Source organism: Cyanistes caeruleus, chromosome 1 (genome assembly GCF_971803275.1).
Source record: "Cyanistes caeruleus chromosome 1, bCyaCae1.hap1.1, whole genome shotgun sequence".
Classification (NCBI taxonomy): domain Eukaryota; kingdom Metazoa; phylum Chordata; class Aves; order Passeriformes; family Paridae; genus Cyanistes; species Cyanistes caeruleus.
Window position 1 is genome coordinate 78,096,233 of NC_141701.1, and position 72,089 is coordinate 78,168,321.

At 36.1% G+C, this 72,089-nt stretch overlaps 2 long non-coding RNA genes across 2 annotated transcripts; one reads left to right on the forward strand and one right to left on the reverse strand.

Moving 5' to 3' along the window:
* Positions 1–31,854: 31,854 nt before the first annotated feature.
* Positions 31,855–33,536, reverse strand: LOC147655642 (uncharacterized). Its single transcript, XR_015279798.1, has 3 exons — positions 33,487–33,536; positions 32,849–32,991; positions 31,855–32,321 (listed from the first exon to the last, which is right to left on the reverse strand). It is a non-coding gene; the product is annotated as an uncharacterized LOC147655642 (long non-coding RNA).
* A 10,045-nt stretch (positions 33,537–43,581) lies between these two features.
* On the forward strand, positions 43,582–54,574 carry LOC111925628 (uncharacterized). Its single transcript, XR_015289543.1, has 3 exons — positions 43,582–43,735; positions 49,951–50,218; positions 51,301–54,574. It is a non-coding gene; the product is annotated as an uncharacterized LOC111925628 (long non-coding RNA).
* The last annotated feature ends 17,515 nt before the right edge of the window (positions 54,575–72,089 follow it).

Genomic DNA, 72,089 nt, shown 5'->3' on the forward strand with positions numbered 1-72,089 from the left:
CTGAAAATCAGTGCAATACTCTATTTAGAATACTGTGGTTCCAGTCTGGAAATTTGATTTAGAAGACAGATATACTGAAATATCTTTATGACTGTCTAAATTAGTATTAGTATTATTAGTGTTATGTAGGGGTAAAGAGATTTGCCATCCTCATTTGTTGCATGTATGAGTTCAAAAACGGAGAGTTGCTCAGTTTCTGAGCACTTAATTCACATTGTTTGCAGCTTGTTGCTTACCTACAGTGCGAGATTGTGGAGGGAAGCACTCTTTTCCAGACAGGGAAAATTAGAAATAACAGGCAGCTTTGTAAAATATTATCTAATCCCAAATATCAAGGGGTTTTCTATAATTACGTGTATTATTTCACCTATAAGGCAACTTTAGTTGTCATTATTATGTGCAACTTCTGAACCCATCAACATATTATGGATTTTCATTCTCAAGTGATCCTGCAGCAAGGAGAGTCAGGGGAGGAATCAATTTCTATCTGTGACAATGAGTTTGCTCTAAAATGCACCCCAGGGTAACTTGAGGAGCTCCAGAGTCAAACCATATTTTCCAAATGTTTTGTCTTCTGACTCAATTTCCCAGTATTTAAGAAGTAGGTATCCAATGTAGTTTTTTTCCTGGCTTTCATCCTTGTCTGTTTTTTTACTTTTGGGGCCTTTATGTAAAGGCAAAGTACTGAGAAATAATGCTTTCCTTCACATTTTGTATGCATAGCTGTATTTTGTGTGGTGATTCTGGGTATTTTAGTTCAAAGCAATTGTACCCCTCAGTCTCTCTTGTCTGTCATGGTGTTTAGTCAGAGGTAATGCTGCTCCTTTCCTTCTGGAGCTGTCTGCACTCCTGAGTGCAGGCAGGATTGCTCACAGAGGATTCCTCAATACGCTGGATGGTAGTGTGTTCAGAGACAGCTGGCTCTTTTATGTATTTTATTTTCTGTCTGAATTAACTTCCCCTTTAAATAAACCCCTCAGATAGGGAGACACCTTCTGTACTGCTGCTTCTGACATTGTATTTAAAGCTCTGTTTTCTTTCTGACCAGTAAACAGTTACTGTGGCTCTGTGTATAATTTTCCCTCAGGGCAGGCTCTAGTGTGAGATTATAGCCTTCTTACATCCCCTACAAGCACCCATTCCTGTGTATTGTTAAGCAGTAAAAAGATTGTATGAAGGAATTAATTTCACTGAGAGACAGTTTGGAAGTCTAAATTTTTCGGCAAAATAGATTTTTCTCCCCTCCTCCCCGAGGAGCGTTGATCCCAGTCAACACCTAAGTACCCATCTAGTTGCCTTCTCACTCTCCCTGCTGAAGAGCAAGGGAGAGAATTAAAAAAGCAAAAGCAGTCCAGTGGTGGAGAGGAGAGATAGAGAAGCTTTGGTGAGACCCAGTCAGGGTCAACCCACCACAAAAGGTCTCATTCATTTCACTGATCATTGTAGGAAATCCTCAAATAGACTAGTCAGCCTTGTTTTGCTGACTTTCAAAACGAAGTCAAGGTCAGGGATAATACAGTTATATTGCACAAATTATACTAGCCTCTTTTTCACTGAAACCTGAATGCTGAATTTTTGAGCTCATATTCATTAATGGAACTGATTGTTACCACATTTTTCGGTGCTAAAATTCAGAACTGTAAAAAGGTGTCTTTTTTGCAGGCAAACCTTCTCAACAACATAAACAAATTTATTTCATTTTCCAAGCAGGAAATTTGCTTATAAAATCCTAAGGCATAATGGCACTAGAAAGATACCTGTAAACACAGAGGACTAACCCAGAAGTGCTCTAGTATATAGACATTTTAAGTCTTTTTGTGAGTCTGATTTAGAAGCAAATTTCTTGCCTACTAACATCTGATGTCATGGAGAAGCCCTGAGGCAGCTGAACTGAATTCCTTTCAGAGAAAGCTGAAGCAGAAGATGTGCTCAATGACAGGTCATGCACAAAGCTGATACCAAACCATGGGACTGCAGGACCAGACTGGGTCTGCAGAGGAAAACTGCTTGTAATTGAGATGGTACAAACACTGTGGCCCCAGCAACAACTGTCAGGCTCTACTCTTGCTGTTCCACACTACTTGCTAATTTCAGCATAAGATACAATAAAATGCAAGAAAACATTATCTTCAACAAAACATACTGTTAAAATTACCTAAGATAGCACAGAAAACCAGGTGCAATTTCCAAGAATAATCCAAACAGGCATATCAAATTTTATCTGGGAAAATGAATAGCTGCTTCAATGGGTTGCAGCTAATTGGTGATACTTCTCAGTGCCACACAGATGCAGATTCAAAATGCTTCAATTTCAAAAAGTAGTGTGGTTTTAGCTTAGGTATTACAGGATGGTTCTGCACTATGCATAAAAACCAGCTCCTCGGTTTGAAAATGGTACTGATGAAATCACACAAGAAAACTTTTGTCTGTTCTTCCCTGCCAGAGCTTCCAGGAGCCCTAGGTTTTTGAAGTAGCCATAGCTACAATTTTTGATGTTTCTGTTTGTACTCCTTATTAGCTACTTGCAGAACTCAGGCATGTAATAATTCCACAGTTTCTAGATGGACAACAACAAGAGCTGAATTTAAAGTCAAGCAGGTTGCTATTAAGGCATTATCTCAGACCATCTAATAAGATAGAAAAATTAACCCAAAATTTCCTGGGCTTAATCAGCATGTCTGGTTTAAACTGCACTCAGGTTGGTTTGACCTGGTTCTGTCAGTTGCTTCTTTCTCTCCTCTCATCTACCATCTGTCTTCCCTTGACAAACTTAAGGGAGTCTTTCCCTCTCATCAGCTGTCCTGCAAAGTATCACTTACAGCCTTTTCCCACACAAGCTGCTTCCAGTAGCCTTGAACTGCTCTTCTATCTGCACTTTGCCACCCCTTTCTGCCACCTGCTGCAGCTTTGCTAGCATTTTTTATTTTCCAAGTGTTGGAAAACTGCATGTGGCACTGGAAACAAAACACCACCTTTTAAAGCACAAGAAGTCCTTCAACAGCTTCTCTTATTCTCCGTTTATGCGATGAGACATCTTTTGTTGTTGTTTGTTTTACTCCAGTCTAAATTAAGCTCCATCACTCTGGAGCTGGAAAACATTGCTTTAACTCAGCATGACATCTCTCTAGGCAGATTCAGATGTTGTTGGCCTAAACTTCCATACACTATTACAAATGTAGTGTTTCCTCAATTTGAAAGTGAAAAGTCACTCCAACATAATAAAACAGTGTGTGCAAACCAAAACTGGTTCCAGATTAGCAACTGACAATTTTATTTCCTATTCTCATCTTCAAACACCATTCAAGCACACCTGGTTTAGGCCCCTATCAGCTCTGGAGTTATTGGAGGAAACTAGAAATTAGACATCTGCTTTGCACATGTTCACACAACATAAAACAAAACTATTTTCCCATGCGCAAAATCTCAAAAGCAAATTTTATTTTATCCCCACCTCAACTAAATTCTCCTAAACTATACTGGTATTATTAAGTATGAAATTCATTTTCTGAAGGAAATACTGTAAGAAGGGTATAGTGCTATAAATAAAAGAACCTCCTTCTTCACCTCCTGCATATCACAGAAACAATCTCCTTGAAAATAATGAGAATATGATTAGACTCTAAGGCCAACAGAATGAAACACTTCATTTTAGAAAATGAGACAAAGATACCCAGCAAATAAAACAACTACATTTCTTCTTTTGTCTCCATGGTAAAACTTTCTAAAGACAGGAAGATATTAATATAAAATTCAACAATTGAAGAGATACTGTTGGTAAAAAACTAATCAAGCACACAGCAAAAAGAGTATACCTGAGCTGAAGCTGAGGAGGCAGTGTGTCAGGTGCCCTTCATGAAAGTTAACAAAGAAACAGAAACTAAAGCGGGAGTAGTGGGGAGAGCTGCAAAAATTTCAGCAGTTAAATAGTACTTCCACTGTTAATCATAAATTTAGTTAAATTATGACCACTGCCTTACCAATGTCCTGATGAAATACCTATTAAAAAAGGGTATTCTTAAACTTATTTATTAAATATTGCATGACTTTGAGACTTCTTATGGTCTCAGTACTTCTGCTCTAAAGGAAATCTGAGTGCTCTGTTGGATTCCTTTATAGAACTAAACATAATGAAGAGAATAAACACAGCATTCTTAGTTTGGATAAAATTTGCAAGGCTTTTTATCTTGGCATCTTTTGCAGGTGGCTTACTTTTTATGATTTTGTTTTAACTGTAACATTTCTGTATAAATAAGTGCACAAACTAATTTAAAAAGTGACTTAAGTGATGGAATGACACCATGCTCCATTTATATCTTATGCCCTAAATAAAACCTTTCCTTCATAAAAGCTCAGGTCAATGTGTAGATGGATGTAAATCTGCCAAAGTTACTTGGTTTTACAGTCATCCTGACATACTCTAATACTTTTATTGCAGTAGTCATAAGTAGAATCTCTGTTATATCCTGGCTGTTCTTAAAAAATATCAAGCTTCAGTGTTAATGGACCTTTCTAGGTGAGAAGAAATATTCTCATTATCTTTAGAAGCCCTATTTATCACAAATATTTCCATGCTGTTTCCATCTCACTCATCCTCCTGCAAAAACATGTCTCCTATGAGTTCCCCAGGTCACTGGAAGTAATTTTCTTGAGAGAGGAATGAAAGAGAGCAGTACTGGGGCAAGAATTGATAAAGTTCATGGTGGAGCTGGATGGGCAGTAAGACATGAGTTTTCCTTGTGAGAGATGACTCAGAAAATCAAGATTTTTAATTGTTCCTATCTTTGCTCTGAAGATGACATTTGCCAAAATTGCCTTAGAAGAACTTTTTTCAGTATGCAGTTTGTATAATGTGCCTCAATTTTCAAATGTCTGAGCTAATTTATATCTATTTTGATTAAACTTTTGTGCTCATGGCAGCAAAGGACAATTGGAATTGCCATTACAGGTCAAACCACTGATCTGCTAATTCAATGTGCTATTTTTGTCAGCAGTCAATACCAGCTGCTTCAGGGAATAAGCACACATAATGAACAGCTATTGAATAACCTGCCCAGAGGCAAATCATCTTCCTAATCTTATCTACTTGTGTGTATATCATTAATTGTGAAACTTAAAATGTAGAGAAACTGAGAAAGCTGAAGAAGCAAGGAATTGCCAATTTTTGCAATAAGGAATCACTAAAACCGGAGTCTTTGACATACATTGTAGAAGCATTTTTTGAGAGTTTTGATATTAATAATTATAAACAATGAGTTTACCTGATCTTACCTTTACAGTGTCTACCTGCATATAAAGACTGCTCCCTAAAATCAAAAGAAAGGTTGTATATCCTGCTTTTATTATCGTTATATACATTTAGATTATTCTGACTCTCAAGATCAGAATTTTTCTGGAGGGTAGGGGAAAATTCTTTTCTGCCCATTTGAATCACATAAGAAAACCCAATGATTCAATTCATCTTGTGTTGTTTGAATGAAAATGAGCATTCCAGATTAGATTTTGTAATTGGGTTTTGGAAAAACATATTTTTCCCTGACTACACTCATTTTGAATAAATACATAGAACCAGATTTAGTCTATATATGGACATACATTTTGTTCTGTACTAGCATTCTGCAGAGACATCTTTAAACCCTCTGTATCTTAGTATTCTGTACTTCATGTGTTATAGAGAGCAAGCTCTGGTGCAAAAAAAGCTGCTACATAAAAGCAGTTTCAGCTTGAATACTCCCAATGATTGTAATGGTCTCCAGATAGAGATCATCTGAATTTAATGAATCCTCCTTTTTAGAAACAATACAAAGTCTAAACTTTTGTTTCTTTGATATAATATAATAGAAACCAAGACGCCTGATTAATTTTAGGATGTCCTGCAGAGACAACATATGGTTCATACTTGCAAGTGTCTTTGTACATTGACAGCTCCTTGTTTTTGCTGCTAAGTTGTGACTTTCAAAGCTGCCTAGTAGATTTAATTTTAACAGGGACTGGAGCATTTGAATCTCTCAGATGGCTTTGGAAAAAACTCCAGTAAAAAAAAATTTATCTTGATACAAAAAAATGCAAAGTTTTGGAAAGGTATTTTAATCATTGCGGTTGCCTTCCTAACAATAGTATGAGATACCCTCCTCTTTTACTTGTGGAATGTAATTAATGTTACAATGCATCTTGTAAATTTGGAAAAGACTTGTTGGTCATACAGGACATCCTCAGTGCAAGTCTATTCTCCTGTGTGTTTGGAGAATTCTTGCAAATAAGACCTTAGTGCACAATGAAGTGTTTTTTGTCCATGGCTATCATTCTCATTAGCAAAAATCTGTTTCTCATATTCTCCCTGTTTTGCCATCTTAATTTACTCTACTTTTCCTGCTTGTCCTAATTGCTAAACCATAATTGCTTCCTCTTTCACTAAGCTTTAATTTCATAGCAGCCATGCTGTGAATGTACTACTCGAGATAAATACTGTGGATACAGTATGTAGATATATAAACATAGCAAAGGATATTTTCTGTTACAAAGAATTCATGAAAGCGCCATTATGAGCACACAATAGGATCTCAGAAGGATTATGTACTTAGTCTAAATAAGATAGGAAATTGGTAAGAGCACTTGGAATTAAAATGAGGTCTTCTGAATGCCATCCCATTGTTTGCAACCATTTTTGTCTGCTCCCTTATCCTTCTGTTAGCTAAGAAACATACAGTTGGCAGAGAAACAACAGGTGTAGCAGGGCTTCACAGAAATTCCTGGCACTATAATGGTGCTGCAGACATTTCAGATTAGGCTCATTGCTTTTGTTCTTTCTGTGCAATTTAGTAATTTGAGCTCTCTGAGGTGTGCTGTTTTCTTTGGAACTTACAAAACATCTGTCTTGGAGAGATAGTCTGATACTCATAATACAACAGCATATCCACAACGAAGTGAGAAGGTCCCTAGAGGAAGAATATCTCGGAGATATCTTTGTGTTTAGTTTCCACACTTGCATTGGACTATTCCTAAAGACTAGAAGTATTAAAAAAATGTATAATATAATATTCATTTCCAATTCTTCATCCGCGTTTTATTTTCTATAGATTTAGACAGTGGATTGACATGAATGGTTGTTTAGGCAGGGATGGTCTATACTATGCAAATTTAAACTAGGTAAACTGCTTATCTCAATTTTTTCTTTGCTAAAAGTCATTCTAAAAAGTATTAGTGCTTATTTCCATATATTTATGACTATACTGTATTTCCCTTAATCCAAGCTGAATATAATTTTTGCCTTAATTATCATTTTGCCTTAAATTTCTTAATTTTCTACTCTCTTTGAAGTCTGTGGTATTACATCTTTGTTCCAAGTGTTTTCTGCAGTTCCTTTGTCTAGTTGGTTTAATTTTTAAATATTTCCTTGAAGTCTAAATCATTGCAATTTCCACTTTTCCTTTAGGGGGTTGATTTTCCATTTTTATAATCTAATCTTGTCCAAGAGTCTTCATTATCCCATCCACCTATCTTATTTGTACACTAGCAGTTATTTCCATATAGAGGTAGGCCAGTATCATGACTTAGCACTCACAGAGAAGATTTATGTTGCAAAATGAGCAACTGGCACTAGCAAGGTTCAGCTTTGAGGATACACTCCTCACCTGTGTAAGCACCCAGAATATCTTTTTGTGGCTTGAAGTATGAGGGGTATGTTCTGGATCTTGCAGCCTCAGTCTTGATAAAGAATGGCAGTCTTCTACCTAGATATCAGTAAGAGATTTCAGGAAACCTGATTAAATGTATGCATGAGAGGTCCGATCAGTGCAAGAAAAGTGAACCAGCTGCACAAGTGATAACTACAGCTTTTCCCAGGTTAAAAAAGTGGTGGATAACCCTGTATGAAAAAAAAAAAAAATTTTGAGATTTTTGACAAGAAGACAGTTTTTTCATTGGAATAAAGAATAATTGGGTCTAAAACAAAAATCAAAAAACACCCACTGCATAACCTGAAGGAAGGACACTTTAGAAATATGTAAGTAATTAAATATTTGAAAACTCAGATAAATGAAAGCATCTCAACTTATATGCAAGCTTTGAACATTAAAGATCTGCTAACAACAGAAACAATTAATTAGAGATGCTCCACATCTTGGGCTATATGTTGGATATCCAACTGTGACCCTTTTTTAATTGTTTCTCTGAGTGCATTCTACTGCCATGATTACACACAAAGGAAAAGATTTAAAGTAATTAATTTTCTGGATAAATTTATATTTTTTTAAGAGAGTGGAAGGCCCATAAAGTCAGACTTCTAATAGCTCACTTTAGCTTGTCAATATATACATTCCATTTATATCTGTCAATTTGAAATTCTGTCAGTTCTTTGATATATCTTATCTAAAGAAAACAGAAACATATACAATTATTAGTGCTGAAAGGCCTTAAGCCTTGAAGTTGAACAGCAGTAGAGCCGAAGTCAATATTAAGCATTTTGTCAGAGAAAGCATTTCTGTCTCAAAAACCCTTTAAAATTTCTTTAGCTTGGGATTTTCTAAAAGACTACAAATGCATTTAAAAAGACACAAATAAGAATTGTGGACCACCAGGGGAAAAGAAAAAGTGAGTAAACATAGTTGTAGTTTAATGAATTATTTGTTCAGAGAGTGTGTTCTCAGTCTTTGAATGTGCTATCAGAGAAGATATTAAGCTTGAATGCAGAAGTCTGGATGGATTTATAAAAGCAATGAATAAATGTATTATCTGTAGTAACACTGAATATTGTGCATATAAGAAAGTGATAATGAAATTTCATAGTTGAGAATTTAGGTTGGTCACCCCATCTGTCAGATTGGGCTCTTTCCTACTATGGAAAATTTTCTAAGTCCTCCTTATCTCCCTTCTCACCTCATGTTTTGAAGCATCAGCTTATCCATACTTTCAAATCCATACTTAACTTGAAATTTTTTCAGGGATGGGGAAGTATGCATTTTCCTATAGCAACATTTATCAAAATCTTTATAACTGGCCAACAACATGACTGAAATAGGGAAATTTATATATTTATATCAAAAGAGGCAGAAATTCATTCAAAATGCAGTAGAGAGGACAATGCAAATCTGAAAATCATGGTATATTTCCAAGCCTTTGACAAGATTGACTACACACTGGTTTTGTTTACTTACAAGACTGGGAAATTATGAAAAAATAACAAGGGTTATTCAGCTGTACAGTGACCTCTTGCAGAGTACTGGAGATATCTGGAGAGAGAAACACAAAAGTCACATTTGAGTTTGTTGCTTTGCCAGTGCATGATTTTTAGGTTTTTTTAATGTAAAAATGTTTCCCAGACATTTGTCTCATATAAATTTTGAATTGATTTCTGCCACTTTTAAGTACAGAAAGTTCCAAAGGTAGCTGACATACTTGTCATGAAGGATCTCCTGAGATTAACTTATATTTTCCTTACACTATGTTATTATATTTTGGCTTAATATAAGAATGAAAAAAAAAAAGTGAAAATTTTATATCTTAAGAAAATCACGGAAAAAGAACACTTTTAAACCAAAATAATCAAAAGGAACTTGGGCATAGATCAATACTACAGGATAATTGTCATTTATCCGTACTGTTGAATAAGTTCCAACATATCCAAATTCATTTTATTCTGTGGGGCACCTCTACTTATAATCATTGCAGTATAGGGATGAAGAAAGCTGCACAATTTTTAATTAAAAAATTGGATGAAGACAAACTTACCCTAAATGTTATATCAACTTAAACTTAGAAAGTTGTTATAGGCTGCACCAATTTGAAAACAGTTATATAACCTAGTTCTTTGACAGATTTCTATGTAACTCGTAAGCAGATTTTTTACTAAGCCACAAGTACACTTAGCTTACTTTGAATGTTTTCCAGATGCTCATTGAAATCAGTAGGTATCAAGGAGGGCTTTCACCCATACTTGCTCACTTGGGGCTATCCTTCAGGTGTATTATTTATTCTTGTAGCATTGAAAACACTTTAAACCTATTTCAAGCTGGTAAAATGTGCTATTGACTGTTCATTTACATCTGTCATAAATCAACACAAATTTCACGTACGAAATCTAATAGTTTAGTTCAAAGTAAAGCATCCAGAATCTTGGGGGTTTTTCCTAACAAAAATTAAAGTTTGGACTAAGCCTGCCAGTACCTGCATCCTTACTTTGTGTCTCTCTGCAGCCCAGCTTTCTTTTGGGATCCTCTAGCTAGGGAGATAATGAAATAATTTTACTCTTTATATTTCATCTCTGGTATTTTTGGGGTGCTCTTGGTCATCTGCATTTATCGATTCACACACTAAGTTGTCTCCAAGAGATTCTGGTTATAGATAAGCAAATGCCACTAAATAAGCTAACTGCTACTAAATTAAGCTAACTCTAGATAACTTATATGCAGAATGTTAAAATAACAGAATGAAAGCTTGTGCTGAATCCTACACTTGGAATGTATTTTCACACCTGCCATGACCTCAATTCAAAACATTCCTGATCACAACACAGTCAAAAGAAGCTATGCTACTCAAACAGGAGTCAACTCTCTCAGTCACAAGTAAATCAAAAGCAGGAAGGTGGCTTTATTGTTGTTTTATGTGGTCTTTCACCACACTGCCTTGTAAACCTTTGTCCTTCCACGTGGTTGCCTCAAAGGACTTAAAAAGTCCTTTGTTGTTACAATGGATTTCTACCTTCCTAGCAAGGTACGTGTGATGAAACCATGTGTTTCACTGGTATTAGGATTTAATTTTGCCATTTGGTATATTCAATTTTGTTTTGTTTGTGAGAATTTCAGAACATACTTATTGTGGCATATATTGCTAAGGTTCATATCCAAGATGTTAATTCTGTTTCAAGACCAAATCCACCTCCGGGGTAGATTTGTTTCTTTGGTATCAGTTCAATGCACCTTCCAGGCAGACACTAAAGTTCTTGTATATTCAAGTGAAACTCACTTGTTTGTTGTTAAAAAACATTTAAATCCATTGTCTTGATTTTTTTTTTTTCACACCTCATAGCTATTATTCAAATAGGTTCAGCATAGACTCCACACACATCCCATTTCAGCTCTCAACAACAAAATATGACTGTATCTGCCCCTGATTACACAGCCAGCCACGGCCCCCTGTTGAGGCCTCTGAATGGCACATCTTTTTTTTTTTGGTGGTGAGCCCATCTAAATGGTATGCTTTCCATCACCACTATCTGACACCTGTAGTTCCAAAATACACAGTGTACTGCCAGCATGCAGACTGTTGAGAGAAAATCAGATGAAAGACATTACTAACTGAAAATCAGAGAGGAAGACTTGGTATATCCATGGATTATGACAGGTCTCTGAAGTATTTATGGGTATAAATGTGATTCATTCAACAGGGACACGTAAATACTCCACAGTAAGAAATATTTGGATATTTAAGTCCTTTTTTTCTTTTCTAAAATTTATTATCAAAGCCAAAAACTACCTTAATTTTCCATTTTTAATAACAGTAAGATTTTTGAGACTGAAGTGTGAAGAGCTGCCAAAATATAATCTATTCTGTTCTAGTTAAGCTCTTTCTGCCCTCAGCAGCTTTCTGTAGTGCCAGTAGATCAAGTTTCCTGTCAGCTAATTTCTCTACAATTCAGCTGGTAAGTTCCCATCCTAAGCACCATCAGGTAAAGCCAGTGGAACATGAATCAAAGACAATGTATGTGTCAGGCATGGGGAATCCGACGTTCCAGTTTGCAGAAGAGAACAGTGATTGTAGGTACACCTCCAATGCAGTCAAAGTATGGCTAGACAGGCCTGAATGAGGTAGAACTTCACATCCTTTATTGAGGACCTTCACACCCAAGGGAGTGAAAATAAATTTTTAGTTTCAGGATATTTAACTAGGTCTAACCTATTTTTTTTTCCACCATGGGTGATATAAAATTCTTTACACCTTATTAGTCAGAGAGATTCAGATAAAAGAAAGCATTTTGTATTATTTTTAGCCATCCTGAATAGATTGCAACTATCCTATAAGCTCTCTTTTCATTATTTGGAACGAAAAAAGTTCTTTAAAGATTTAGTCTATTAGATTGAACTTTGGTTTATTTACCTTTGAAAATTCAGAACAAGTTGAGTAACCCACTGCCTTCAGACTGCAAAGAGAAATCTTTTGTTATCTTTACTCTGTTCCATTGCCCTTGATCAACAAGTTAACAAAAAACTGGTGATGATGAGTTGTCTTGATAATTTAGGTGTTGCTCAAGGCTAGGAAAAGGAAACTGAAGTGCCTGTAAGACCCAAAATGAGGAGACAGAGAAACATCAATATGTAAAGAAGTGTTTATAAATTAGAAAGAAAGTTGAGGGGAAACAAAGTAAGTTTCAATAAACAAATTTGGATTATTTTTTTAAATTGTGTAGTGTACATTTTCATTCTAAAACAGATTTTCTTAGGTTATTCACAATTCACAATCACAAGGCATTCGCATGGCAGAGGAGAAAATCTAGTTCAGGCTTGAAACATGAATGAAGTCAATATATTCAGCTCTGAAATGTCTCATTTATTCTGGTTCTTCTGCATAATTCTGCATTCAGTTTTTGCATACTATATCTGTTGCAGAATGTGCCATTTCCTCCACTGCAAGGCATTTTCAGTAGTAAAAGTTAGATGTAGAGAAGTGGCAGATTTGGTTTCTTTAAAATTCTACATTTATTCATTGAAAAATGACTTCAAATTGCCAGTTTTCATTGTTGATCATGTTCCTGCTCATGCTATAGCAAACAGTTGGCTAGAGTATTTCTGGTAGTTGGAATACATCAGGACCTACAGAGAGGCTCATGTCTCTCAGGGTGATAAAGCATGCCAAGTTTCTCTCTTGCTGCAGCTGGGCTGTGATTTGTCAAGCTACAGTGCAATGGACAGGGTGACTGGGACCTGTACATGCTGTTTCTCAGACATTCTGCTGAAAGGTCAGCTAAAAATCAGCAGATGATGTTTGGAGATAACATGTGCAGCCTTGCTGTCTGCAGAGCCGTAGTCTAACAAGAACTACATGCATGTCTGAAATAAGGTAATTTGTTTTACTCATCTTTGTGCAGCAAAGTAGTAGTCCAAGCTCAGGTTCCTGGGACCATCATAAATCGAATATTATTTGTAATATACTTTGTGGAGTGTGTGGAGTGCCCTCAGATGAACATGTTTTACAGAAAGTAACCATTTGTAAAGACAGAGATTAAGAATAGCTCCTAATGTACATGAATTAAAAATTAAGAAAAAAACTTTAAAATTAGTATGTCTAAAGCTTTAAAGAGGAAAAGCAAAAGAATATTGACCTTATGAATAAATGTACTCTCCATACATTATACATGAACATATTTCATAAAAGACCTTGGGACCTCACAAATTAATAACTCTTTAAAGATAGTATGTTAAAAAGTAGAATCGATTGCTACATAAATATTAACTTGCCAGGGTTTTGTAGATTTTGAGGCAAAACAGAGGCAATTCTGAAGAAGAACCTAAATGTTTATGAGTTCCATTACCTTTAGTCAATTTATGCAAGCTTGTTAGACCTAAACCAAAGTACAATCACTAAAGCTCTGCTTTAAGTTGTACAGCAATAATTTGGGATCATGCACATCAAATGGTATTCTTTTTATTAATTTACTTACACAGAGATCCACATTAAGCTCAGGGGCCCCTTAGAACAACTAATGGATAAATACATAAATGTTGTCAAAGACTCTTTGCCCCAGAGATTTGCAGTTCAAGTAGAATAGCCAGGAAAACATGTTCTGAATTGAATCTGCACAGCAGAGCAGAGGATTTTCATCTCTAAAGTTCTAGTCCAGTAGCCTAAATATTGATGCTTGTAGTGTTTCCAAAGGCAGTAAAACCTTGTCTCTTGCACAATACTGAACTCCAGTCAAGGAAAGCATTCAGATCTAAGATTAGAAGTAAGGGACTGAAAACCCCCATGTTTCAAATTCATGGGAACATGGCTATAAGGATAGCTCTTTTAGATCAGGACATAAATCAATGCAATAGTACAGACTGCATCCAACAGAGAAGCCTCCAAATTCTAAGTGACTTAGGCCTCTTTTCAATTAGATATTTCTTTCTGAGTAGACAAAATTTATTTCTGATGTTTTTACTCTTTTCTTAATTAATATATTGTTATTTTAAATTGGTTTTAATACTGATATTCTCCATTGCCTATTCTTTCCTGTTCTTTCAAGTGATACTTACGTGACAGATGCAGAGTGAAAACAATCGATGTTCTTTCTGGATAAACTCCTACACTACCCTTCTAATATTAAGTTCATTGTTATGTTGCCTGAAGACACACATGGCTGTCTCATAAAGCCAATGCTGCCAGAAAATACTTACTATGTCTCTTGCAAAAAAACCCAGAAAACAACAATCCTGGTGATTTTCCTACATGGCTCATCTACTTTTCTCTCCTTAGACTGTTCTATGAAAAAAATAAAAATCTAAAGCTAAAAGATTCCCTTGTTTCTCGCATCACATCCTACTATTTTTATACATCAGACTCAATAATGCTGATCTTATATTTCCCTTCTAAGTTATTAGCATACTTGTCATCTAAAGCCTATTACCAATTATTTGGTTTATCTAGTGAAAGAAACCTTTTTTATTATTCCTGAACTGTGAAGAAAGGAGAATCAAGAAACGCATGGTAAAAATCCCACTGCAGGAAATAAGGGTTACATGGGTGATGTTCAATAACAAACTGATTTTTTTGTGTAGTTATTCATAATTCAGGAATTATTTTTGGGGAATTACACATAAAAATGCTATTTACTATGTATAGAATTATGCTAGTCTTAGCCAGGACAGAGCTAATTTTTTTTGCAGTGAGGGAGCATGCCTTTGGGTGGACCTAGGAAGATATCTGATACCACCCAATGTCATTTCCAGGGGCAGGAGAAAGGCATTCTGAAGTTTTGATTTTAAGGATGATAAACCACTATAACCATGAGGAGACAAAACTTACCCAAATGTACTCTCAATAAAAGATCACCTTGTCCACAGTGACAAACTACCATGGTTGGACAGTAAAGCCAAGATAAGGAAAATGGGAAAGGTGTTCATTCAGTGGGAACACACCCTAGGATTTACTGCAGGACTGAGCCATCTTGCTATGAATCTGCAGAGACCAGTGATGTAGTGAAACAGAGAGAATCATATCAGGCACTGTTACAAGGCTGCAAGTTTTTGACCATGTGGTCACATGTAAATGTTAGAAGCCCCACAATAACTAGCAGTTCACTGCAAGGCTGGCAACAAAATTCTTTGCATTTTGGACTATGCCAGACCTGAAAAATGAATTGGTACAAAAGGGAAAAGCTCACTCTAAACTGTTCTTGCTGTTTAACACCTGACAGCATTGCTAGGAAAACTGAGGAAAAGCAAATACAAATAAATGTCTTGTAGCTAACTCTTCTTGGTTTCAATTAGTTGATATTTAGGGTGTGCAAATGAGGAAACATGTCCCGTCTTAAGTAAACTGAGAAACATGCTTTGGGGGTTTTTTGGATTTCATTTAAAGTCTTCAGCATACCTGTACAACAGTTTTGTGTTGGGTTTTTTTTTAATTTCATTTAAGGTTTTCAGCATACCTGTACAACAGTTTTGTGTCTCTTGTTGGCCCCATAAGATCCCTCTGTGAACTGATCTCTGCTACTGACACAGTTTTAATTGAGGCAGAGGGATACACCAATTTGAAGAACTATGAGCAGAGTGGAAACAGCCAGTGTCAGCCTGCTTGGAGTGTCGATGTGTTTCTGTAGTATTTTTGGTGACACCTTTGGCAATTGAAATGTGAGCTGGCCCTGTTTGGATGCCAAGCACCCACCAAAGCCACTCTACCACAGAACAGGGAAGGGAAAATCTAACAAAGGGCTCCTTAGCTGAGATAAGAACCAGGAGAGATTAGGCATCAAATACTGTCTTGGGCAAAATTAGAGATATTAATTGAATTTATTTGTGGTGGTGCAGTTTTTATTGTTAATTGTTTAATCGTTTATACCAATGGTTGCTCCTGAATACTTTTCCCCCCGAAAATGGAATGGTTTCTTCCTAAGCTCTCCCCACCTTTCTCCTGTGTCACTCACCCCAAAGCCCTTCCCTATTTTCCAGAATGGTCCATGTCAATTCCCCTCTTGTCCAATCACCCCAAGCTCCTGGTTGCCTGACACTATATGACCTGCCCCTGATTCCAGACCCTTCCTTCGTCCATCATTGTAAACCCTGCCCTTTGTTCTTGACCCTTCCCGGTTCATCTCCTGATCCTCAAGGCCCCACTGGCCTAGGTGACTGCTCCTCTCTGCCCTCTCATCCTTGTTGGTCCCTGCATTGTAATTCCATCCCCTTGCTCCTCCCTCTTGGATTCCCCATTGGTTGATTGTTTGTACCCGCCCGTTGATTTTGAGTTATATAAAATCCTGAGCAGAAGAGTGCTTGAGTTTTTTTTGGTCCCTGATCCGCCTGGGGAGTAGAACTCTGTGTGATTCACACCAAAAGCTCCTCTCCGGCTTTTACCCCTGTCCTCGGCGCTTTCTTCACTGCCAAAAGCCATGGAGCGTGCCAGCCCGACCCACACAACCCATCAGCCATGCCCCTGATGGCGCAGCTTTCTGGGGCCGGCCCACACATCTGCTGCTGTGCTAGGGGCTAGCCTGGGCTAACCAAACTTGGGCATTTATTGCTAATGAAATCAGAGCAAGAAAAGCAGAAGCAAAGTAAGGCCTTAAAAACACCTTCCCGCAACCTTCCCTCTTTCCCACTCTATCTCCTCCCCCCAGAAGTGTACGGTGACAGGGAATGGGCCTTACGGTCAGTTATGAGTCAAACATCACTGGTTGTTTCTTCTGCTGCTCAGGGGGAGAAATCCTTCCCCTGCTCCAGCATGGGATTGCTACCATGGGAGGTAGCTCTCCATGAACTTCTGCAATGTCATTTTATCCCACAGGTAACAATTCTCCACAAACTGATCCAACCTGGGCCACTCTTCGACAGAGTGCAGTCCTTCAAGGACAGGCTGCTCTGGCATGGGCCACTCATGGGGTCAAAATTCCTACCAAAAAGCCTGCTCCAGCACAAAATGTATTTAAAGCCTCCTCTCAAGCATCCACCTGTTCTGGCATGGGACTCTCTGCATCCCTGTGGTCCTCCATGGGCTTCACCATGGGCATCACCATGGTTGCAGGGGAATCTCAGCTCTGACTCCCGGAGCATCTCCTCCCCCTTGTTCTTCACTGACCTTGGTGTCTGCAGAGTTGTTCCTGTCACATAATCTCACTCCACCCTTCTCTGGGCACAATTAAATCTGTGAAGCAACTTTTTTTTTCCTTCTTCTTAGATATCACAGAGGACTTACCATCCTTTCTGACTGTCCCAGCCTTGGGCAGTGGCACATCCATTTTACTGCCACCTGGGACAGGCTTCCAGCAGCTTCTCACAGAAACCACTGCTGTAGATCCCTGCTATTAAGACCTGGCTATGAAAACCTGATATACCAGAGGAAGAAAAGTGTCTTATAGACTCAAATACTTCTCAATAAGATATCGTCTCTTGTGTTTAAAATCTGCTCAAACTATTCAAAATTCATTACACAAACAGTCATGTATGAAGCACAGGTAATTTCCAGGGGATTGATAACTAGTGAGAGAAGCTGAAGGTATGAACTGTAGTCAAGTGCCATTAAATCCAGATAGTGCCATTAAATCCAGATCCTTGAAATGCCCTATGCTTCAGCTGGTATTTGATAAAAAGAAAGCATGGTTATGCTTTATTCTGGCATAAATTTTGGGTAATTCTATTGACTTTGAATTTGCTTTGATTTATCAGGCAGTAGAAATTGATTTTCGTCATTATGAGATTCAACTACTTAATTTATCTTGCCTTCTGTCTTACCTTGCAATGTACAGTGCTGCTACATGAGGAAGTCATTGTGGCCCGTTGTTATTTTGGATTGTTGGAGCAAGTAATATGAAATAAAACCATTCTTACACATTACCCATATAAATTACTAGCATGCTAAAATGTCATCAGTCTTCCCACCTTCCCTGAAAGAGAAATTAAAGATAATAAAAAACTACTTAATTCTTGATCTAAGAAAGCCATTGAACCATATTGAAAATGTATAACAAAACTTAAATGTTATATGCAATTTGTTTTTGATTAGTTAGCTTTTATGTGTGATCAGTCACCTGTAGTTTCATTGTTTAATGTATTGTTGTCAGCTCTAATTTTTAATTTTCTCTTATGGTTGGATTCTTCATCCAGCAATGTGCTGTGTTATTTTATTGTGACAGTAGGCCCAAATTTCTTGCTCATCAAAGCAAGAATGTGAAATCTAATTGCAAATCTGCCTGTTGTTTCAAAAAGTGGTTTAAATATCAGTAAATTAGAAAAGAAGTCTGTAACTAGGAATGTCATATGCTCTTGCTCTTTACTTTTCACCCCTTCCATATTCTAAAGGACGACTTGGTAGAGTTGAGAAAAATACTACCTCAGATTTTTCTAGGATCCCAATTAAGTAATTTATAATACTTTAATACAACAGAAATGGGTTTCCTGTCTTTTTAATTCATATGTATGCCAGTCTTTAGGTGACAATATCTGTATCTTGAGAATGTTTCAAAGGATGAAATTATTGAATTATATGTAAACATGGGAAAGAAATGAGAAAGATGTGAGCCATTTCAATTATTTTGCGGCACATTTTGTAGAGGGCAAAACCAGCAAAGCCAGAACATACAGAAAGCTTGATACTCAGAGGAATAGAATGAGAATAATATCACCACTACAATGATCCACCAACTGAAAGGATTGAGGGGAACAGGAATAGATTTTTCCATATACAGTGGGAAGGGAAAGAAAAGGAAGCAGAAGGAAGAAGAGATTTCAGGTTATGGAGGATTTCATTATCTGAACTCAGAAAATAAACTGAAACAGCTAATACCTCTTTTTAAAATATAGTAAAAGGAAAAATAATTCACAGACCATATAATAAATTAAATATAATGAGGGACCTGCAATTAAACATTTTTGTCAGGATGCAACTGGTAATTGGGTTCTTTTCCCCAGGACTGAGAGTGACGAGAGAGAGGCAGTTTTCTTGTGTTTGGGCTTGGTTGTTTATTCTTCTCTTACCTATATTACATATATACAGAGTACAAGAAGCTACACACACTGAGATAGAGAGGTGCAAAATGGCTAACAAAGAACCTCTCCAAGGTCTTTTATATGTCTATTTGTCCACATTTGTTAATTAATAAATGCTAAGTAAATTATTTTTCTTAGTGACCCAATGACCTGACACCTGTGTGCTGCACTGCGGCATTTTCTATCCAATCACTCACTATTACCCAAAAATCCCTAGAAGGAGAAGATGAAGGAGGAAGAAGGAGAAAGGGACAACACCCTAAATCCTCCATCTTGTCTTGTGTTTTCTAAAATAGCTTAAACCTTAAGCTCTAACTTTCTCACTCAGTGACCTAAGAAAACTCTAACATACACGCTCACATTCCCAGTTTCTCTACTTAACTTTAAAAACTGTCTCCATGGTGTTATGCCAAACTCAGTGATCCCTTAGGTGTCAGAGCCAGGTATCACAGATAAGGGCACATTTTCTCTGCCTTTGACCCCAACAATTTTGAGTTGTAGAACTAAAAAAGAAGAAAGTTGACAAGCTGAGAAAATAACATGTTTATAATAAATACAGCAGCTAGAACAGTTACAGATTAGGCTGTTAAAATGTATCCACAATATTGCTAGAAAAGGGAATATTTTTCCTTTTTAAGACACTCTATGTGAGGTTATTTATGATGATTTTACACTAATTAATTAAATTCACATAAAAATATTTCAGAGCTGTAAATGTTTTTGAGTGAACACGAATATCAGCAGATCATGCTGAATTCAGTTCTAGCTTATTTATCAGCAATAATCAATAAAAGATCTGACTCTAAACTCTTTGTAGTGGCCAACTGCTGCAGCAGAAATTAACATGAATAAATTAATAGATTTTAACATGAGTAATAGAAATAATAAAGTATCTTTCCTTTAGCCAAAAAAAATGAGATCACAAATAATTTCTCATAGTTAGATATAAAATGCCAAGAACTGGTGGAAGAAAACAAAGGGTTTAAGAATGAAGAACAGTTTGAAATGCAGGCGTGAGCACACACAGCTCGTCTTAAGATATCTTGACCTCTGACTGCATCTCACAAGAGGAATTTTACCAAGGTGCTGTGCAGTGTTGCAGACTTTACGATGTTGCCATGACCCACCACTGTGCCCCTTAGTTGTAGCAGGAAAATCAAATGTGCTAATTCTTAGCTCACGCAACAGTGAAACAGCAGAAAATGCTGAGGAATGAGTTTTAAGGCAACACATTTACTCCTGTTATAGTTCACTGTGCACAGCACTAGATAAAACTGACAAAGAGCATGGCTCAGGTGAATGTATGTACTGCAAGATGCAGCAGCTGAAAACCCAACACAGCTTGAGTCTATCAACACTGCTGTGATAAATTTCCAATGTAGAGGAAGGGCAGACACGGAGAGTGACAATGTTATAAATCAACGAAGCTACACATGCCAGAATTTGTGAGGAAATATAAACCTCTAAGCTTATATCTGGATAGTTTATGATGAAAAAGGGAATCCAGTCAACTTTGAAAACATTAGTTATCACTGCTTTAGACCATTCCCTTTGCACATTTTGCCAAAAGTTAGTGTTCCCTCAATTGTCACAAAAAAATTCAGGTTCTCTGATCTTCTCCCACTCCTCTGTTCTGTGGAGAAAAAAGCCCTACATAGTTACAGGTACATGTTCATTTTGGTGGCAGCTCTGTTGCAGTCAGCCTGTTATCTCTTAAATATTTTGGTCAGACATCCTTTCAGTGGCTTTTATTATTCTTATTATTATGTATTCTCCTTGTCTTATTTTGGGGGTCAGCTTCTCCCTTTCAAAGCATATGACATATTCATAGCAGATCAACTGTTGTACTTTCCAGCACTTTGCAAGACAAGTTCATGATACCTTTTCTGTTGCCCTGTCACATTTTCTCCTTCCAAGAGAACAATGTTTTTTAAACAGTGTTTTATTGATACCTAAATTCATTTGCCTTTGTGGCCGTATTTTAAAACACTGTAGTGGAAAGGATCACATTTATAGATAGGTTGTACTCAAGATTTCAGAATAAATTATAGTTTCACTGAGACTAAATTTTCCAAAACATAACTGTTTTGGTTTTTTTTAATCTGATTTTTTTCCTGCTTAGGTTAAATGCTGTGGAAATAAGTCAATACCATTACAGAAGATAACTTGTAATAGAGATTCCTATAGCCTTTCTATTAATTGGTCATGAAGCCACAGAGCCCAGGAAATATTTCAATTTTATTCTGAATTCTTTGCAGAAATTAATGAAATAGCAAATATTACGCAGAATCACATAGATTAAGATGATTTTGCTAGCCCTCTGTTGAGCTAATATGAAGACAGATGTCTTTAAGGTGAAGTAAATATCCTGGTTGTCCTTAAGCACCTTTTCTTGCTGGCATTTTGTGCCATTGCAATATTAACTGGAATCAAGTGTGAACATTCCTTCTGCTGTACAGTAGAGTTCCTTTAAATATTGCAATGCCAACTTGAGAATTAAAGTAGCAATATTAAAAAGTCTGGTCTCGGAAAACCAATACCGATACATATAAATCCATAAGGAAAATACACAATAGAGGAAATATCAGATGCTACAAACTGAGATCAGCTCAGAATAACTTTCCATACAGCCTGCACTATTAACTACCTGCTCTGGGGGACCAATTGTGAAGAGCAAGAAGCTGTGTCTGTAGGAGGTGTGCTCATGTATGACAGGAGAATGATAATTTTTTGGAGAAGGATGTGCTTCTCTAAATAACACCAAATACACTGAATAAAACATGTTTGTCAGGTGTCTGTTCTCTTGCTTCAGCAAGTTGAAAATGCTGAAGGCTATTTGTATGCTGACTCAGACAGTGCATTTATGGGCATATAGAGACCAGATCAGCATCACCTTCTATGCATGACAGCACCAATATTTCATTTCTTCTGATTTACCTCAATGTGAGACATCCCTTTGGACTCCAAAGGTTGTGAGTTTCTTGTGAGTACAATGTGACATGAAGAGTAACTGTGGCATCCACTGAGAAAGCAGACAAATGAACTGTTTCTAGTTACTTCTGTTATGTCTGCCATTCTTACTGTAGTGAGAAAATGAATATTTTTCCCATCATTGCCTCACCTATAGCAACAGGAAAGGACTGATGGAGTGAACACAGGTGGTAAGAGCTCAGAAAAATATTAGGTATGGGAAGCCCAATTGGTGAGACCTTAGCAACCATGTTGTAGTCTCCTTTGTTTGTAGCCTGCCTAAATTCCACGAATTCCGCTTTTAGAGATGACAGGTGCTTCCACCCTGTGTTGTTCTCCCTGTCTGGAAGCTGATCCTAACATTTCTCTGCTTTTCTCATGCAGTGAATGCATACCCAAAATGTAAACACGTGCAAATACAGGGTAATTATGACTTCTGACTTTACTTTTCATAAAGATAAATCAATATTTTCAGATAAATCAATAAAACTAGTCTAACCACAGGCTGCTTCAGGGAGCTTAGCATTTGTCTATAACAGCAAATTTTTAGGAGTTCCTGGGGAAGTCTGTGAGAGTGATAAGTGGCATGAACTGTAACCATCCCTGAAAGCAGGCTTACAATAGAACAGTGGTGCGGTTGCAGACAGATAATTATCAGACCCATCTGAGCTTCTAGTGCAGCACCAATATGAAAGTGTTTTCTTTCCTGTACTGTGCTTTCCTTGTGAAAAATGCTTTCCTGGTAAATACTGCTTACCAGAAGACTCTTCTTCATACTGGAACGATGTTGTTGGGAACTGGACACTTCTAGGCCTTAGAATCCATTTTTTGGAGTTTCCACGTTGCCTTTTTCTCTCCAAAAACAGTAACAGTTCACCAAATTCAAAACACCCACCATGATTTTGTATGGATAGAAACCTCTTCATAGGTTTAATAAGGACACAATATACAAGAATTAAAAATAAATTGATTTTGTTTATTAATGGTTCAGTTAACTTGAAAAATTTATTTTTTCATGTAGGCATTGAATTGAAATATAATAGATGCTTCACAGCTTTTGTAAGAAAAGACTGGTTCTTTTGCAGCCATTAGTCATCAGATTTTCTTCACACAACTGAGTTGAGGCCCGAGGGGAGCTCATTTCTCATTATACTCTGTAATCCTCTTCAGATTGAGACAGTGATTGGAAAGGAATAGGGACAGTTTTTCAGGCTCCAGAAAATTTTCCTTTCTCTGCATCTCTCCTATTTGGAAATGTTTAGCTTACATTTCAGGAAAGACACTCTGTACATTCATAATTTTTTACAGGAATCCTCCTAATAATAGTAATAATTTTATGATCATTCTTTACAAAACATACAAAAAAATTGAGCCCATAGGTACAGTTTTTTACCCATGTTTTGATTAAGAGCACAAGAAAAAAGTAAATCATGCTGAGGTAATGATATGCTTGTGGTGTGCTGGTGCTTCTGACTTTGAGGAATACTCTTTAGTATATTTATTTCTCTTAAGTAAACAGCTGCAGAGTGAAAGTATGAGATCTCAGGTCCTTCAAGAAAAACGTCTTGAGGATGGGAAGGAGAGGGGAGGACACAATACAGGATGGTGAGGAAGCAGATGGTGGGGATGGAGATAGTAGAAAGAAGCATAGGGTTTTCAGTGGGTTTTTACTCCCATTTTTCTTTTTCTCTGCAGTGGCTTCTTACTCTTTAATGGCCAGGTCATTGCTTTACTTAACTGCAGAAATCTTTCTCAGCACCTTTGTCTCTGTAAGAGAGGAAAGTTGTTTGTGTTAAAGTGGCCATTTAGCATCTGGCTTGGTGAAGGCACTGCCCATCTGCCTGAGGAGTATTTTCCTTACATATAAATTTTTGCTGACATGGCACTCCCTTAAAAACCTGGGGAAGATGTAAGCCCAGACCTTGACAAAGCATTCTGTGACTGCTTGCAGGCATTTGACACTAGAAGGGATTTAAAAAATACTCCTTTCAGACAGCATGTGAAATATACCTTTCTTCCGGAATCTAAAAGTGTAGATAAGTCTTTTACAGATGATGTGTCGCATCTGATCAGATATCTAGTGCATGATGCATTAAATAAATTCTTATCAGAGTAATGACTATTTAATTCTGAGAAGAAGCATAGCCTTCTGTGCTTCTTTTACATAGTGAGGGGTCTTTGAAATCAAGAATTTTGGCAGCATGGAGCAAGCATTACCCCATCCATTGTTGTAATCTTTCTCCTTCTTTCAGCACTAGCGTATGCTGACTGATGTTGGCTTCTTTATGAAATACAGTGAGAAATTCTTAGTTTTGTATAAAAGTAAAGATCTGCTCCTCTTACACTAGCAATGCATAGTAAAGTAAAATAAGCCTAATGTGTTAAAATTCTGGTTGGATTTTTTGGGAGAACATTTATTAGAGTATTTTTAGCCTCAAGGAATAAATAAAGCAATTAATTGCTGTATTATGTGTATTCAGATAATATGAATTTACCAATATACTATAGTAAGGAAATTAAATATTACTTCCATTCCTTTTATTTTTTTTTTAATTTTTTTTTTTACAACAGGAGAATGTCCATATTAATTTTGACTTTAGTTTGAGTGATAACTACCATTCACTGAAAGAGGTAGACCTGGAATAACATAGGGATTTTACCTGAAACTTCCACCTTTTACAAAAAAGCTTGACAGTTCAACTTTTTTCATCACAGACAAGGAGAAATTACCAGTCAGCTTATGCTGGGATCTTCAAAGTCCTCTAATATGTGCAGTTTAGGGTACTGAAGTTCCTTTCATGTGGTTTCTCTGGTGGTTTTGAGTTTTTATAATTCTGAATGTCAGAGCAACACGGTTATGTTCACATGACGTGCTCCAGCTGTCAAACTAATGGCAGTTCCTAATTAGGAGATTTTTTTGGTTGATTTCATGTGACTGGATTTTAAAAACAGTCAGAGGTAATGAGGTACTGAAGATCAGCAAGTCATTTTCTAATGGTCAGAAAGGATCAACACAAACTGACATTGCTGGAATATAATCTGACCATAAAGTACTTTCCTGCCATCAAGGATTCAGTGTGTATGCTGTGTACTCCAGAGCATAGCACTTACTGCAAAACTTCAAAGAATGCTATTTGCATAATTTATTCTATTTTGCATAACTTCCTGTATGATTCATGCTCATATTTTAGAAAAAAATCCTTGCATATAAATGAAAATGTTAATAGTGTTAGAGCAGTTTAGAATCATATTACCAGTGTATTAGTAAATGCTTCTTGTAGCAATCTAATACAGTCATTGTGTCTATAGGCAAATATATGTTTTTCTGCATTATAAATTCATAAAAGGAATGCAGAACATGCCCAGGCTTTGTTCCTTACTTCAGCTGACCAAGAGGAGAAGGGTAAGCCTAATCATGTGCATCTTAAGCAAACTGAAATCAATTTTGGAGGTTCCTGCCTCTCTCTTCTGACTCAAAGACAGCATTTTAGACATCTCAAATTCTTAAAATTAAGTGTGAAGGATTTGGGCCTGTACCATGGCATTGCAATAATGATTTTGTTGATGGAATTAAAGGAGGATGATGAATTTTGAATGTCACATTTCCCAGCAGCCACACAGATCTTTTTTGTCATGTGAGCTGATGCCAACCTCATATCCTGGAACTGAGCCTACTCAGGAAAATTCTACCACAAAACAGGCAAGTAAACTGTATTCTGCACATTGGTAGCCCCCTACATTGGCTTGGAAATTCATGGATATCGTCCTAATACAAGGCATTAGGATGCCTTAGGCAATCCTAAGGCAAGAAAAGTACTTTCTTGAAAGGTGCACTCATGCGAATCAGTTTTAGTTATTTGTGAACAAATAGTGCTGATTTAAGCTTTTATTCACACATCTTAAGGCAGAGTGCAAAGAATGCTGCTCTCATTCTCATTTTACAAAGCCAGAGGTACACACAACAGTGATTTCTCTTGGAGAAATACACAAAATTAGCAGAGCCTGAAGGATTCTGACCAGGTTACTCTCACGCTATGCTTGGGATTTGCCTTCCTAAGCTATCAGGCCTCTTCCCAGAAAAGGAGGGTTATGAACTATGGTAAGTGTTACCACCTATGCCAAAGAGAGTTGAACAGCGTGTCCTGCAGTTCTGGTTGTGGAACAGATTATTTTAAGTGCGATCACATAGCATATGCAGAACAATGAGGGCATCAGGCTTAGCCGTCATGGATTTAGGAAAGGCAGATCCTGCTTAAGCAACCTGATCTCTTTTTATGACCAGGTGGCTCACCTATTGGGTGAGGGAAAGACTCTGGATATTGTCTACCTGGGCTTCAGTAAAGCCTGTAATATTGTCTCCAGGCTGGGGAAAGAATGAAATCTGAAAGAAATCTACCCAGAGGAAAAGGACCTGGTGATGCTGGTTGACAACAGCTGAACATAATCCAGCTGTGACCTGGTGGCCAAGAAGGACAATCCTGGCCTATACCAGCAATATTGGGGCCAGCAGGACCAGGGCAGTGATTGTCTCCCTCGTACTTGGCCCCACACCATGTGTCTTGTGTGGTGAGGGTACACCATGATTCATTCTTGTGTACAGTTCTGGACCCCTCACTCCAAGAAGGACATTGAGGTGCTGGAGTGTGTCCAGAGAAGAACAATGAACGTGGTGAAGGGTCCAGAGTGTAAGTCCTGTGAGGAGTGGATGAGGGAACTGGAGTTGTTTCATCTGGAGCAGGCTCAGATGTTGACCTTATTGGTCTCTACAACAAGCCTGAAAGGAGGTTGCAATCGGGTGGGGATCAGCCTCTTCTCCCAGGCAACTACTGACAGGACAAGAGAAAACAGCCTCAAGGTACACCAGAAGAGATTCAGGTTGGACATCAGGAAATTTCCCCAATGAAAGAAAGGGTGGTCAGGCATTGGAGCATGCTGCCCAGGAAAGCGGTGATGTCAACATCCCTTTAGGTGTTCAAGGAATGTTCAAGGATGTGGTAGTCATTGCTGTGGTCTAAATGACATGTTGGTGTTGGGTCAAAAGTTGCACTCCATGGTCTTAGAGGTCTTTTCCGAGCGTAATGATTCTATGATTCTGTGGCCTGCTACATCAGTGGGATCACAGAGAATAGGAAGGTCTGTATCCTGGGCTACATGCTCAGAGAAGTCTAGCAGGGAGCTATATTTTCGTACAATAGGGTTGAGGTACAACACTGCCTTTGCCATGTGGCCAAAGCTGCCCTCTCTTCTTGTGTGACATGCTATGTACAGTATCACAGCTGGTAAAAAAAAAAATAAAAAATACTGTGCGTACTGGACAAAGAGAGATGAAAATAATTTAGAATTTTCAAGACATCTGTATTTGTTAAGTGTTTAGATTAAAAGTCCCCAAATTCCTTTGATTTCAATATGTATTTTAAAAAGCCTCAGACTTTGACAAGCTATGAAAAACCTTATCTTCAATGCAACAAGCTTTAATAACAATACAGCCTAAAAAATAACACATTAAGGGGAAAGGGTTATGTGGGAACTGACAGTGGTCAAATAAGAGATTTTTAGGCTTTAGGCACTAGCTTGAGCCTGTGTGAAAGTCAAGTACACAACTTTCTCACTCTGGCCTCGGAAATCATAAGGAGGAATCCAAACAGTCCCTGGTGATGGAAAACAACCTTTGCAGGTGTTGTTTGTCTCCTTGTTGTTTTTTTGTAAGAAATGGTTGAGGGCTGTAGTTCCCAACTGTCCAATGATGGTGATGTGTTGGCTTAATGACCAATGAGAGTTTTGTCTTTTCAGACCCTCTTGGAACTGTCTATAAAAGAAGATCTGAAAGAATAAAACGCACTCTGTCTTGCAACAAAGCTAGAGAGTCTGTGTTGTCACAATCACCGTTCCTAATACAGTGTGAAAGGGTTATGCTTGTTTGACCAGAATGTTAGCTATGCTCCAGTTATCCCATCTCCAAAAATTTTAGGACTGAGGATACTTTTTCTTCCTCACTGCTTTTCTTATTTACTGATCTCGATTTTGTCTATCAGATCACAGTGTTAGGAAATATGAACTACTTGACAACTTCACATGATTAGTTTAAAGTTCAATACAGTGCTGTTCAGCTCTGTCTTCAGTACCTGTGAATACAAGCCAGACTACAGGGAAAAGAACTATTGTTCTTTGAAGTCTCTTTGCAGGAGGAGGTTGATACTGGTGGCAGCTTCAAAAACCCTCTACCAATAACCTCCAGGCCCTAACTGCCACTCAGCAATGTTTTGTGACCTTTGGTCCCTCAAATTCATTTCATCTTTACTTCTGTGATAAAGAATGAATGTCCTTCAGTCCACAGGCTACATCTCAGAGGACAGACGGGCTTATAAACTCAAACAACGCATTCCAAATCCAATCTTCAAACACCACATTCTTTCAAGATATGAAGCTACTTTTTTTTGGTTTGTTGGTTTTTTGGGGGTTTTTTGTTTTTGTTTTTTTTTTAAATAAAGTACATTCAAAATAGTAGGTAGAGTTTATAACTCCATTAGTTGATACACTGCAAGAATTCTCCGATAAAGAATATATTCTAAAATGTTGTGGTCTTGTTTCTTTAAACTGTTGGCAAATCAGTAGTGCTATTTCTGCATATCACTCTGTAGAAAGTGAGGTCCTGTGTCTTAAACAGGAGATTCTGCTTAGGCAGAATGGTGCCATACTACTTCCACTCCTTAATGTACAAAGGGCAAGCGTTCAGTGAGGCTGAAAACAATAAAATGACTGAACAGAAATGATCACAAAGCATTGCATTGGTGGCAACAATCCTTAATTTTACAGGAACTTCATACATTTTATGCTCTCATGACAGTCATCTGAGTTAGGAGCTGAATCAGAAATGTTCAGAGCATAAAATCAAGAATAGTAATTCAAATAAAAAAAGACAAAGCATTAAGAAACCAGAACTAAACAATAAAATAAGCTTTTTTCCAGCTTAATATGAATGACTAAATACAAATGAGTTGAAACTATCAGATACTTAACCTCAGTTTGGGTTTTTTCCAGTTGTTTGCTCATTATTTGCCATCCAAATGGTCCACGTGGCTTTAGTAGAACAACAGTAACAAATATTGCAAACCTTTAAAACAAAGGTCCAACTGTCTTTAGGATACACTGTCATTAGGATACAATGGGTTAGAGAAACTATCAGTTTGATTCACAAGATTCAGAGTAACACAAACACACAACCTTGCTTTTGAAACTTTGTCCTGGCTGTAATCTGAGCTAGTTACTGAAATTATTCAAAATGATAACAATATCAATGGTACCATTCCATTTGGGTTACAATTCGGGTGAGAAATGTTTCAAGGCAGTCAGGTGATTTTCCACCTGCTTGAAAACCAGCAGGTATCCCTGGTGTGTGGTCAGTGCACTCCCACCTAAGCCATGCAGGAGTTCCTGCTATGGCCAAAAGCCACTCACCTGACAGCCCCTTACACGAAGGTCAGGGCCTGGTTAGAGTTACTGAGGTGATACAGGGGCCCTGGGAATGAAGGCAGAGCAGGGGAATGAAGGGGGAGATGTCAGCCTGGAGTGTTTATCACACAGCACCACTTCTGGCAGCAGCCGGTTTGATCCCTACACATTGTTTCCATCCTTTGTGGAGCAGAAACCCAAGTAGTTTTGACCACAGAACACAAATCTGCCCAGTCCTGATGCACACCCATCATCTACTGTCCATGTAGCACTATGCAGTGATTTTTGTTGTGAACACTAGTGAAGATGAAAGGTTTTAAACTAATGGTGGCTTTTTAATAAGCATGTCAAATATCTGAATTGTGAGCCACCTCTTGCATCCCTTTGGTTTTATTCAAACTGCCTTCTGTTCTCAGCCCTGGTGTAATCTTCTTGCCCTCCCATGGAACAGCCACAGTTTAAAAGGGAAAAATTAATTTTTTTACGGTTTCTTTCCACTGTGTTGCATGTCAGTTTTTCCATTCCAATGCAAAGGCAATGCATGGTCTAATTAAATAATCTGTTGTCAATCACAGTCTGTAGATATTAATCTTACCAAGTGAAATATTTTTGCTGTTGTGTTCTCATCTGTATCCACTATTCCTCATAGTAAGGAACAATAAGGTATATAATGGGATAAATATTAAACCAAAGGCAAGACACAATAAATAGTAAAAGTCAAAAATTGGAGCTTTGTCCATCAAGCTCCTGTATTACTTGTAAAATTAATGTGGCTTTGAACGGGAAAAAAGGATTCTAATCTATGTATTAATGTTTTGACTATTTGGTGAGTGCAAATGATCAAGACACTTTTAAAAATAATATTTTCAGAATTAATGAAGCTTCTAACTAATAAAGGAAGAGGAAGATGACATAGGAGATATTGGAGACATGAGTGGTGCTTGCTTTTCCTCACTCTCAGCCTCCTCCAACACAAAAGGAGGAATGTAGTACCAAGAAGTACTGTTTCTTAAGAAAGTGTTAAGGTGCAGCAATCTCAGTGCAATAAAACTATTTCAGGGTAAGGAAATAATAAACAGTATGCTAGCAATTGTACCTACATTTTAAAATATTTGCTGGTTAAAAATATAGCAAGCTTTATGAAGAATAACAAGTATAGCTATCAAAATTGCATATTGGACAGAAATAGGATCCTAGGATATAATGAAAATTAAAAGGCTGAAGTCTTGAAAATGCTGTGTTGCATATTTTCAGGGTCAGGCCTAAGGTAAGTATCTGTCAGTACGAAAGGAGAGAGATATGTATTTATATATTTATAAAAAAAAATAAAAATTCCAAATACAAACCCAACCAAACAACTAAATTAATAAAACAAACTAACAAACAAAAAACCAACCAGGTGTTCCGGGGGAAAATGGATTCTGGATTAGGATACAAAAGATGCCACATACCATCAAGCTGTGCATGGCAAAGTTGTTTTTTCTTGATATAGTGTTAGACTGTGATGTACTTATTTCTGTGATGACTAGAAATGGAATACTGTATGAATCAGCAGAACTATATCACTGAGTCTGAGTAATGGTACATAAACTTGTTAATTTTTTTTTTTTAAATCTCCTTTTAGTGGCTATTTTAAATAAGATGACTACAATAAATAAGTAACAATAATCTCCAATATAAACCAGTTATGCATTATAAAGAAACACTAGTGATTGACTAAATTATTGATTTAAATGACTATTTCACATATGAGCTGGTTGTATTGTAGATGCATTCCAATTTCTAACTTATTTTAACATTTATCTTGCTATTTTCTTTGATTAAGATTAAACTGTTCTTGGTTTTTTTTTGTTCTATTAAGATAACAGGTGACTGCTTCTTTTCAGTGTTTCCCTGATTTTGTACAGTAAGATTTTCTTTTTAACAATAAAAATTAAATTCTAATTTTAAATAACTGAGTTTAGACCCAGTTTTCTGGACTAGTGCATATAATTTCTAGAAAAATAATTGCTTGAATATGTTTTATTTTTTAACCTCTCATTTATATTATATTCTGAAGTCAAAGTTTTCAGAAAACAAAGGAAGGACAATCTGTAAAATGATACAGTTGTTCTTTCCACTTTTTGAAAACCTTTAAAAGTATTCATGTCAAAATTGAAAATTAATTTTATTTCTTTTATTCCCTTTATTTTGTCTGAGTCAGCACAGCTGAGAGTAAGGCTGGTGTCTTCCCAGCCCTCAGCATTGGCTGCTCAGAGGTCAGAGCCTCCCAGGTACCAGCAGGTGCATTAACCTGCAGCATGTAAGGACTGTATTTCACAGTTGTTTGAATCAGGCCATTCAATTTCTCTTTGCTCATATTCTGTTGTTAAGATATGATCCTTTATTCCAACATAAGAGAAAGTCAAGAAACACTCTAAAATCTAGTTCAGAAATAGCATTCTTAAGGAAAATCCGGTATTTTTTCCAGTTTAGTGTGAACTGTCCCTGAAATTCAAAACCATTTGTTTCAGGAGGGAAGGTTTTCTCTTTACTTCAGTTTGCTGCTCTAGCCCTGGGTCCTGTGCACAGGGGTTTTCTACTCCCTCAGGTGTCACCAGGTGGAGCCACGTGGCACCACTAGAACTGTCCATGTCCAGGGAAGGTCAGCCCAGGCTGATCCAGGCATGGTCCACCCTGGCAGGACCCTCTGTGCTGCTGCTGCTGCTGCCACCAGCACCGGAGCACTTATATCTGGAAAAAAGGCATGGTATAAGTCTTTCAGCATGGCCTCTGATTCCAGCACTGGCAAAGTCCTCCCAGGTCCTCCCAGTCCAACCACCTTGATAAGGGTAAATCTCTAATACTATATGAAGTAAGCTCAGGGTCCCAGAAGATGATAGGAAGTGGTTGGAATTTTTTGCCCTGTTGCAGAGGGTGTCAATAAATGATGAAACATCTGGTACAACCCTCTGCTCAGTGAACGGCATCTGTATGTTTTTATGTGTTTCCTACAAGTTCTGCACAGCATCAGGTCCTGCTGTTCAGTGTTCAGCATTATTTTTTTATACATTAATTTTTTTACACATTAATTCAGCATTCATTTTTTACTACTTTTCACAATTGTTTCACTGGAACACCATATGAGTCTCTATCTTTGAAGATGACTGGTGATACGACTGAAATACAGGTATTTTGCTTCATAGTTTCACTTGGATTTTTTTTTTAACTTCTCATTGAAAATGTCTGCTAATGAATATGCTTTGCCTGTCAGGACTGACCTTCGTAACCAAGACATTCCTCTTAGTACTTCAAGCTTTCTTCCCAGGAGTCACAAACTTACACTCATTTACTTCCTGGAGAGAGTAAAAATGGTTTTTAATCTTCTCTGAAATGGTTTCCAAAGCCAGCTCTCTCCATGGACCTGCAGGAAAACACATCAGGCAAAGCTGTCATGTCCCTGGAGTTTCTTCTTGTGGAAGTGCTCAGTAATGGTGCAGCGCAGGGAAAAGCTGACATTGTCATTAGTTTTCTCTAACATATCAAGGACAAACAAGTTTATCAAAAAAAAACATAATGAAAAAAAAAATCCACTTGAATTACATAGTAATTGTCTCTCTCAAATATTTCCCCCCCTTGTCACCTTGTTTTTTCATTTCTATTGTGATGTTACAAGCCAGGGTATCAGGTACACTTTGTAACATGCAAAGGTCCCTGCTCTCAACCATGTTTTCATATCTTCAGAATTCCCTAATATCTGCAGGAACTTCAGCCCTGCAGAAGTCAGAATTTAAACTAATGGAAATGATGATTGTACTGGTGTTCTTACTTTTTTTGTCCTAATTTTGAAGACTAAGAGTATGTCCATCCACCTTTACAAAACTCTAGGTTTGTCTGTCTTCAACACTTAAGCACGTACCTTAATTCTTGTATTCTGAAATCAAGTCTGGGCACAGTGGGCTGAATGCAAAACTGATGGAAACAAACACAGTTCTTATTAAATTTATCAGGAGAAAACCTGACTTAAACAGAGCTAAAAATGACATGTGGAGTCTAAAACTGTCTGAAATGTAAACCAGATTAATTTTAACTCAGAATGTATGCAAACAACCACATTGCTTTAACTTGATGTTCACACTCAGACCACAAAATAAGTGCATTTTTTCCTCATGTTGCTGTGATAAATGATAATGTAAGAGGCTAGAAAAAAGTCATTAACCAACTGTAGTTCCTGTAAAAATGAACCAAAATCAATTGTCTTTTATTTTCCCGTATATGCTTCTGAAATTTTGAAGGCAAACACCTTGCTGAATGTCACTACCTAAGCAATTTCCCTATGTCAAAGGTAATATTGAGAAACTACAGCCTCTGCTGTAGTTGCAGAAAGTATTTTCCTGATTTCAGTTTTTTCAATTAATTAAAATAAATTGCCAAGTCATTCACAGCTGAAAATATAAGAAAAACTTATTTTTTTTGCTTCCATGAGAAGTATATAACTGAGGTAAAATCTATCAGTCAGAAATTCTTATAAATACTTCTACCTAGGAGCAATCAATTTAATCCACTCACTAAAAGGACTACTCTGCTTATTATCTGTTTGAATTAAATTTAAAATATTTTATGATAAATGTAAGATTATTATTTATTTGGAACACTTGAAGTAATTGTTTTTCATTTATATATGTTAATGTCATCAATTAGACATTAGACTGTCAGAGAGAAATTGCCATCCCATAAATTTTTCAATAGTCTGTTTCCTATAGTTTGATTACAAACTAAAATTATTTAAGTCAACACTTCCACTGCCCTCTTCTGAGGTTCTTAATGCTCATTTCTGCTTCAGCACTATATAGGACTTTGTACTGCCTGGAAAGTAAACAAAGCTGTGGGATGATTACTTCTAGAAACAACTTCTAAATATATATATATATATATATATATATATATATGTATGTATGTGTGTATATATATATATATACATACACACACATTCATATATATATGTGTGTGTGTGCATATATATATATAAATCTATACACATAGAGAAGGATTATAAATAAATATTTTTGGATTTATCTAGATCAGCATAAATTCACTGATTGACCGTAGAACTACAGTTAAAGACTCCAGAAAAAGGGCTGCAACTACATGAAGACATGGGCTACTTCTTTTTGTGGTGATACCAGCTTTCCTGACATAAAAAAATGTGTTCAATTGCAACCTTAAATTTTCTCTTCACTGTAAACACACGTGTGCTGTTTTCCCAAGGAAAAAAAAAAAAAATCTGCTATATAAAAAGTGGCATATGGTTTTTGCTTCTATGTAATTAGTAAATACCAATAAGATGCATTCTGACTTGGATCTTACCTAGGGTTGATAATGTAAGCAGAAGCTAGTGACTCACTTCCACTAAAATGCTTACTTATAAGAATGTACACTCAATAATTGATTAATTTTAATGAGATCATTCAGTGGATTTTACTTAAAGTAGAAGTATCTGGTTTTATTCTGTTTATTCCTCAGGGTGTAAAAAGCTGACCTGGAATTTTCTAGCTATAGTTTTGTAAAAAAAAAAAAAAAAAAAAAAAATCCGCTCCCTATTGTTTTCTAGACAATATTACAAAATTGTATTCTCTTCCTGCTTAAATAAGCTCCTTAATTTTAGATGTTTTCAAGATGTTACATTTTGTTATCAAATGTAATAAGAATGTTTTTTAATAATTCACATTCTCATAGTGTGGGAATTTCTTTGCGTATTTATGAAAGTGTTCATCATACTGCTGAAGAAGCATTTATCAGACATTCAGATAAAATATTGAGATACTGTGTCTTTTAGAGGTAATTTGAAAGCACAGTATTTGACTTTTATTGCTTCCATGGAAAGTAGCACAATAACGTTCTGCACTGTATATTTCAAAGCAGTGGATATCTATGAGGTGGATAACGAAGTGTGCTCCCTGTTTCACATACTAATGGGTATGTAAACAGGGTGCTCAGCTGCCTATGACATTATTTAGAGCATGACTCCACACATTTGGGTTTTTTAGCAGTGAGAAGATTTGTGTAGCTGCCACCAATTCTGCTTGTTCCCACATCCATAATCACATGGGTCCTTTGGAGCAGACACCACCATGAATTATTCTCTTGCATGATCTGTGAAATGTTTGAATTTAAAAGAACACTACACAAACATTTTAACTTATTCCAATAGATGCTTTCTAATATCACTAAGCCTTTTCTTAAGTTCCCTACCATTTAAAAAATGCAGTTAGGAAACAAAACTCCATCGTGCACAGATACGCTGACCTCCATATTTTTCAACTTATTATTATCAAGATTTTTCCTGATCTGCTCAAAGCAATTCAGAGAAAGGTGTATCAATTGCCCAACAAATGCCTGTTCAGCTTTAAGAATATAATTGTTGCTAGTTGTGTGTTACTCAGTTGTTTTACTGTGGTTATACGCACCTGCACTGTCTGTGATTTTTGTGGCTACAGCTGACAATTTATTTGATGGTCACCCCACAGTGCTGAGTCACTGTTTTGTGTGATATGGGATTGTGGTCGTTTGTTAGTTATTAGTTAGTTTATTCACTGTGGTAAAGATAAAAACCAGATGCCTTGAAGTGTTCTAAAATCATAATGTTGCTCTTCCAGTATTTATAAATAAGAGATTTAGTATTTCAGACAGCTATACTCCTTAGGATCTCTATAATGGAAACAAACCAATGAGTTTAAGTTGTGGAGGTCAAGAAGCAAAATTTCGTGCAGGGAATTATATCATACAGTAGATGAACAGCTAAAACTTCTATATAATGGATGTTATGCTAAGAATTCAAAGCATTTAGATTAATGTCTTCTTACATTTAATTCCAATTATAAATAGTACTTAAGAATATTTTTAGAAAACTTTTTAAAAATCAATGGTTTGGCACAACTCTAAGTTCATAGATATTAAATTACCGAAGCTATTGATTAAAAAATTGTACTAAAGAAAAAGAGAACTTATGAGCTTTTGACTCCTCAAAGCACTGAGGTACACAGTTGACTTACCTGAAATGAGTGGAAATGTTATACTTATGTAAGAACTGAAGTGTCTCAAGACAAAGACATGAACTGAGTGTCACTGCAGACAGTCACACTAAGTGTAAGTACGTATATAATTTACTTTATATAAATTCTGTCATTGGAAATATAACTTATTTCCTGTCTCAGAATCAAAGAATTTTCTTTTCCTCACCCATTCATTATATTAGATCTCACCAGAGGACATTTTTGGAACATATAGAAAGAACTTGCAGAAATTAATCATAATCTTCTGTTTCTGTGCGTTTGCAGTGCCAGTGCCCTTAAAATACACTTGCTGACAGAAAAAATCCCATTGAATTGCCCATGTTTGATGTGACATTATTTTGAGATGGTCTTGTCATACTGCAGGAACTGTTAATGATATTTTGTTGGATGTTTATCTTTGCTATATAAGCAATAAAAACTTTCATCTATCTTTTAAATACCAACTTGGAAAAAAAAAAAGAAAAAACATAGCAAAATAAATTTCAAGTATCTAGCCTCATGGAAAATTAAGAGTTCTGAATGAATTTAGTTCCATTTGTCTTATATCACTACATCAATATTTGATTGGATTTTCTTTTAAATGGTGTCTTTGAAATTGAGTTGTAGTTTATTGCGAGGTCCTCTTGTAAGATCCAAGAGACACTTCTAAGTTAAAGCCTGAATTAATTCCTAGCTGAGAAGAAAACTAGAGATTTCACTGTGAAAAAAAAATAAAAAAGAAAAAAAAGTGATTTTTAAATTTGTTCCATTTCCTTTAGGGAAAACCACTTAAAAAGTTTAGTCAGTCTTTTGTTATTTGCCTGATAAATGTGTATAAGTGTTTGTATGTATTATGTTATTTTAGCTGACAGCTCCAGTTTTGTAATTTTTACTTTAACACATACAGTGCTTTGCTAAATCTAAAGCAATATAATTTTTTTTCTGATATACTCTGCAGATGGCATGAAAATTAAATTGGTTGGAGGATTTTTCTTGAAGATAACTGCTTCAAATTGCAAACTAAGTTAGTCATTTAAAATCACGATTGTATATCACAGTATTTCTGTATAGAAAGTGTTCATATATTCTCAATCAGTTAAGCAAAGATTAAAGACTTTTGCAGCATAAACCAAAATTCATTTCAGCTTTACAGTTCTTCAGCACAATTCACTCTATATTTTTAAAATTCTATGTATAAATTTTATATATTATTCTGACCTGTTATTCTTCATGCAAATTAAATATGAGTCAACAGTGTGTCCTGTCAGAAAAAAGGGTCAACAGTGTCTTGAGGAGGTTGTTTGCCCTGTGGAGAGAGTAGCTTACACTGGATGGAGCAGGTTCCCTGGGTGGCTTGTGACCCTGTGTAGGACTCACACTGAAGCAGCCTCTCCCTGAAGGTCTGCCGCTTGTGGAAGGGTCCCACTCTGGAAAACTGTGTGAATAAACGTAACTTGTGGAAAGGACCCATGCTGAAGAGCCTGAAGGACTGCCTCAGCCTCATGTTCCCGCTCCTCAGCTCCACTGTTCCCAAGCTGGAGCAGGGGAAAAGTGGAAGAGGAAGGAGCAGCACAGACAACATGTGATGAACACAGAATATGCTGGTTTGGAAGGGACCCACAAGGTTCATTGAGTCCAGCTCCCAGCCCTGCACAGTCCCATCCCCAAGAGTCACAACATGTACAGCCCCCGTTCCCTGTGCCCAGGAGCAGTCAGAGAAAGAAGTTAGAAACATTGGGCCCAGGAAGAAGGGGGTGTGAGGACAGATGTTTTAATATTTTTTTTATTTCTCATTTCCATACTTTGATTTGATTTGCAATAAATTCACATAATTTTCCTAAATCAAGTCTCTTTTGACCATGACATTGATCATTTTCTGAATGATCTCTCCCTGAGATATACTAGTCTTTGTATTTTCTCTCCCCTGGCTAATTGAGGAGGGGGAGTGATAGAGCAGCTTACTGAACACCTGAGAGCCATCCAGGATTTACCCACTACAAATAGTTTTCAGATTTTTTTTTTTATTTTTCTGTTTCTATTTCTAATAATATTTAACCATATGTATGATTACTTTCAATTCAGGGCACCTGCAGCCTCTTTAGAAATAAATGAAAGATACAAGTGTGTAACAGTTCTGAAAACCTTGATAGTTTTTTAATGCATTGAAATAGGCTGTTGTAGCTAACTTTAGGATGGCTTAATAGGATAAGACTGCTTTTTAAAGAGCAATCAGTGAATTTGATCTGTGAAGCCACAGCTGTAAGTTACGTGGACAGTTTCTTGAATGAGGAACACTCAAGAAACATTACTTCCCAAGAAAATTATATTAAGAGCCAAATATAGTTGCTCTTTTTGGCAGTGCATAAAAACATGAAGTTAACTGGTATTTGAAGAACTGCATAGCAAAATAGAACCAATTATAAATACAGCCAGACATTTCAAATTCTGAATATAACAAAATATCTTAAATAAATAATAAGAAGAAATGAGATTATGGTTATTACTTTTTTTTTTCATTTTAATTATTAAATTGGGTGGCTACTTTTAAAAGTTGGATTGTTTTGTTTTCAAAAGCTGATATTGAACTTACTTTCCCAATCTCTTTACAATAACTATACATAATGCCTGTCTGACAGTATTTTTTCTTTTTTTGCGTTGCTTTTTTTGTGTTGCTTTTTACACACTGTACTCTCTGTACAGTGTGTAAAAAAACCCAGAAAAAAAAACAGATTCAGGAAAGATATTGCACATTTTTTACAGAAAGGCTCAGAAATTATATATTTGAAATACTTCAAATTTATATACAGTCAGACTCTGGAAACTGGACAGGAAGCACTATGTAGCATGGTCTCCCTCCTGATAGACCATGTGGTGTCTCATCCACAGACGATATAATTTGGGCCAGTGGTAAATTAGCAAGCTATTCAAACAGAATGTTGTTAAACAAAGCTCTTTCTGAATATTGCTCCCCATAATAATAATAATAATAATAATAATAATAATAATAATAATATGGGAAAATAGTTTCTATTAATTGCTTAGTTATTAATGTACTGTTTAAATAAACAACTGTAAAAATCTGCTTATTTTCAGAAATGTATTTCATATAGTCAATGACCTTCACTAATTTCCCAGATAATTATTTATTTCATTTTTATTTCAGCTAACTCCCATGTATATCTATACATTTGACTTTTACCAAGAACAGAATAGAAAGTGTTGTCTCAGGGGTTTATGAACCAGATTTTTTTATATGAGTACAACTACAGTTTCTTATTAAATGATATTACCTGATGAGTTTTGTCCATCTCAAGAGCTAAGGAAATGCACACCAATCTAATATTGAAGCAAAGCAAATAACAGAGTTAGCTTTAATATGTGCAGACTATTGCACACATTCCATATGTGGAATTCCGTATGTGTCAGTTACATTTTTACTGTTCCTGTCTCTGCAATTCCCAGGACTGTCTTCTAATGATTTAGTATCAAAACAACTTTATGACAAACTGTGTAGACAAAATACCACTGACCTTTAGCTGTAATGTAAATTTCTAGAGAATAGATAAAAACATGATTTTGTAGCTAATATAAAATCATCTTAAGGGACCGAGTAGAATCAAAGAGCTGGACTTGTGCTACTAAAGAAATCTGTGTAGTTGTGCTGGTGGCCAGTGACTTCCACAGCCAGTTCCTGGATCAATGCCACTTGTTCTCATGCCAGCACAATGTATATATTCTCTCAGGACTGAAATTCACCTTTATGACACTCTTTAACTTGTCCCTAGATTAATGACAGTGGCACACATGTAGAAGCTAGTCTGGGACAGCCCAGAAAATTAGAAAGTCTAAGCTTATGTCTTCCTTCTCTTTTTGCAGACACTGACATATTATTTATTTTTTCTTTGACACTTTATCAGGTATGGATGGCTACACAATTCCAGTGATCGCCTAAATTAACATACATTTCCATCTTTGTCCTTCTTAATCCATCAGCATCTTTTTATTATTATTCTTTTACAATGTTAGTGATTGTTTTCACTTGTATCACCTAAACCACCCTTCAGACAAGGTTCAAGCACTGATAGTGGAAATGAATGAATTTCAGAACATGTGCTGCCAAGAAGATGATACTGTGCTCTCCAACAAAATAACCAACAAGCCTGCAGGCAACCAACCTTGTTTTTCCAATCCTCTTGGTTCCTGGGGAGTTACAGGTGTGTTAGTGTCATGAAAATAGATAAATAAAAAATATTATTTAAATATTGAACAATCAAAAGAATACCCAAACTACCTAGTCAGCAACAGATAAAAAGGAAAGCAGTCTGAACTAATTTTGCAAATACATACACTTCTGGTATCGCTGCTCACAGAAAACAATTCAGAAACTATTGCCACATGACATATATCACTGCTAGCTGCTTTCACAGGATTAGCTGAAAAGAGGTTTATATGCACTTTAATAACAGTGTGTGTTCTCATTTCCTTTATTGCACTAAGCATTTTCTTTCAAGCTTTTCTTTTCAATACGTGATGGTGGATGCAGTGGCCTCAGTCAGGAGTGATGTGCACGGTCACACACCATGCCAGGAGAGTTTCAGCCCTGGAAGACTCAGGAATCTAACCTCTCACTCTTGCAGAGGCCTCTGCAGATGCCTGGGTGAAGGGCTAATGTGTAGCATTGCTATGAATAGGGAAAAGACAGGAAAGGACAGCTGAAGCATGGTAACCCCAGTTAGTTGCGCTGGCTAATGTGCACTGTGTGGCTCTTTTAAAAGGTTTAAGAAGAAAGTTTTGTCTTCCTCTTTTTAATTTTTATTTAGTTGTGACTCTGGCTTTCTTCTATTAGTGATTTTATTTTATTTACTTTGCTTCCTATTTAAAGTTCTTGCTTCTGCTCCCCCCCATCCCCTTTTACATAAATATTCATAAATTTCAACAAGTGTCTAAGATGACGGACTAGTAAAACACAGAGATTGCTTGCAGTACAATGACTTTTCCTGCGTGAGTCAAGTTTCTAATTTAAAACTTGGTAATATAAAGAGCCTGTAATGGAGATACATTCTATTATGTTTAGTAAAAAGGTATTTCTCTTTAGAATAAAGAGAACATTTAAGTTCTAATTAATCTTTTAGGTTGACTATATGTGTTGTAAAATGCTGTTTAAAAATAGTGCAATGGTGATGATCCTTCAGTAGGGAATAACGTGGTGAGAGAAGTTGTAGGCACATTATTGTGTTTCAGACAGCATCTGATTCTTTTGAACTACTGCTGTTTCCCTTCCTTCCAAGACCATAAATTAATTTTATACCTTGTAGGTCTATGGTGGAAGGGATTGAAAACACAACCTTTAACACAGATAGAAATCAAGACTTAGGATGAAAACCTCTTTCCTGAGAAGAGACTCTTGCAACGCCATAATTCAGTTTGCATTGTAGGAAACTAATATTATTTCAAATACTGAGGGACATGAATATATGGATTTCCTAGATTCAAAATACACAAAATCACAGCTGGTTATGAGTGAATGAAGTGAATGTGATCATTTTGTGTTGCTACGTACAGGAGCAATGACTAAGAGTATTCTCTTTTTCTAGTTGTCAATGTAAATACCCTTGAGCATTAACAAAAGCAAGCTTTTACACTCTTGATATCTGCCACCTTTACAGACTTGCTTGAAAGAATATGCTATCTAAAAGGTGCCACATGTGGCATTGACAGGCAGCAATTCAGAGTATGGCAGACAGCCAGTAAATCATTCAGCAGAGCTTTCTGTCCTTCCAGTCATATCTTACAGAATCCACAAGTACGGCCTTCGCAGTATACTTCAATGTCAAAGGTTATATTCTTTTAAAACTTTTATATGTGAAAGTGGCAGAAAACTTACACATTCTCCTGCTAATTGATTTTTCTCTCCTTTCAGAGCTTAAGTGCACAAATCCCAGCATGTGCTAACAAGTCTCTCACAGTCTTTCCAAGTAGTCTGAGTGAAAAGAGTGGGGTTTTTTCCCTTTTCCAGAGGTGGAAAAGAAAAAAAAAAATATTAATACATTTTTGGGTCATTCATACTATAATCAATTTGTTAAAAATCTGTGAAAAATATTCATACCTGAAATGAAATTTTCACTTCTTTCCTGATTATAAACTGATATGGAAAATGTACATAATATTTTCTCTTTCTTATTTCTTTCAGCTGTTCAAATGTTTCTGGAAATGAACCAACTCTTCTAAGAAAGAAGAGAAAGAACTCTTCTAAGCTGCTATGTATGAAAAAACATACCCTAATAAAACCTTTGTGTGTGCTAAAATTGTAATAAATTACAACTAGTCCTACCTGTTCTGCCAAAGGGTCAGCCTAGCCTAGAAATTTCTTCCATCAATGGATTTACATGGACATCCAAGAAAGAGTAAGGAAAGGACAAGCACATGTGATACCTACTCTATGAATGTGTATATTATTACCACATCAGTTTCATTAAACACTGTTGTCACAAGTTAACACTGATCATGCTGTGGTAAAACCTGTTTTCAAAAAAAACCCACGGATCTCTAGCCCTCTGAAATTACAGTTGTCTGTGGGATGGCTCACATTTACTAGATACATCCCCCAGTTTTAAAGCATTTGAATCTTTATCACTTAACTTTATATTTAGATCTCAGGAATGCAAATCTATTATAACAAAAATATGAATGCAACTGAAACAGAAATAATTACTTTAAATGTGGCATATAAGCTATGGAAAAATTCGGGCTGTGGCTGTGTAAGAGTCTGGGAAGACTGTCTTGAGACATTTTGGGGTGAGAGTTTGAGGGAAGGGGAGAACCAGGTGAGGCCCTGCCCTGGTGGGGCACTTCCCTGCTCCACACCTCCCACCACTAAAGCCTGTATCTCAACCGTGTGGCAGCTGCCAATCCCTGACACATGGGAGGCAATGCTCTACACCTGCCTCTGGAGCCCCCAACCCAGCCCTTGAGTAGCTAAATGACTGAATTCCCACATGGGGGAAGTAACTCAGGAAAGACAAGAGGCATTTAAGGACAAACATGACTTAAGCACTTGTCTTGTCCTTCCCTCCCTGTGGGATCTCTGTCAGCTGGAACACTTCTACAGCAGGAGTGGTAGCTATATTTGCTCTTTTCTGTCTGTCTCTCTTTCTTCTAATTCCCTCTTCTCAGAGTTTTTTGTGTAAATTAAAATCAGACTGGCTTAGATTTTGTGAAGTTGAATAGGCCAATTTAAAGCTTTGGGAAATGTTTTGTATTAACTGAATGTTGTTTAATACCTTTTGCCAAAGTTCTTTAATTTTCCAAAGTTGCTAATAAAGTCCTTTTTGTTGCTTTGACCTCTTGAGACTATCTTGTCAGTTTTTCTCCTGTGGGTCTAACTCAGAGTGCACACAAAGCTTCTAAGTCTTGTTGAACGAGTTTTTTGGGGCCTTACAGGCTCCTACAGTTCTATTATGTATTTTGTGACTGCTTAAGTAAATCTGATCTGGCTATACAGGGGTAACTTGCTATCTATTCTTCCTTCATTTTATATAAAATAGTAATTTATAAGCAGTTTTTGTTTTGTGCAGTTTTTTCCAATGGATGTTCTGAACTCAAAAGGCATCTGGTTTTTTTTTCCCCTTGTCTCAGGTATAGATACATTTAGTAAATATTTCTCTTAACACAAACTCAAACTTGTGACAGGTTCTTAATTAAAATTAAAAGGTATTAATAACCTTGATAATTTTAGCATAGATCAATCTAAGCCAAATTTTAAGATATCTTCCATGTCTTGTAAGGAGATAAAATCTCGTGTGTTGGATCCATTTGACTTTGTGGAAACACTGAAACATTTTCAGGGAAGGTGAAAATCAAGCAGCATGACAGCTTTTAGCACTTGTAGCAGGTCTTCAAGGGAAAAAAATATAAAAAAAGAGAGCTAAAAATGAGAAAAAAGCCTCCAATCAGACACATTATCACCTAAGTTACATTCAAGTACTACCACTTGAAATAATATGTACTCTTTAGCATTCCCATTCTTTTCTTGGTTTAGTCATTGGTGTGTTGCAGTATGGCAGCAGGTTGCAACAGTTTTTACCTATAACAGTGACCTGGGAAATCTGGATGTATTGCATTCACTAATTAATTGCAAACATATTGCTTGGAAGCAGCTAGAGTCCTTGTGAGGTTTTCCCAGAGATAAAATTGTCTCCAGCAATTTCTTCTTCTGAGACTCCAGATATAAAGTGTTAAGAAAAAAAAATTCACAACAAAATAAATATCTCTCTGTCTGGCACGAATAGTCGAAATAGTCCCAAAGGTGATATGCAACAACCCTCAGTAACAGTAAAGAGAGTTACAGCTTCCTTTTTTCAGTTTTATCTTCAACTGTGACTTAATTTTGTTTTGTCATTTTCAGCACTCTTCAGTGTTGGGAATCTGAGGCTAATGGATTTAGATAAAATGTGGACTGAATGAAGGAAAGATTTTTAATGGTGTATTTTTAGTATAACTAAGCTGTAAAGAAGGAAGAATTCTGCTAGGGGCGAGGAATGACTTCTCCAGGGTTTCCCAGCAAAGCCATTGGCAGGAACTAGAATTTTGATCTCCTGGGGCTGTGCCTACTGCTCTGTCCAGCAGCCTCCACAGCTGATTTTTATATAATGTGTTACAAAAACACATTCATCATAAACCAAGAAGCAAGATGTATTCAAATGCTTCCAGTAATTGTTGAGCTGTTGATTCAGCCATCCCTGAAAACATGAAGCATGAAGAACAGCAGCTCTTTTCATTCCTGAAGTGCATATCTGCACTGCACAGGCATTAGGCAGAGAAGGAGCTTCCTAATTAGGAGGGCTTGTCCTGGCTTTAATGCAGCTTAAGAACAGATGCTTTAAGTTGCATTATTGGCCTATAGATGCCACTAAAGATGATTTCTCCCCTTCAAAATGGATCTGTTCTGTGGCCTTTAGCAAATCAATAAATCTACTTAAATTGAATGGAAATACTCTGATTTGGTGTCTTGTGTAGGGTGTGCCAGCAAGTTATCGGCTGCCTGCTGTTAACTCCAAATCCAAAAGGAGTCGTCACCATTTAAAATGACATATTGCACTATTTGTAGCATTTTCTAAAAGGCTGCTTAGCCAGGTGCAACTTTGATCCCACGAGGGAAGGAGCCACAGCTGCAAATGGATGGAAATACGGAATTTTGTAGTGGTAGTGAGAGAGGATCGCCAGATGGAAAATTTAGCAGGAAATTTCAGTGCCATTATGAATCTCACCCTCTGCATTTCCAAGTGAAAACGAATGCTTGAATGCTGAAAATTATGACATATTAAATCATTATTTTGAATTGCAGCTAGCTGGCTGAGATATACCTGAGGTTCTGGAATTACAGATGGCAAATTTAACCAAGCATGGTGATGTGCTTTTGCTGCAAATATTAAGGAAGCAGGGAAAAGTGCACACAGTCTCTGACAGTCACTTCCAACAGTATTGAGCAACCCAAATGAAAGAAAAGAGGGAATTAATACACAGAAGTTTGTAGATATACTCTGTTCAGAATAACACAATCTACTGCTTCTGCCATCACCTGTTTAATAAGAAAATGTATCTAGTGAACACTGAAGGCCTTGTCCTTATAGCAAAAGGGTAGCACACAAAGGTATAGATATGATATTAGGTTTCTTAGATAACTGAGGTTTTTTGGGATCACTTTTGTGTGTGGGAGGCATACTATCCTGTAGGCAAGTAAAGAAAGGGGAGGTAGGGGTGGATAAATCTCTCAGACACTAACTGTATTTAAAGTGGGAATAGTTTGGGTTTTGAGGAATGATTAATAATTTTTCACAAAATGACAGCTTTCTAAAACTTATTGATGAGAGTAGGTAAATTTGATCATCACAAAAAATTATCTCTAATATGTATTGATAGATGAAAAAATTTAGAATGCTTACTGCCAAAAAATTGAGATCTAAGGAAATGTAATAGGACTAAAAAGACTAGCTCTCTCTCTTTCCATGTACTTATGAATCTATTCTCAAATATCTGGAACTTCATTTTATCCTAAGAGCAAAGAATCCAGCAATTTTTTGAACATTGAATATTCTTGAGGACTTTATTAGTATCAAATTACATTAGAAATCCTGTCAAGATTTATAGTCAACTTTGCAAATAAATTACTTAGGAGTTAATGTATCAGTTAAAATACATTCCCAGACTAATTTCTCTAGGTTGTTTTACTTAACAACCTCTCTTCATTTTTGTAACATGCCCCATCTTGGAACTTTAACTGTCTTTGGGTAAGACATTCTCTGACCTCTTTTTCACATGGCTCATTACATTGTTTTTGTATCCCCTCATTTCACTTCCTCCATGGCGTCTACTTCCTCCATGGTACTTCCCTTTGGGAAGTGATAAACAAAGTTATGCAGGTTCATTTAGGAAAAAAAATGCAATTTGCTTTTATAAAAATTCTCCTTTCAGCAAAATAATTATATTTGCATTTTATTATATGTATCAATATATAGAAGAGTAAAAAGAGAGTACAAACAGGCAAAAAGGAAAGGATAATCCATTTCTTTGATTCATGTGGGTGAGGAGTCGAAGACAAGTTGTGCTTTTGTTTGAGACATGTCAGTAGCACATAAAGCAAATTCATGTACTTAAAGCCTTTTGTCAAAAGGCAAGTCAGTGTTTTGAACATCATCTAGTAGTGGGAGCTAAGGAACATAGAAGAAAAGCTAGAGAAGAGCTGGGGCAAATGTGAGAAATTGCAGAGACTCTCTTCACTCATTCAGGAGCTCAGACCTTTCGGATCCAAACATTTACAAATGGAGGAGTCAGAGTAGTTGTCCTGCATATCCAAGCACAGTCAAGGCAGCTGCCAAAAAAACAAGCAGGCACAGCAGTACAGGGGTGGTCTTTAATTGTTTTAACAGCATTCTGAGAAGTTACAATAGCACCTAACTTACTTTGCTGGCCTTAGAACTTTGATGGCTGCACAACAAAGACCATATTCAAGTACCATTAAACTGGGTACAATATTTGACGGATGTGCTCTAGACCCAATGGTAATTGTTTGTTCAATATCTGTGTCCTGGCCAAAGACTGCAGAAGGTTATTCTGTCCTCTAAAATGGCTTAATTTGCCTATCACAAAGTACCTAAAAGAATACTGTGTAGTCGCTAGCAAAGATAAATAGGGATCAGCACTTCAGCTTCCAAACCTTAAAGTCATGCACTTTTATTACCACTATTTATCTTATTTATTATGTGATCAATTTTATTTAAGACCAAGATTCTGAATGAAACACTATCACTTCAGAATGGCCTTTTATCAGAAAACACACTTCTAAAAAAGATTAGGTGAACTGAATCACAAAGAATTTGACTTTTTCACTACATGACTTAGATGAAAAATAATTATAAATGGCAACTGTAGATTGTTAGGAAATGGTTCCATTCCAGAATCATTTCAAGTGCATGGTAAAACAGCAAAAAGTTGATAAATCATAAATCTTTTTGTCTCTGTTTTGTTCTATCCTTGTGTTAATTCTATTTTTTTTTCACAGAATTTTGAAACCTAAGAGAGGTTTGTAGTGACCATTTCATCCAGTAGGCTATGGAATTTCCTTAACCAATTTCTGCATCAGACCTGTAATTCCTGCTTGAGGCTAGGTGCCATTCAGCAGACCCTTAACACTGGTTCAAACATTTTAAATGGTGGACTGTCACTTACAGTCACGGAAAGTTATTCCAGCTTCTAGTAATTCACACATTTATCTTTTGAAATTGTCTAGAGTAATTTCCTGTATTTTATTAATTTCTGTTAACATTTCAAATATTTTATCCTAAATTTGTAGGTTCTCACAGATGATGGGAAAGCAAATCTTGAAGAGTTGTTGGATAAAATAGATTGTTTTTATGTGAGGTCAATTTTCTAGGTAGTCAACTTCTTCCTCTTGGGACTTTTTAATTCAGTATTCTAGAAAACAGAGTCCTTTCTAATAGCATTATAGTTGTTGTAAATAAATCCCCAGAGATGACTGAATATTTTTTCAAAATTTGATCATAACTATTTCAAAGAATTACTTATTTTACTTCTGTATACTCAGTTCTACTAAAAAGAATAAGTATTAGTAGCTTTTTTTCTTGGTAGCTGCCACACTAATATTTCAAGATATTTCAAGTGTTAAGAACAATCTCATACTTTTCTTTTGTAATGCTGAAAATTCCACTAAGAATTTCTTTATTTTAGAACTGCCTTAAGCAGTATCAAAGACAATATATTTTTAATAAACAGGGTCTACTTAGCAACATCAAAATATATAGATATTTATCTATTAAAAAGAAGCCTAACTGTGAAATTCTGTCAAACTGCAGTGATTTACACCAGCTAATGGTATGACTTAGAGTTTTTGATCTCAGTGACAAAGTAGATATGTTCAAGCTTGCTTTTTTCACAGTTATTGGATTTTCCTGCATGTAATGGAGAGCAGAATTTTTAACATTTTAAATAGAATTTTAGTTTGAAATAAGAGCCTATTTGTTTTATGGATCTCAAAACTATTGATTACTTTTTTTATTTGAAGTTTTGAGATTAAAATCACTACCTAGATCGTCGATAATTAAATGCATAAGATTTGATCATACGACTTTTGAATCCATCTTAAAAAGACAACAAAATGTAACCAAAAGTAACCCTGAAAAACCATAATGAATTAAATAATGAGAAAGCTTATATGTAGCAATTATAAAAAAAAAATAGAAAATTGTGTATTTTTACACATATTATTTTGAAATTTTGAATTACAAAATACAGTTATGTCCCAAAATTACAAATAAACAACTCTTGTCTTTGGTTAGCTGATGATGTGAGAAGATCCTTTACTTTTTTATGTCCTTCTAGAAGCTTTTCTTAGTGCAAATGAACTCTTAATAGATATTTTGATGTTTTATATAGGGTATGAATGTTTACCTCCAGCATACATACATGTATTTTATGTACATATATACATAATCTTTCTAATGAAAGAGAAAACGTTGAACTTAACTCCTTAAATTTATAAATTCATGAGTGAGAAGATCATTGCACAAAGAAAAATCTCATCATCCTTAAGTTGTAATAGTCTCTTCAGTTTCATCTTGAAGGTTTGTGCCTTGAAATAAGATATTAAAATGTTAATGTATTTTAAATTTCAATTATTTCTTCTCAAGTTTTTATTGTTTCTCCAAATATTACCAAACAATTTCCCTCTATCACCAAGTATTCCTGACTCAAATTTTTCTTCCTTTTTTCCTTTTTTTTTTTTTTTTATTTTTTTTTTTTTTTGTTTTTTTTGCAAGTTTGGACTGTGAAAAGTGCTAACTCATGCATTTTCTGAATGCCTGGAAAAGAAAAGCAAACTTCATCTCAATATAAATTTTATGAACAGTGGAGAATGACCTGGAAGATAAGAGCCGCTGTTAACATGCGTTACCTCCGATAATTTACTGCCACGTCCTCATCTTTCAGCTCAATGGAGCAATGGTGTCTCCTAGTGGACAAGTAGCTGCAGACGGCTGGCAACAACTCAGAAAATATTCAGCTCCATTTCAGTTGGTATTTGCAAAGGTATTATCCTAATGATGCTAAGATTCCTGTAATTTGTTTTTTTTTTTTTTCTGTTGGAAGTGGTTTTATTGAAAATTCATTCAAATACTTAATATACCTGGTATTTATTTTGGAAATATATAGCAGCTTTTGGAAAAATATCATTAATAACAGCAAATTTTGTGTCTGTGGTTTTACTTTTCTTTGCTTATCACTTAAATTATCTTCCCTTCCCTGGCCAATGATGTATTGACTGGATTAATTCAAAACACAAAAACAAAAAACCCCAAAAAACCAAAACAACAACAAGAAAAGAATAAATTTAGTTGTGCTAAGTCTTTAAACATTTTTATGTACCTTTTTTGCAGTTAATGGGAAATCTCAGCCCCTTGTGCAAAACAATGCTTTATAAGTTATTCTAATTTCTTCCATTGCATTTTCTCTTCTAAGAGAAATGCAAAATGGATAGAGTAAATGTCTCCCTATCCTCAAATTCAGTTTGAGACATTTTACTTGGTGGACTGTATGTTTGTATAAGTATTTCTCACTTGGGATGGCATCTAAATTTGCACTTTGGAACTTGACAGAAGATCTTATAATCATAAATTCTACTCATAGATCTAGAACTCGTGTGTACTAAGTAATACCCTATTCATTTTTAGCATAAATTTTAAACAAAATAAGGTCTTAAGCTTTGTATACAGAGATACATTTTGTATGAAAATACTGATGATTAGATGTTGTTACTTCTCAATATGTCTGACAAGCGGAGTTTAATGAACTTAGACATTTGTTTCATAGAAAGGTTACAGAGTGAAATGAGATTTTATTTAGCAACAAATGACTTTGTTTTGTTAGAAGACTGTAATAAAATACTTGAATGCATATATAAAAGTTGAGTAAAATATTAAACTGATGAGATTCTGATCTATGTGAAAAATTTCATACCAAGCAGGTAGAAAGAAGTGCTCCTTCAGAAATACAATTGCCATCAATATTGATTTAGGTCAATAATTAGGAAAAGTATTCAGGGCTCTGAACTAATTTTATAGGAATTTCAAAATTAATGTTTCCTTCTATTTTTCCCTTTTTTTTTTTTTTAGTGACTGAATACACCCGTAAAGTTGTGAGACCCAGTTCCCCCACTGCAAGCAGCTAGAGATGTGCTTCCACAGAAGCCTTCAAGTGGACAGAGAATGACATGAAACCAAGTATAACTCAGCTTAAATCAGGTTTCTTGAGTTGACATACTAGAAAGTATTGCCAAGGAACAGGGCTAAAATACATTTCAGAGTTGCTGAATATAATGAAAGGTGGCAGTTGTGTTTGTTCTAGGAAATGTTATGCACTTGAAAACTTTTACTCTCAACAGAAAAAAATACATATTTTTAATTAAACTTAAGCGGAATTGATACATGGACATTTAAAGCCATCAGAGTGCTTTAATTTTTTATGTTTTTCCTCACTAAAGCTGCTGTTCCTACTACACCCAAGTTCACTGAGTTCCCATACATGACCCTTGGTAGAAATTCAAAGAACATTGATGAACATACTGAGCTAAAGAAGATTTGTACAGGCTACTTATTATGTGGATAGCACTTTACCTTAGCTTTATTTAAATTTCAGACCTTGTGGATTTTTAGTAGTTTAAAATATTTCGGCGCTAAAACTCTGGTGAATTTTGCACGGGAGGTCCACAGAAAACTCAGATACTCTAAAGCACAAATTTTGAGATGCTCAGGGCATGAAGTTTGCTATTAGTTCCATTTCTACTAGGGTTGTGATTATAAAAACACTTTGCTCTTGTTATTAAAGGCCTTGTATTATGCTTTACATCTTTCAATAGTGAGGTGCTTTCCCAGGAAGGAGGTATCTTCAGATTTATTTTTAACAAATTCTTCTCTAAAATGTAAGCCTTCTAATGTCTTAGGCAACACAGCATGTCTATATTTGCTTTAATCCTTAATTGTATGAGAGGTCATTCTCATAGGTGGAATAAAGATCCTCTAAGGTAAAAAGATGCAGAATAACTGTGTCCAAGTTAACCTGTTGATACAGCAGAGATTACTTAGTGTCTCCAATGCAATTTTTACAAATAGAATGAGTTACTGTAGTAAGAGCCATTTAGCTGCTTTAGTAGGATCGAGTGGAATTGTAGAGTCATTCTTATCTCAGTCTTTCAGCCATTAAAGGAGTCTCAGATATGGCTCATGCCCTTCTTTTTCTTTTCAGCAGAAGCTTTTACCATGAAGGGAATACTGAGAACAGTTGTCTTGGTTTTCCTAACTCTATCACTGCCTTTAGAATTATTTAAGGCATTCAAAACACATTACTAATTTATAGATGATGATAGTTATATTGTCAGAAAATTGCAACAGAACACAGCTTCCACTTGCACATAAGACTGGCCCATTTCTAATTTCACTGTTAAGAAAACATTTGATAGTACTGAACAAAAGCTGCTGCACATATAGATATTCACAGTCATTCCATTTTTGTGAATTTTAGTTGCAAACAGACGAAGTGCTTATCAATAAAACTCACAAGGTTTAAGAGTCTGTATTTTGGGCATTCAAGTTGTCCAACAGGACTACTGTTTATAAGTTAAGAAAGCCTTTTTTAAAATATTACTGGCTTGCAAAAATAACTAAAATCAACAAAACTAAAGGGGATGGATTTGCCAGAGGTTTGCTTGTAAGCATGTACATAAAAACTGGACTGTTTACTTCAATTTGGGAAAGCTAACAAAGGGTTTTTTTTTATTGATTGCCTTCTATCTTTAGCAGGACTGGTGAACAAAACAAGTGACACTTCCACTTAAATTTACCTGCAATGCAGAAGGTTGAGTGAGAATAAATACAAATCAACAAACAAAAGGTATCTGTAGCTCCCAAAAGATAAGGGAACAAAGGAGAAAAAGGAAGATATTTGAAATTATGATGATTAATTATCTTAGAAGATAAGATGAATAAACTATATGAATTTTATCACTATTTCTAGCATTTGGCCAGAAGAAAAAGTCTGAATCAAAATCCTAGAAACAAATGCACTCACAGATTTAAGGTTATACAATAAATTATAGTAATTGCTCAGCTAGAGAACAGCTGCCATTTTAAGCATTTCATTTTCTCTTCAGTACATATGAACTTCATCTTTCTGGTCCAGAAAAAAAAAACAAAACCCAGTGATCACTGACTTGTAGATGGCCTTAGAGAAGACACAGTGGCAATTTCTCAACTGATTATTTTTTGCTGTGACATAGTGAACCTGACTTGTGCTCTCTATTACAGCTAATGTACAGGCCAGATTTTCAATAAAAACCCAACACTTTAGATGGTCTCTGAGACACTGATGTAAGTGGCCAGTTGTCTTTGAAAATATCTCACTGTGAGCATTTTACTGAGGCTGCAGCATGTTCACACCTGACGCTAAGCTGTTCTCTTGAAATAACTATACATACTAAATTCACCTAAGATTATGTTACTATGGGTCTGGAGCTTACAGATGCAAGCTGTCTTGTATCTGATCCCACTGGAAAGGGGTACAATGTGTGTGTGGTTCTACTGGTAAGATACCTGATATCAGAAACAGAGAACATGTAATGATATTCAGGTTTGTCTATTACAGCCCCTGCTCAGGTCAAGGGAAAATGAGAAAACTGCTTCAGCCCTGGGTTAGGGTACAACTCCCTCTGTAGCTTGCAGCTTGCCCTACACTGATCCACCACTGATCTATATTAACACACACACTGTGGTTATGGTGGATCTATGTTAGTTGATTTCATCTGAAGGACTGATACAAAACTTTCTTAAGAGTAGGTGATTTTCAATTTTTCAGCAGGTTTAATTGAATCCAAAATTCAATTTGTTCATGCTATCTGCAACCTTTAAACAATCAATGGCTATACAATTTCAACAATGACTCTTCAAAATTAGAATTATTGAAAAGGCTTACAAGTAGTGATAAACAGAGTGAGGTGGTATTGATTGGCCAGTGGAAGACATTGATTTGAACTGTAAACAGGTATTATGCTAGAAGAATTGCATTACAGCATGTCTTTTTGCCACTCTGAGTCACCTATAAACACATTCATGCCATTTATTTGATTATGGTTCTAATATATTTTTAATTGCTTGAGGAGATTTATGGTTGAGGGAACATGAAAGTTTTCACAGTCTTCTCTTATTTAATAAATTGTGAATGTTTATGATTTACTGAACAAATATGCTTACCATATAAATGTGTTTATACTGTGCTTGCAAATTAGTTTTCTAAGTAGAGTTGTGTATATTCTTTTTCAACTAAATATGTTCCATCCTTACTTTAGCCAAAAAAAAAACATTTTTGTGAAACATGTAAAGTATGTATGCCTATTCACGTGCTTTGTGTGTGTATTATTTTGGAAGAATAAGCTTGAAAATTAATAGAATTCTTCAATTTTGAGTCAGGAAAAATCAAATAATATTTAAGCTACAATTAAATATATTGTTATTATATCAAATGACACATCAACATGAATAACGAAGGGGTCAGGACTAGAATAATAATAAGCACTAAAACTCAAAATATGGTACTCTACTCTTTAATGGGCTTTTAATCCAAATGTGAAGACACAGAATGACTAATCTAGCAGCAGAAAATGGGTTGATATATTCTCATTTTAACTTAAATTGGTAGGTAAACAACTACATGCGGAAAAACAGGGTAAGCTACATCAGGATTACAAGTAAGAGTTAAAACCATGTAGAGAATGAAAAGAGAATTAAAAGAGATAAAAGATGAACAAACAGCATGTCTGCACAGGCTAGAAAAAATTCAGTGAAATTTAAGTTTTGTGAAAAGAAGATCAAAAGTTCCTGGCCGACTTAGAATCTTACCCTTCACATCTGCTACAGGAGCCTTGGTTTTAGCTGTTGTTGTTCATCTCTTCTTTCATCAGCAGGGATCTATGTTGCTAATTCTATACTTGCACTGTGTGCAAGTCTCTTATCTGTGTCAGTGGAAATGTCAAGCATGAAATGTGTTTAGTATATGAAACAGATTTGTACCAAGAGGAAAATTTTGCCTCAGTGTTGTCTTCAGGCTTAACTCAGATCTGACCTTAGAAAAGCATACACAAATCTGAGCACTTGGAACAAAGTTTGTGCTACATCTTTTAAGGAGCTGATCACCAGCCATACTGACTGCATACCAGCCAATTCTGCTGAATTCAGTGCAATGACACCCACTGGACACATTTCTGAGAGGTAGATTAAGCCCTCACAGTCTGTCACTATGTGTCACTTTTGTACATATAGGCTCTAAAACAGTTAAAAGGCATCACAGTTCTTCTATTTTTTACTGGCCTCAGTAGGAGCTGAAAACTGCAAAATCCAGAAACAGGATGTAAATATCTAAACGACAGCTGGCAGTTTTGAGAAATGGGGTTACTTATTCAACTTACATAAAATCTAATTGCAAAAAATCTGTTTAAATCTAAGCCCAAAATTTAGGAAAACCATATTTATAACCCCTGGCAGCTCTATATTTTCCTTTCTTAATACATCCATTTTTAAAATGTCCTAGGGTTTTTTTACTTTAATTCTAGTTTTGCTGTTGCTGTACACCACTGCAATGCAGCATAACTTCATAATTTATCTGCAATTTTCCATGTGTCCACTATAAAAAATTCCCTTCTATTACATTTGAAAAACAGAATGATTTGCCTTTTATAAGTCTTCTCCACCTGTGTTTACGGAAAGTGTAGCGAAGAATTTGTTTTTTGCTGAAGTCATTAAGGAGCATAACAGATGCCAAATTTTAAAGCTTATACTTAGCACAACATGATATGGAAGGGACAAAAGAAAATGGTTTAAATGTGGTGTACAGACATGTCTTGCTTCATAAGGCTTCAAAGCTTCATGTCAGCTTCTTACAAAACTATTTCCAGGAAGACCTAAAAAGACATCAGTGTAAATTTTGTTGATTAGACTGCTTCTATTGCCCATTCACACACATTCCACACAAGCATACAGAAGGGTAAGGACAATAGGCAGTCTGAAGATCTTGATTATTATTTTTTTACAGATATGTTTCTGTATTTCTAATTTGACACCATTCTTACACAAAGGAGGGGTGCAGTCCTTCAAAATCCAAGATGGGAGAGCAATGCATGCTGAGCAATAATGCTGCTCTGTGGGTACTGGGAATGGTTGTACAAGTAAATGAGATATAAGCTTCCTCTCTTTTATAAACACAAACAGGAACACATTCTAGAAACACCAGGAACCACAAAAGCTTGAGGAAAGAAACTAAAAAGTAGCAGGTACCTCAAAAGAGACAAGATCTTAGATGACTGACAGTGTTTCAGAAGCTGCAAAAAAACCTCACTGAGGACAGCTGAAAGGCATGGACCTGGCTGGCCTACAGTCGCTGGGCTGTGGCACATGGTGCATGCTGGTCCCTTCCAATTTAATGACAAAATGCATCTGAAAAACTTGCCTGAATACTGCAAAAAATAGTCATTCATCTGAACACTTACTTTGTAAATGTTTCTATTAGTATTCAGAACTGGTACTTTATTACTGTCCTGCTTTGAAAGCAGTCATCCATTCGAAAGTCCTGTCATCCAGTCAAGGTGTAGAAGCTACACTTGATGGTCTGGGTAATCAATAATACAGGACTACTAAGCCAAAAAAAGACTTACAACTGAAATTGAATTCAAATTTTAATTCTGTACATGTGATACACAGAGAAGTTTGAATTTCAGAGACAAAATCTAGCACTGCCTTTTTTATGTCTGCTGAAATGCTACCCAGCATTAGGGTTTGATATGTTTTATGATTACAGTTTTGTCATGGGAACCTGCTGTTTCCATGAAACTTTTTTCCCAGAATCCAGTCCTTATTTAAATCAAAAATGTTGATATTTATCAATGTTGATATTTATTTCATTTGAATACCTACATGCCTAGAGATTTCATCTGCATTAGGCCTTTTTCTCTTAAGCAATACAGATGCAAACAGTAAGAGATACACTCTTCTGTTGCCAGAATATCCAAATGCCAGCTGCATAGGAACAGATGCAGTGCTCTATTCTGTAAATAGTTTGAAAAAAAGTGGCTCTGGAAGGTGTAATGTGACCCTTTATAGCAATGGTATATTAAGTGTGAAATGGAAAGATGTAATCAAGAAAACCATAAAAAATTGACTACTGCTTATGCAAGTCAGATCATAAAGCCAAGGTACTTACTCGGACTGTAGATACTGTCATTTTGCTGAATGCAGACAAATTTACCACAGTCTGCTGTCCAAATGTGAAAAAACCTGTAGCTTAAAGGTAGTCAGGAGGGCAGATTAACAGTGTCTATGTGATTTTGTAACCCACTGAGATGTATGGAAAACATCAAGTAAATTGAAATTAATACCATTTAATAACATATGAATGCAAATTTATTTAAATCTGTCATGAAATAAATCCTTTAGAGATTTGCAAAGCATGTTATAGAATGTCAGATTTTATTAAATTTCCTTCAGTAAACATTCCTTAGTTTTAGAAAATACTGTGTACTCACAGTGGAGCAAACCACAACATGAAGGAAGTTCCCTTCTTCATCCCTCTCTCTATATCTAAATTATACTGTGGGGTGACACAAACTCATGAGTTACACTCTCTAGATTGTTACACATAGCCTCCATTCCAGGGCACTGGCCCCAAAACTAGGAGTAGGCTGTGGGAGTAATTCAGCTCTGAAGCTTGGTCTATGTGGCCTAAAGAGTTCACAAAGGTCCGCGTGAACTTGTGTGTCTGGAAAGGTCACATGGCACAAAATGTCCTTGCCTGCAGTGTGAATTCAGAGTGGGCAAGGTCAAGACTGAACAGATTATTTTCAGCCCATGTGAGGTCTAAGCCTCATTCTAAGTTCAGACTGAAACACCTGAGGCTTTATGTTAATCAATTAAAACTGTGACTGGATTTAGAAAGAATTAATCTCCCTTCAGCCCTAGCAGATGTCTTTATTACTGGGAAGCACTTTCTATTTTTGTAAAGATCAGTTGTAAACAGATACAACAGAACTCAAGCTAATCTACCACTCTGAAGAAATATATTTAACCAACACTCTGAAGAAATATGTAACAATACTTAATGTAGTGCCCCAGTTGATGAGAAGTCTTTCATCTTCTTGGACAATTTTGCTAGCCACTCTGGTGTTTTTGCCAGTGCCCTGAGGACACTAACAGGTCATAATAACCCAGCCCAGCCTCACTTGGGACCACCACCCACACCCTCTACCAGCAAGCCCAGGAACCTTCAGAGCAGCCCTGGGCCTCCAGCTCTCCCCTGGGCTGAACTGTAGGTGTGCCTGTCTCCAGACAGGTCTATGGCTCTACTTCTTGGCATGGCCTTGGATCTGTTCTGGTATCAGTCTCACTCCAGCCCTGTTTTCTGGTTGGATCTCTTAGACTTGTGTTGTAAGTCCTGCCTCTTGGCCCCATCTTGTCTTGCTCCTGACAGGCCCCCCTGGGCTGACCTCAGTCCTGGTTTTTTGCTTGCTGTGCTCTTGATGGCCTCCAATACGTGTACCTGACTGCCTTAAATGATTAGGGATGTCACACACTGCTGAGGGATGATGCCTTTGTCTGGTCACCTTTATCTCCTGACTCCTCCTCCATCTGGGACAGTCTGACTCTTTCTGTTCTCTGGGAACTGTAGGAAACAGAGACACAGCTGCTATGTTTTTGTTGGGAGTGACTGAGGCATGTTTTGTGCACCAAGAAGGGCTGGAAGAAGCAGGGAGAAAAGCCTTATCAGGCTGAGGAATGGAGTGCTGAGTGCTCAGACCCACCAATGTGGTCACAGCTCTTTTCTGCATGCTGACAATCATACCCCTTCAAGGAGATAACAAATGGATTTCCCACAGGAAGGCCCTGTTTAGGGATCACACTTGGCATACTCTTAATTCTCCCAAGTCCTCTTGGGGATCTGTGTTTCCACAGGGCTCACAGCAGCAGCAATTATGCAGTGCAGAGTCTCTTTCTGTTATGACATCAGTCATTTCACTAGAGCACCACTATCAGTGTTTTGTGATTTTTATGTATTTTTGCTGCTTCTGCTTTCTAAACAGTAGTTTTGGAGTAGTCAGGAATGCTGACACCCAGCACTTTGTCTCTGTCTACCAACCATCTGCATAACTTACCTTGCAGGCAGCCTACCCAGATTTGCCTGGCAAAACAGCAGCAGACAAAAGTATGGAAATCTCTCCTACACATGGGATGGTCTGGCAGGACTGGAGACTGCTGGCAGAGCAGAAAGAAAAATTGCTGTTGTGGGCAGACTCAGACTGTTCTTTCTGACATTCCCAGAAAATTAATACCTTTGACTATTTTAACATAATTAACAAATACAAAAAACTCCTTGCATTTCTTTTGCAGTCTTGTCACCATGCTACCTTAAGTGCTAAAACCAAACATGAGGTTATTTAACCTCAAGTCACTGGAAAAAAATAATTTTCCTCTTAGAATAATTTCAAAATAAATTTTAAGCTCAGTTTCATGGATGAGATATTTCAGTGTGATGATTTCCATCTTAATGGCTTAATCAAACTATTTTTAAGGTTTATGTCATTTCTTATTTGTCTGAACTACTTACTGAGTATAAAATGTCTGTGCAATCCATTATTCCTTTTATATTCCTGAAAAAGGATAGGTGTCTGGTATGACTGGGGTTTTTTTAGGACAGTTCTTTGCTAGAAAGGTGAATAGTGTTTTTGAGTTCTAGATATAGGATTTGAACTTCAAAGCCTTTTTATTTTTCTTTTATTGCTTTGTCCTCTAATACCAGACCATTTGTATGTGTGTGTGTGTGTATATATATCTATATCTGTACAGAAACAACCTTCAAAGATCGCAGGTAATTATTTTAGCAATATCTCAGAAGGTGGCCTCAAACAGCAATTTTTAGTACTGCAAGGGATGCTATAAAAGAGATTTTTGCTTGTGTCTGTTCCCACATTGAGTTCAGACCCTTCTCTGTCAGGGACAATGATATTATTACTTCTTTATCCTCTAACCTACTCCTCACTGGTTCCCTTCTATCTCACAGGCCATGTAGGACTTGGGGAGAGTCTTCTAACAAAATTTAATGGTAAATATGCCATTGTTTTATGAAATCAAGTTCACTGTATTATAAAGAATGGGAAAGCTATACAATTATATCTTGTTCTGAAAGACAAGTACAACCCAAACAAGCTCAGGATTAATTATGCTACATGATTTATCTGTACTAATGGAGATTTTTCACAGAAGTAAAACTGGGCATATAGATAACAAGTTTGTTGAGACCTGTCAGAGATAGAACAAGAGTAGTGCTGTCTTAATTCAGGAAATTGCAGGTTAAAAATCTTGATTCAGTAAAGTATTTTAGTACTTCAGGCTTATCTTTGAGCAGTTTGTTTCATTGTATATGTTATTGTTAAGAAAAATTCTGTGGCTAAGTCTGGGAATACATTCCCAAATCTATGAAATAAATGGCTTTATCACAGTCTCACAGGAAGCCTGTTGCAGCCTTAGGAAATGGATTACTGTCTCCTTATTATGAATCCAATACCATGACCTTAAATTAATTACTTTTATGGCTGTTTGGATAGGAAAATCTTGGCCTCTGTACATGCATTCTGGCTTCTTAGCTCTATACTGATGGCAGGATTACAGATTCCACCAGACAGGTCTATTTTTCTTTTTTCCTGTACTGTCCTTCAGCATTTGTACCAGAGTCAGTTTATTTTCTGTTTCTGACTGAAGGCAAGTGATTGTACTAATCAGATAAAATAGATCTCAAGTAAACATAATGGATATAGGCTCTTTTAATCCTATTGGGACACAACTGAAGAACTAAGGAGCAATAAGAAGATCATCTTTGTTAACAAATAATCTGATGTGCTAGTAAATAGGGAGAAAATTCGCATTAAATTGTGTCTGAGGTTGATCTGGGTGTGCAGAAATATCTTAATGATGCCATTTAACCATCATTGCAGTTTGATAAATAGAACCATGGGAGTTTGGAGGTTGTGTTTGAGGATTTTGCAACGTGAAAATAAAAGGTGGGAGATGATTTAAAAAAAAAATAAATCATCTGTGCTGAGACAGAAACAGTGTTACTCCTAGTAAGTATAATCCAGGTGAGACATATTATATTTACCTCATGTTATTGGTGGCAGAAATCAGTGGGTTGGTGCAAGTTAACCAAGCACTTCACTGGGAGAAGTTAATTTCTGTCTTCAGAGTCATCATATCACTTGTTTGAGCAATGTAAAGACCCCAGGTGAACAACACATCTTTCAAAAAACAAAAAGGCACTTTTTAATATTACCATAAGTTAACCTACTCCTATTTTAACTTTACTGCAGTTTGGATCTGATTCGTTTTGGGGAAAATGGGGATAACATGCCACATTACTGTTTAGAGTGAGGTTTGCTGTATAAAAAATACAATTAGAAATACATTGGAAACTATGAGTACAGTGTCTGTTTCAGACTTAAAAACACTCTTTCAAAATGTTTATATTGCACATTCTTGTAAAATGCTTTCACCTTGTGTTTAACAGTGGTGAGTAGATTTTTTCTAGTATAACATTTTTTTTTCATCTAACTAAAATGGGTTTAAACCAATAGCATTTTAAAATAGTGGAAATTCTGTAATATACTTCACAATTTAAAAAAAATCCTTCTTTTAGTTTCATAGGTGATTACTAAAACAAGAGACTTCAATATTTTGTGTCTGGAAAGGTACTGACTACAAATGAAGAAAAAATATCAGTGCTGAGAAAATATGTTTGTTAAAGGATATATATTTTATATTTAATATTTTATTAAACTATTAAAACACCTTGGTTATTAAGCTCTATTAAAGCATTTCCTTTGCAAATACAGTGTAATGTAAAAATAACGAGTCTTACTTGAAATTGTAGCAGCTTAACTCAAAATCTCTGATGTTTCTAATCTCCATCATATTCCCATTTTATTTTGACAATCCTAGGGACAAAGCATGTCCTTCAGAATGCCCATGGGAGCTCATCCAAGCACCATGCCTGTACCTCCTCTCGCTGCAACCTATTTCTGAATCACTTCCTCACTGTCCTTGCTGATTACTAGCATTCTGTCTCTCCAGGAAGGAGGGAACTGCTAACTCATGGCTCCCGTTGAGAAGAGAGGTTTCCTGTCGCAGCCCTGGCTGCAGTGTCCGTGCAGCCATCAGCGAGCTGGCAGTGCTGACCCAGCACCTGCAGCCACCGCATCGCCACTCTGGGTGGTGAGCTCTTCCTCACTCAGCTGAGGCTCAGCAGGAGCTCACCTCTGGGGAAGTCATGAGTTTCTGGGCTTGAGAGTAGCACAATGTTGTCCCTGTATGGAGGAACCTCCCCAGCATCCCCCAAGGCACACCAGAGATCGTGCTGTTGTGCTGCTGGTACGTGCTGCTGCCCTGCCAGGTGTCTCCTGCAGCACTTGTGACCCTGATGCCACTTAGCCCTGTCCCTGGCATGCTGACTTCCAGCCCCACAGCTACCTGACAAAGGAACACAGGGCCCTGGAATAGCAATTTATCTTCAGGACAATGCAGCTGGGGAACAGACTCTTGATTTCTAGTTCAGCATCTGACTGGCTATGAGTTTTCACTAGCAGAGGGGACCCTGTCTGGAAAACAGTAGAAATAATTTTCCTCAAAAGGCTGTTTTCACAAATGTTTTTATATTTGGAAGGCAATTATCACTTCAGGTAGGCCTAATAGATAAAATGTAATAAATAAATAGCATAAATGAGTCCTGAAAAGTTATTAAAGGAATGTAGAAATAACTTATGTTGTTTCTATATTAACATGTAAACACCTTAAAGGTGTTATTGCAATAACTTCTATTGAAATGTATTTTCTAAGGCTAATTGAACGATGATTCAGAATGCAATTCAAGAGTATATATATTGAAACATAGAATGAAAGTTAATTTATCATTTTAATTAACACAATTATTTAAAATATAAATAATTTGATACAGCTTCCAAAAAATTAAAAAAGTCATATCTTTCCCCTTGAAATGCTTTTTATTAAACTTAATGTTTTGTTGTTTTGTTTTGTTTTTTAAATGGCTGATAATTTTCTTAGTGTTTGTACTCTATGACTGGCTAAATGAAATAAATGTATTTTTTATGCATGTGTTTTCTGGCAAGCATAATTAAAAAAAACCCTATTTTTCAAGTTTTACAAATTTCTCGTGTTTAATATCAAAGATCTTCCATTCAAGAAGAAATCTCTCATTTTGAAAGCATCTACACAGTCATAGTTATTCTGAAACCTTTTAACATCGTGGAATAGTATTATTAAGGCCACACATTTAAGAGAAATAGAGAAATAGTGCTTGGTGTTTTTAAATATAAGATTAAAATCCAAACCTTAGTTAATTAAAAAACCACAGGTTTCTTAAGCATAAACTGAGAGTTCCTTTAGTAGCATTTTCAGATATGTTTGTGTTAGGAGTAATGATTTAAAACAAAATTTAAAAAATAATCTTTTGATTCAAGTTGTGGCTCATTACACATTTTGTAAGTATTTTTTATTTGAAGTTATTTCATTAACTATCAGTTGACAATCATTTTTTAAGATATGAAAAAGAGTTAAAACCGGGTAAAAATGAAAAGCCAGGGAAAATGTTAAAGTTTTTTGTCAGAGTCAGTATGAACATTGTTATAAGACAAGAGACAATATAACCAAAGTTGTAAGACCATTCCCTATGTAAAACTACTTTAAAAAATTTAACCTAAAAAATACTGAATATAAAGAATATTTAATAGAAAATGTATGCATAAGTAATTAACTATTAATAATCAACAATTTCATTATATAAACTACATGTATACAAAGTGTGGTATGTATCTTTCCTATAATTTAAAGGACATTAGAAATATTTTAGATAAAAAAAATTAAACTTTGTTGACAATCATCCTCAGACTTATTAAGTAAAATTCCATTAGATAATCACAGTGTTTTGACCATATAAATGTAAAATACCATGAAGGTCATGTATCTAAAATAGCTTAACATTTTCTAGAGCCAAGAGGGGATAACTTCATAGCTCTTGGAGCAATAAGGTAGAGGCACGGTGCTAAGTGTATCTCTGTTTGAAGAAGTTTCATTGGGGAGGAAAGCTCAGCTTCATTCAAGAATGTCACGTTATATGAAGCACATCTTAGTGATAAGGCAGCAAATGTTCTGCATGAGAAGGTTTCTTCCAGCTTGTAAAAACAGGGTTTTCAAGAAATCTTGTATGAAATGGCTAGTTGTCCTTATGCATAAGTCGGTAGTTCTATTGATTTGATACAATCTGAAATATCATTAATTATACTCTCTAGCCAGAGAATGATGTCAGAAGGGAACTTGAGAGTAAGTGTGAATGTATACTGAATTTTAAACCTGCTTGCTCATGCTCTCCTAATTTCCATTGTTGGACACTTACCAATAGACATTTTGAGACTCAAATGCAAAGTGGGAAAAGCAAGTATGTCATATACTAAGGACTGCATTGAAGGAATAGATGTTTATTCTAAACATCCCTTTATGAATATGGTATTCTGAAGCACACGGACACGGATTATTTAACCTGGATATTAAGCAAACTCAAGTCTGAATGTTGGGTCATTAATGTGAGCCATACTGCATTAGTGATTGTATTGATTCGCAGTTATTATTGAAGTTAATTTTGTTGTCTGATAATGATTGGGTAATTACCTTAGGGTCAATGAATTCACATTAATCAAATGCTGACTGTGGAAATGACCATGGGAAATGTTTAAAGGTGACCTGGCTGACGACTACTAGTAATAATTAATATTTTTAGTTATTAAACTTTCTCAAAGGCAAGTCTATAAATTTAGTCTAATCTAGTAATTTGTCTACTCAGTGCCTTAGGGAGTCAAATCCAATGGTCTTAATATAAAAAATATTGAAGTGTCTTGACCTAGTTCTTACAGATAGGATTTTATCATTTGGGAGTGAGGGAGAACATTGTTCACACTGTGACACTGGTACCTTAGGAATTTATTTTTCTTAAAACAAATTTCTAGAAGAAGATCTTTTCAGTTTCTAGTTGAGAAAGAATATGAGAATAGAGGGAAATAATATAAAAGTTACCTGATACAACACCATTTTTATAAAAATAAAAGCCAAAATCAGAGTATCTTGGAAGCTCATTTTGGACCTCCTGAAAGCTTTCTGGATTTTTTCTTCATTAATAATTATCAGTCTTCTCCAATCATCCTCCTCAGCACTTACTAGAACAGCTTGTCCCAGACAATATCTTGTCAAGTGTGGAATTTTTCCAGAGGTGAGAACTGCACAACTTAGGTGAGCAACCTGTTCCAGTATTTGACAACTCTCACAGTAAAAAAAAGATTTTTTTTATTTTTTTATGTGTTATTTCCTGTATTTCTCTTTGTGGTCACTTGTGCTGGTTTTGGTTTGAGTAGAGTTAGTTTTCCCTACCTTTATTTTCTATTGCAACAACTTTATGAAGGAAAAAGGTGAACATGATAAATGTTGTTTAATGTATACATAAACCAGCATCATAACTTATGTCTTTAACATATTTAGTGTGAGAATTCCCACTAGCTGATTACATATGCATGCATGCATGCCTCCATGCTTTTTTCCTCTTTCTAAATTACCCTGACTTACCATACTAGTGTAGTGGTGTTTGCCCTGACCAACAGTTTCATGTTGGAATGTCCACACATGTGAAAGACTACCTTTTTATAAATAAGGTTTTTAAATAAAAATTATATTTTTTTAGGGTAGACTAAGGATACTTAACCGTATGTATCTGTATCTATATCTGATCTATATATCTATATCTATATCATCTATCTGTGTTTGTATCTATCTATATCTATATCAAATCTGTATCTATATCTATATCCTATACCTATTTATTTATTTATGTCTATAACATCTGTATCTATACCTAAATATATGGCACATAAGCAATATTTTCCTTAATCATGGAGAATTTTCCATGGGCACCATTGTTACCCTCACTCCACCAGTGAGTGCTGATTTGGCGCCTTGACTTTTTGTGCAGCTTTGGCTTAAGTTCAAAAAAACTGTCCAGGTGCAAAGCTGTGCATGTGCAGCTCCTTGGCATGTTGAAAGCCAGGCCATACACACTTTGCACTGGGGATGCTGTCACCTCTGCTGCACCTCCACAGCAAGACAGGCATCAGCAGACACCATGCAGTGACACTGGACGAGTTCTGAAATAAACTCCCAGCACAAAATACCCCAACTGCAAGAGGATAATTAGAGTAATTTACTGACTTGAATTTTGTGGTTGAGGGAAGCTCAGGCCCAATAGTATTTAACATTTTTTGAATTCAATTTGCCTAATGAGGTGCAGCAGAGGTGACAGCATCCCTAGTGCAAAGTGTGTATTTAATTTTGACAAGTTATGCATGGCCAGAAACAACAGCAATTTCCTTTTGACAAGCACTATTACTTATAAATCACACCGGTGGCACAGCAGCATTAATGCAAGAGGATGAGCAGATTAAGCAAAAGCGACCTGATCCTATTCCCAGCTCTCATCCCTCAGGTACTACAGACAGCCCTGTAATTTTGGTCCTGTGGCAGACGACACCCATTTCATTCTTGTCTTAGGGGAATCTGCATCTTTCCCTTTACTGCTGTAACAAGTCTGGCCAGGCTGTGTGAGGGCCCATGGCACCAAAGGAGGCTCAGGGACCCCAGAGCCATTGGGCTCAGAGGTCTTTGCAATATTCAGTATTTGAGGAGGCTCTGCTGGGGAGTAGCCCGTGCTCTTGAGAAAGAGAAAGCAGGACTGTGGGAGTGCCCAAGGAGCAGCTTCCAGACAGCATCAGTAATTAATGCACAGGTCAAAGACTGTAAATTAACAGGGCATAACTCTGCCCTCTGTGGTGAAGTGACTAGGTAGCATTTTGAGTTGGTTATCACACTTACAACATGGCAAAACAAGTCTTAAAACTTGTGAAGCATTCACATTAGGAGGTTTAAAAATTAATCTTAAGATTACATCTTTTTTCCTAAAAGTATGATTTTTTATGAATCATAAAGAAAATTTGTATGAATAATAGAAGGTAAAGCACCCACCAAATTGAAATACCTCCTGTGACAAAAGCCAGTTGTATGTAAAACAAGCTTTAAGTTGTTGCTACTGCTTTTCTGAAAATTTGTTGTTATGCCATGGATGCCTTATAAAAGTTGTACAAACTTGGAGTCACAGCATGATTCTTTTTCCAAGTAAAACTGTGTTGTTGAAAGGCTCAATAGGAAAAGAAACCACAAAAAGGAACTGTTCTGTCTAGTAAAGACCTGTTTAAATACTGTAACAATATTTCCCTCACATTACTTCAGGATAAAGTAATAACTGTGTTATTGAGTATTTTTATAACAAAAAATGTAATTCTTAAATCATATAACCTTGGAGCAGCAACAATTCTTTCCTTTTTTGCTGAGAAATGTGAAAGAGGATTTTTTTTATCCTTTTGTGTGATTTAGCAAGGATGAAGTTCAGTGTATTTTTTTAAGACAGTATTTGAAACTTGTTTTAGCTATGTGTGGACATATGGTAGTCTGACCACTCCTGGCCTAGCACCTCACCTTGACTGGGAAAGCCAGCAGTGATATTCTGCAGTGGGATCACTATCACTCTGTAGTGACACCATTCCGACAGCTCTTCTCACCACAAAGTGAAGGATGATACTAAGTACTAAAAGAGATGCTCAAAACTAGTACCTGTCATAAGGGTATAGCATTCTCATTCATTGTTGAAAGAACTTAGTGCTCTTATTCCCTATACAGAGTGACCATCTCATGATGATCCTTCTCTTTACAAGGGATAATAAAGCTGTTGTTACTGGGTGAAGCTGTTTAAGGATATTTGTTACCTTGAGAATGAAGGTGCAATTCTAATCACCTGATCAATATAGCTCTTCTCCTTTATTTATCTGTATCTGCAAAGGCTAATCTATGTATGTAGAACATATCTGTATCTATATATATTAATAAGTGTGCATATTAATTTATATTGTTACTCTGTGTATTACTCTTAATCATATTCCTGTATATAAAATAACCTCCCAAAATTCTTTGACAATCATAAAAATCTTTTCTTTTCTCTGTCATGTCACATCATTTTAAGTTCAAATCTTTCTGTTTAATGGTACAATGAACTAGATGTAATTTAAATATTGGAAGATAGAACTTGTAGCTTAGCAAGCTGTGAGAGTTATGAACATTGGAATAATGTATGTAGCATAAAAAGAACCATGAAGATCCACTGAATGTCTGATGAGGAAAAAATCATCCATACAAGCTTATCAATAATGATCATTACAGAAAGAAACAGGAATTTAGGCACTGAACTCATAATAAAAATAACAATGGGAACAGTTCTTTCACGGAATTGAAGTCATCCAAACATCTGTGCTAATAAAAGTGAGTAGATGAAACAATGAATAGATTAAAAAGCAGCTGATAGAACTAACATATCAAATTATTTTGTCTTGTGGAAAAAAAAATAAGATAAACTGAAACTTTCTCTCTTGCCTTGAAAACTTTTGTTTTCATTGTTAGCTAGCAGAAAATCCATTGAAATAAAATTCCACCAAGTTTGCTGGTTATTTTCCATAGTTTTACCTAGGTGCTTCATGCTTTTAAATTCAATTTCATCATGTATAGCAAAGCTAAGTTAAAAGAAACCTTTAAGTCAGAAAATAAGTAGTATGAGAAACAATATTTTCATGAAACTGATGAGAGCAAAAAAATGCAACCAGAGCTGTGACAAAGCAGTTAATGGCCTGTCATACACCGTGAGCATTATTTTCAGAATACAGAACCAGAAAATACAAATTAATTCCACACTTTTCTGCCTATGGGAACTGTAATTCTTTGTTTATATTGATGCCTTGGAGAGGCTGCCTAGAACAAAGGCTACACTGAGTTAGAAAATAAAGTAGGTATTTATTGAAAGACCTTCTAAGGCTACACCTTGGGCAGTGCAGGAGCCTCGCAGAGGCTACACCTGACATGGACAATGGTCACCAGTTTTTCAGCCAGGTATAAATTTGGTCTGTTTGCTTATCAGGGGTTATTTGTCCAATTACAGCTCCAGGTAATGAAGTCACTTTCCCCCAGTTCCCCCTGCCCCCCGCAACCAATTCACTTTTGTTTATGCTTTTCGGGCCTGAGGCTGAGATGATGATCTTGGTTCTCATCAGAGAAAGGACTCTTTTGTCTGACCAAACCGTGAAGATAACTTAGTACCACTCCATATGAAGTTCAGAGTTATACACTTATGCAGTACAGGATCTGAAAAATAGAAAAGCTAAAACTTAAGGCATCAATGCTTGTAGATAGAAATTTTGATAAAAAATATTTATACATTCAGATACTATGTAGGTCCTTCAATTTTATTGAGTAAAATATCTCAAGAATTCTTATATTATGTAGACAAAATACCTTCTTTTTTTTTTAATATCCACAGAAATTAACCTGATATGCACTTAAATTCCCTTTTTAAAACTTTTTTTTCCAGAAATTATGTGTAAATGCAACACGTGCAACTACCATTTATTTAGGTCACCAGACACTAAAGATATTCCCTGAAGAAGCACTTAAGATGATGTAGCTGGAAGAATTTGCTTTAGGAATGATATCCAAATACCATCTCTAACCATAGGTTGTTGGTACTCACAAAGCGTACATTATACATTTAATATGCCATGCCTCAGCAATACTTTCAAAACCTTAAAAAGGCTTATAAACATATTTTTTTTCTAAAATTGGATTCTATAAAAAAATTCCTTTTATTAGATTGCCACACTTACCAACAACAACCTACTGCTTTTCTTTTGCTGCATAAGTTTAGCTCAATAAGGGACTTTTCATGCTTGCAAAGTATGTTTTTAATTTAAATTTAGGAAATACAAATCCTAAAGAAAAATATTAATGATCACGTAGTCCTCTCCTTCCTTCTGCCTCTCTCAATTTATTATACATTGAGTAGCAGTTAAATAATAATAATAATGATTCTATTTATTTTAAATAAAGCTTGTAGAAATGAAGAAATGTTTTTGGCTGAGCAATAAATTAAGCGTGTCATGTGTAGGTTTTTATAGTTATGTCAAATTGCGATAAATTTCTGTGTCTTACAGGATTTTCTGATATCTGGATGTTATTGGAAGAGTGGTTTACAACTTTCTTTGTGGAAGTGTGATTCCTGAATTATTCTGGGGAACCTGCTGGCTACAGTGCAAGTGTTGCACATGGCCCTGAACCTTGTCTGTGTGCACAATACGAATGTGTAAGTACAAGGCTTGTTTCATCTCACAGCCAGAGGAATTCTGTTGTGCAAGTTACTCAGATTACGGCACTGTACTCATGTGGTTATGATTCTGTCAATGTAACTTCTTCCTAGGGTACAATTTTGGTATATGGACTCTTTAAATGTAATTTGAGAATACTGAGATAGTACACTGATTCACAATTAGTCCTTTAATTACTTATAACTTATTAGGTCAGGTCAGTAATAAATTGGTCCTGTCAGGTTAACATCCGGAGAATATCTTTGAGAAATAAATCCACTTTAAAAAGAGAGTAATAATATGGTTTGTTCAGCTACATTTACATGAGAACATAAGGTGGATTTTTGTAGGTTCAAAATGTCATTTTTTCACCATTCTCTTGATATGGGGAGCCATCAAGGTGAAAAATATATTTTGAAATGTACTATGGCCCAGATACATTGCTTTACATGTCAGAAGGTTGCATAGGAGGTAGCCCCAATGCCATCAGTGCACTGATGCTTACTTAGCTTCTTGTAAGCAGTTTCCAGGAGATTGCAGTGAGTTGAAAGCTCCTGAGGTCAGTGTTAACCTCCTGTCAGTTCCCGGCATCTGAGACAACTTTACACACTACAGAACACTAGTAAATAGTTTAGAAGTACTATGAAACTATCCTGAAATTCAAATTACTTATCCTGAAATTATGAATAGTCTTCACCTGCTCTAGTCTCTTGAGGTGGTTGTATCTGTAAGAAGGCATATGGATCAACTAGGAGTGTTGGTGTACATGGTAGGTGGTTAAAGTCAGCAGTCTGGAGCTCCTACTTTGCATCACACTTTTGTGTAGACTTCCTTAGAGGAAGTCCTCCTTCCTATAGAGGAGCTACGCAAACACTTTCAGATGCCGTCTTCTGCTTTATGGATTTAAAGAATTTTTTAACATTAGGTTATAGGTAGCTCCAGCAAACTGGCAAGCATACAGGAAAATATTAAATATAGTTTTAGTACCCATTTTCAGGTAAAAAGCTTAAATAAGTATTTTAGGATTAAGCACAGATAATCCGAACATTTTTAGCAAAACTACAAAGGCCAGAAAATGTACACACAGAATAATACAGTATTTAAAGATGCCAGTGATAAGTGTAGTGTTAACAAATATAAGGTCACAATAAATAAACATTTTGTGCAATGTGAAACAAAGCACTGTGCTAGTTTGAACTTGGCTGAATGAGATATAAAATAATGTATATATAAAATATTTTTTGAGAGACTTATCTGGGAAAAAAATGAACCGATTTTTAAGGTCTCACTGAAATAGGGTGCTTAGAAAAATATTTTAAACTCTAGCTGTTGATACATACAGTACTCTAAGATCTATTAAAACATTTTATAGTTTGCAAAAAGAAAAAAAAACATTTAAAAAGGAGCACAGCTCTGTAAATCTGGGATACATTAAAGCTACTGAAGTGTGTAAGAGCATAAAATATTAAATTCAGCAAATTTTATGGCTAAATATGCCATTTATAAACACACACTGTAGGTACTTTAAGGAAG